Below are 67342 nucleotides of genomic sequence, written 5' to 3' on the forward strand. Positions count from 1 at the left end.
CCAAAACTGGGTTCAAAGACAAGGGGCTGCAGGGAGAGGGGAGGGAGGGAGGGACGACTGGGCGGAGGCCAACCTGGAGACCGGAGAACCGGCCCCTCTCTGCCCCCTACCCCAACTCTAGCCCCGCGCCGCACCTCCCTTCCGCGGATGGAGCGCACAAAAGTCAGCAGGGCGTGCCCCATCCCAGCCGGTCGCACAGGCAAAGGTGGGTGCCGAGGCCAGAAAGAAGCAAAAACCTGGACGGCTGGGTAAAATGGTGTGGGGTTGGGACTGCCTGGACGCCCAGTCTGAGGCATATGTGGGCTCAGGGGCTCAGGCCCCCAGGCCCCGCAGCCCCTCGAGTGGCTCGTAGAGAAATGCCCAAGCTCCCAGCCCCGGCTTAGCAGCCTCCGCCAGAGCTGGCCCTGCGCTCCTAGCCAGGCGCTGCGCCCCGACTGCTGTGCCGCTTTCATCACCTGTCTCTCATCCGGACCCACAAACTAGTTTGGTGTTCCTGCCCTCCCTTGGACTGCCGTCGCGCCGAGGGAAGGGCCAGACGGCGGCGGATTCTTCCTTGTCAGTCCTGGGTGCCCTGCCCCTCTTCCCCGAGACCCCTACGTGCCCCACCCTGTAACCCTCCCCCCGGCGGACCGAATTCGCCACTTTCAGGGCTTCTTCTAGCGACCGTTGGAGGGTTGGATTGGGGTGGGGAGGATAGGGAAGATAGGGCGAGGACCCTGGAGAGAGAGGACCCAGAATCTTGTCCTCCAGTGTCCCCTCTAGGCCTGCAGCCCAAGCAAAAACCGCCCCTGAGATTCACCAGTAATCCTGACCCTTCCAGCCTCTCCAGGATTCTGGCTGAATTGGAAGGAAATGCACAAATAGCTAACAGGCTCTATGTACATTTACATGCATTAAATCATTTAATTTTTACAAAACCCCTATGAGGTAGGTATTATGCATTAAGTCCTTTGTGTGTTCATTCGAGAAATCTTTACTGAGCATCTTCTATGTACCAGGTACTATTCCATAGTTGTATATCCATTTTACATCATGGGAAACTGAGGCACAGAGAGTCTAAGCTTTTCCAAGATCACAGAGGTAGTAAGTGCCAGAATCTGGACTCCTTTTTTAAGATTATTTTATTTATTTATTTATTTATTTATTTATTTATTTATTTATTTGATAGAGAGAGAAAGCAGAAAGAGAGCACACGAGCTGGGGTCGGGTGTGGAGGGGCAAAGGGAGAGGGAGAAGAAGACTCCCTGCAGAGCAGGCAGCCCAACCTGGAGCTCAATCCCAGGATTCTGGGATCATGACCTGAGCCAAAAGCAGACACTTAACAGGCTGAGCCACCCAAGAGCCCCCAGAATCTGGGCTCTTAATTATTAGGTTATACTGCCCTGGGAAGACGAGGGAGATTCTGGGGAAGGCCGAAAAGGAGCAGTTAGAGTTGGGAGAAAAGGAGCAAGGAGGTGTCCCTATGAGCCTTATGCTTGCTCAGTTTAGGCGGGGGAGCCTGGGAGGAAAGACAAAGATCATCTCTAAAGTCTCCTGGGCTGGGCCAGGATGGAAAGCACATAAAGGGAAGGGTTTCTGTCTACGTCTCGGGTGCTGAAATCTCCCCCAGAAAATGGCAGAATCAGTCAGCGAGAGTGTCTTGCCTGTGCTAGGTTTGGGCAGTTCAAGTTAAGTAGGACCTGGTCTCCACCCTGGAGGAGCTCCTGGCTTTGAGGGGAGCCAGCCATGCCCACAGCACACCCACTTTCAATAGATGCTTGGGCAGGGAGAGAATGCTTCCCGGGAGAGGTGCTTAAGGTAGGTGGTGAGGATGGGCAAGAGCCATTGGCGGAGGGTAGCAGGCAAGACAGGGGAACAGCAGGCTCCAGGAGTGAAGGGGGAGGCAGGAAGCCACACAAGAAATGTGGAGCCCTGGAGCCCTCTGGCTAGGTGTGGATCAACATGATGGCAGGTGTCCGAGTCTGACAGAAGGGTCGGACAGGGAGTGGGGAAAACTGGAGCAAAGATGCAGAGAGGACTGGGAAAGGGGGACAAAATCATTTGTAGATTCTTAAAGAGAGGACTGAGTTTTCTTATTCTATTTGCCATAAGAGAACCAAAGAAGGTATAAATACTGAGCAAGTTCACATGGGAGTGTGTGGGCTGGAGAGGCTGTATTTTAAAACCAACTGTGGTGAGGGTCTTTTGGCAGTTACAAAGAGGAAAAGGCTAAAGCTTCTGAAGCTCAGAGTCCAAAGGCAAAGACAGAACAAAGCACAGTGAGTTAAAACGGAGCGAGCATGATAGGTGATGCTCCAGCAACAGGCATGGGGTGCAGTGGAGATACCTCGTGCAGCCTTGGCATGGAGTTCAGGGAAGGCTGCTTAGAGGAGGTGGAGTTCTGCTCTAAGATGCAATCAGCCAAAGGGCAAGGGGGTGGGCATTATGGGCAAAGGATGGGTTGTGGGTAGACAGGGAGGCGAGAAAAAGCCAGCACATTCTGGGAGCTGCAGCAAGATGACACAGCCCACAGCAGGGAGTGGGGTCTGAGGACTGTGCTAGAGAGGTAAGCCAAGGGCAGACCAGGAAGCAACAGAAGCTAGCCTCCAAGCCCAGGCTAAACATGCACTGCCTGGTTTCGTTTTGAAAGGTTGTGCAGGCCACGCGAGGTAGTTTGGACTTTATACTGAGGGCAATTGTTTGCCTTTTTAAAAATTTATTATTTTAACCCAAGTATAATTAACATACAGTGCTATATTAGTTTCAGGTGTACCATATAGTGATTCAACAATTCTATACATTCGTCAGTGCTCATCACGATAAGTGTGCTCTTAATCCACATCATGTACTTGACCCACCCCCCACCCACCTCCCCTCTGTAACCACCAGTTTGTTCTCTATGTTTAAGAGTCTGATTTCTCGTGTCTCCTTTTTCTTTGTTCATTTGTTCCTTAAATTCCATATATGAGTGAAATTGTGATATTTGTCTTTCTCTGAGTGACTTATTGAAATAAGTCCCAGCAATTGGTTGCCTTTGTTGGGCTCGAAGTAGGGGAGAGTCACAGTGGATAAGGAGGCAGTCCAGGAGAGAGAGGAGGGGGCCCTGGACTAGGGTAGAGGTTGAAGTCAAGAAAAATCTAAGGGAGACTTATGGACTAGAATGGACAGGTTTGGACCTGAGAGATGGAGGGTTGAGGGGAGAGACAAGGAGTGTGCCCAGCTACCTGCTGGGAGAGGTGGGGATGAAGACGCCACTCGCTGAGATAGTGCAGGCCTCCTACAGCCTGGAGGATGGGGACAGAGAGCACTTGGAACCCTGGGCCCAGAGCACCAAGCATGTAAGGGCAGTGGCAGCCCCAAGGGAGAGCACCAGAGGTGGCTGGGGATGGTGAGAGAGTCTCCCAGGTCAGCTGAGGAGAAGCCCGGGGCATCCCCACTCTCTAGTGCAGCTTCAGTCCCACAAGGAATGGGTACCCGAAGGGCCCACAGGGGAGCGTGCTGGACTCCAGGCTGGGGCCCTGAGCTGCAGGTATGGGGTGACCAAATATCTGGCCCCGGGAGAGGCATGACGAAGAGTTGGCCTGAGTGAAAGCTTGAGGAAGGTGAGGAAGTAGCAGGAGACATTCAGGGAAAGAGAAAAAGGGAAGGATGGTGTTCCCCATGTTGTGCTTGGCATTCATAGGTCATCCGGGAGTCAGGGTTGGGGGAATAGTGCATATAGAAGTCAGTTCTGTCCAAGTCTGGGGCATAGCATGCATGCTGATCCCAACCTGTCCCTTGTTCACAGCAGACATTGCGAATCAATCCCAGAACTTTCCCTCCTAAACCGTAATATGCTTTAAAATTAATTTTAGGGCGCCTGGGTGGCTCAGTTGGTTAAGCGACTGCCTTCGGCTCAGGTCATGATCCTGGAGTCCCGGGATCAAGTCCCGCATCGGGCTCCCTGCTCGGCAGGGAGTCTGCTTCTCCCTCTGACCCTCCCCCCTCTCATGTGCTTGCTCTCTCTCATTCTCTCTCTCTCAAATAAATAAAATCTTTAAAAAATATAAAATATAAAATAAAATAAAAATAAAATTAATTTTAATCACATAAACAATGTGCTTTTAAAAACTAGAGCATTAAACCACTCCCAACCCTAGTACCCACCTCCCTTTCCCAGAAGAAACTCCCGTTGTGAAGCTGGTGGGTGTCTTCTAGACCTTTTATATGGGTAATCTTATATATGCCCATATATACCCATAATAGGGTATTATTTCAATGACAACATTCTTTCCCACCAAGCCCACACTCAGCCTCAGGATCCTGCTCAACAGAGCATGCTAGGCAACCATTATCCAACTAACCAGAGTCAGAACAAGAGAGGACATCTACTCGCTCTCCCTGCCTTCAGGAGGGAAATTCCTCCCAGACATCAGCAGAACACGAGCTGCCTTCTCGTGGTGAGAAGTCACAACCCTGGAAAACGTCCAGCATCCAGACATGATGCAAATGCCCTTGGCTCCTCCCTTGGCAGATGTTATTTTCCATCTCAAGACCAGGCACTGAGGCAGAAAGTGGGATAGCCCTGCAGGGGGTTGGGAGAGAGGTATTCCTCCAGCCAATCATGACGCTTATTAATAATCCTGATGTTTATTGGGAGCACAGAGAATTTCCATATCCCCTGGTCTGTTTGAACCTCCTCAGATCCTGTAAAGTAGATAGGGCAGCTGCTGTTATTTCCAATGTCCGACCAGGGAGGTTGCATAGCTTGCCCTAGGTCACACAGCAGTTCCCTAACTGAAGCCAGGACAGCCTGGCAGCCCACCAGGACCCTCTCTCCCCAGCCCCTTCTCAGGCTTCATCCATGGCCTCCCTGGAAGCACAGGAGACTGGAGCAGCCCCGGCCGAGGGGAACCAAATGGACGTGGGGACCGAGAAAATAGGAGCTCCCGCCTCGCCCCGCCAGAAGTCCTGGCTGGTGCAGCATTTCTCCCTGCTGTTGCGGAGGGACAGGCAAGCCCAGAAGGCGGGGCAGCTCTTCTCCGGGCTCCTGGCCCTCAATGTGGTGTTCCTGGGTGGAGCCTTCATCTGCAGCATGATCTTCAACAACGTGGCCATCACGCTGGGCGATGTGTGGATCCTGCTGGCCGCACTGAAGGCCCTGTCCCTCTTCTGGCTCCTCTACTTTGCCGCCTGCACCGCCCGCCACCCACACGCTGTGCTCTACCATGACCCTCATGCGGGACCCGTCTGGGTGCGGGGTGAGTGTTGAGCCTCTGGGTGGATGGAGAGCGGTGGGGAGGGAGAGCCAGGTCCAGGGGAGGTGCCAACGGCCACCTGGCCCGGCCAGGCTCCCTGGTGCTCTTCGGCAGCTGTACCATCTGCCTCAACATCTTCCTGGTGGGCTATGACATGAGCCACATCCATTGCAAGTCGCAGCTGGAACTCATCTTCCCTGTCATCGAGATGATCTTCATCGGCGTCCAGGTGACAGACGGCTCCCATCCCCATGCCTCGTGCACACACACCCTACCTTTGCCTAGAAACCCAAACACAGGCAAATACATACAGGGCCCGGGGGGGGGTACACACATACCACAGCCCCCCACTAATGTCTCCCTCCACGTGCCCACATCCACGCACACCTACGTGTACCTGCATCAGCACACCCAACGTGTCACTGAAATGCAGACACGTATAAATACATCTGCCCGTGCATACCTGCATATAACTAAATCTACACCCCCCAACCCCCACCCAGTTACACAGAGCTGCTCTTAGTAAGGGGTACTTACTACTACTACTTGCACTCCTGAGCATTGTGCTAGGTGTTTCTTTGCATCATCCTTTCCATCTCCCCAGTAAGTAGGCATTCCCCTGAGGGGTAGGCATTTTAGCTTCATTTTAGAGCCAAGGAGACTGAGGCTCTGAAGTATTCGGCCGCTGGCCCAAGATGACCCAGCAAGGAAATAGCAGAGCCAGGATTCCAATCCAGACTTCCTCACTGTCATGTCTGTTGTAAATACACACACGCAATTGGGGCACACACCCCACGGTTCTACCACCACTACCCCCAGCCCCTGGGCTCAAGGCCCCATCTCTTTCAGACCTGGGTGCTCTGGAAACACTGTAAGGACTGCGTTCAGGTCCAGACCAATTTCACTAGGTAAGACGGGGCGCCTTCTCTCCCTCCAACTCCTGGAGCTCCCTGTCCCCCACTAGTGCCTGGTCTAACAACTTCTATGGACATGATGTCCCTGGGGTAACAGGTTAGTCTGGGAAGGGGTTCCAGGTGGCTCCTAGGGCTGCCTCCCCTGTAGTCCTCATGCCAGATGGGATCTGGCTTTGGGAAAGGGTGGTCACCCCAAAGGCAGTGATGATGAGGGCGGGGCACCTGGGCAGCCGGCCAGGCTGTGTGAGCAGAGAGTGTGGCACCTCTTCCAGGTGTGGCCTAATGCTGACCCTGGCCACAGACCTGCTGCTGTGGGTTCTGGCTGTCACCAACGACTCCATGCACCGCGAGATCAAGGCTGAGCTCAACGCCCTCATGGAAAACTTCTCAGGTACGGAGGAGACACGATCCCCCAGCCCCGAATGCACACACACACACACACACACACATGCTACACTCCCTCCCAAAGTGGGAGCAAACTCTGGGAGGCCAGATGACAATGAAACACTGGTAGACATCCTGCCCTCATTCTGTGCCTGTCCTATCAGGGGCTAGCACCCTACAGCCCTGCTCCAGGCGTCCGCCTCCCTATCAGCAAGGTAGCCACTAATCCTGGCAGAGCTATTCACTGGTAAGTCCAGGTGTGCGCCCCACCCCTAGTATTTGCATTTTACTTGCAAGAAACTAAAAAGGCTTCAGGACTGAAAGGAGTGTCTTCCGAACACAATTGCAGATACCTGGACATATCAGGAGGGACAGAAGATTTCGGGGCAGAAAGAACTCAGAGAGTTCCATGTGCCCAACCCCCTACCTGTCCATTCTGCCCTTAGAGGCTGTATCCCATAAACCTACATGTGCGACACAGCCATACCTGCACGTATAAAGCACCCCCCCCCAGGTGGCATCACCATCCTGAGCTGTGTACAGCCAAGCCTTCCCAGCACATTCACGCATTTACACACCCACTGCCAAAGTCTTGACCTGCCTGTGTACTGTGGACATTCTTTACACTCAGACACATTTTTCAGAAGAGCTGTGCAAAGAGAATTTTTTTGGCAAGTGACGTCACGATTCTTTTATTATTAAAAAAAAAATTTGAACATACAGATGAGTAAAAGAACAGGATACACCTATCACCTAGAGGTCATAATTATTAACATTTTGCCATATTTATTTCAATTTTTTGCTGAATTACATTATGGAGATCACAGCATTTCATCTCAAAACATTTTAGTGCACATCCCTTTAAAATAAGTATATATCCTTACACTACCCCAATGCTCTTATAATTTCTAACAGAATTCCTCAACATCATCCCCATCCTCTCCAACGATCTATATTCAACTTTCTCCAACCAGCCTATGAAGTATCTTCTACAATGGTGTGTTCAAACACGCAATGCATTTGGTTGTTCCCTCCCTTAAGTCTCTGTTTTCCTAATGGCATTGAGGTTTGTCAGGCGGCTGCCTAGTGGTGTCATTTGACTTGTGCTCCTCTTCCCTGCTTTACCGGCAAACTGCAAGTACGGACCAAAGTCTTGATTAGATTCAAGTTAAACGCTCTGGGCACCAGCGTTCCACAGGTGATGCCGCGTGCTTTGCAAGGCACCTCGTGGCGAGGCAAGATGCCTGATTACCCCACAGTGCATGCTGCTGCACGTTCAGGTTATAAAGTTGTAGATCCTCCCTTGTGCCCAAACAGTGATCTGTAGAGGTGACATTTGGCCCCAAAGAGACACCATGTGTTGAATGCTTTAGGAAAGCTTGGCGCCTGAAGCCTGGAATCCTTTTGCAAAGAAATGACCATCGTGTGATTTCTGATTTTCTATCTCTGGGCCTCAGTTTCCATGTCTGTAAAAATGGGCGGCTGGGTCCCATCTACCTCTGGCATACTCCAGGGGTATGGGGCTGATTTGTGCAGCTGGTTTCCTCCAAGCAAGGCCCACCTGAGTGACTCATCCCTTCCCGCCCTGCCCCTGCCAGGCCATGACACCAACACCTGCCTCTGTCTCAATGCCACGGTGTGCGAGGTCTTCCGGAAGGGCTACCTGATGCTCTACCCCTTCAGCACTGAGTACTGCCTCACCGGCTGCGCTGTGCTCTTTGTCATGTGGAAGAATGTGGGCCGCCGCCTGGCACCCCACACAGGCGCCCGCCCCGAAACCCCTCCCTTCCGCCTGCACGGGGCCATCTTTGGGCCACTGCTGGGCCTGCTGGCACTGGTAGCAGGCGTGTGCATCTTCGTGCTCTTCCAGATCGAAGCCAGCGGCCCCACCATTGCACGCCAGTACTTCACCCTCTACTATGCCTTCTACATAGCCCTGCTGCCCACCATGAGCCTGGCATGCCTGGCGGGCACGGCCATCCACGGGCTGGAGGAACGAGAGCTGGACACGCTCAAGAACCCCACCCGCAGCCTGGACGTGGTGCTGCTGATGGGCGCCGCGCTGGGCCAGATGGGCATCGCCTACTCTTCCATCGTGGCCATCGTGGCCACTCGCCCCCATGAGCTGCTCGACCGCCTCATCCTGGCCTACTCGCTGCTGCTTATCCTGCAGCACATCGTTCAGAACCTCTTCATCATCGAGGGCCTGCACCGGCGTCCGCTCTGGGAGACGGCGCCCGAGGGCCTGGCGGGGAAGCCGGAGGCTGAGCCACCCCGCCGGGGCTCCCTGCTGGAGCTGGGCCAGGACCTGCGGCGGGCCTCGCTGGCCTACATCCACTCCTACAGCCACCTCAACTGGAAGAGGCGGGCACTCAAGGAGATCTCGCTCTTCCTCATCCTCTGCAACATCACGGTGAGTGGAGAGGAGCTGGGGGGCGGGGCGGGGGCGGGGCGGGGGCGGAGCTGGCCAGGCGCATTCATGGAGCATTGAGCATCCCGAGGGCAATTGGCCTGTCCCTTGTATTGTCAAGGACAACTGCCTCTTTCCAACTAGCCCCATGCTGCTTGAGATCAGTGTCCCCCCAGCATCCTGCAAGGTGCCTGGCATGAGCGAATGTGCCATGCATGTCACTAAGTGCTCTTTACAAACAAACGTGTAAGGCTTCCACCCTCAGCAAGTTTACTCTCTAGTTGGAGAGACACCGGGGACACCAAATAATTGATCATCCACTGAATTTGGCCAAAGGAAGAGATCATAAAGTGCCTGGTTTTCTACAAACTCTCTAGCGGGAGGAGTTAACGATGAGTGCTGGGTGTGTGGCAGCTGAGGTCGCATGTCCACCTCTCCATGCTGTCCCTCAGCAGCTCACTGATTCGGCACGCTAGCGCCGTGCAGCAGGCCCCATTAGGCGCCATCACTGTTTGGCAGATGGGGAAACTGAGGCTTAGGTGGTCCCACAGCCTGTCAGTGGCAGTGCCGGGACAACCAGGGCGGTCTGAGGGCATGTTTGAACACCACAACCCAGGTGCATCACGCTGGAAACACCTCAGGTGGTGAAGCCCCTGCCACAGGCAGACCACACGCCATAACCTGGCCCGAAAGTGCAGTAGGAGCTCAGAGAAGGAAGTGTGGGCCCAAGGGGCCAAGGAAGGCCTCACGAAGGTTGAGTCTGGGTCTTGAGAAAGGGGCAGAATTTGGACAGAAGACAGGGCCGGGCGGAGGGAGCAGAGAGAGTCAAGAAGGTGGCTGAGGTCAGGGCACAGGGGAGCCCAGCTTGATAGAGCAGGCTGGGCCATGGCTGGTGGCAGTGGGGCCTCATGGTGCACCTGGAGTTCAGGCTGGGAAGCTGGGGAGGTGGCTGTGATATGGGGTGAGGGGGGACAGCTGGCTTTGAAAGCCCAGGGCTGAGAGGATATTAGGGTGAGGGTCTGCACCCCCCCCAACGAGAGGAGTCCCCTGGGGCACGGAAAGCCCTCTCTCCTACTCATCACCCTCCTCTCCTCCCCAGCTGTGGATGATGCCCGCATTTGGCATACACCCGGAGTTTGAGAACGGGCTGGAACAGGACTTCTATGGCTACCGGACGTGGTTCACCATTGTTAACTTCGGCCTGCCTCTGGGGGTCTTCTACCGCATGCACTCCGTGGGGGGGCTGGTGGAGGTCTACTTGGAGGCCTGAGGCTGCCCAGAGACCAACCCCCAGCAGAACTCCAAAATGCCAAGGCTGGGGAGAAGGTAGCCCAGAGCCTCTGAGGTGGGGCGCCTAGACCAGACTGGGTTCCCCATAGCCTCCCCCTCCCCAGATCCTGAGGTGGGGGGTACCGTCTGCAACCCAAGACCAAGGGCAGGGCCTGGACACTGAGCTTCTGATGCCCATGCCTGGGACATGCCTGCCCCTGCTCACTACCACAATCAGTACAGCCCAGGGTACACCCCGAGAAGCCTGAGTCGAGGAGGGGTGCCGCCACCCAGCCCGGCCGGCCTCAGGGGTCTGCCTCCTTCTGTGGGAGGGCACTTGGTCCGAGATCAGCCCAGGACATCCCAGAAGCTTGCAGCCCCGAAGGCAGGCCTGGCCCTCCCTCCCCACGTACTCTGTCTCCTAATGAGCTCATTAATTAGCTACCAGGCAGGGTTCAACAGCTCTCTCCTGCTGCCATAAACCCTGTTTATTTGATCGATTACATTCAGGCTTCGTGACATTTGTTCCCAGGGACAGAGCTGCCACTCCAAGTATGGTGGGAAGGGACAGTCCTCCTGGTGAGGGCTGGGACAGTCCATTTCTGAGCCAGGAGGGGTCTAAAACAGTTCTTCCCTTGTCTGATTCAGGGGAGGAGGTGAGGAGAGGGGCTGGCGCTCTCACATGCCCCCACCCCTCACTAGCACGCTTCTCTCTGGAACAGAGCCCCAGGTGACTTTCTGCAGCTGGCTTACCACGGGGACTGCAGCCTCTGGCTGTCTGGTCCCCATGCCTGCTGTATCCTCGGAGCTATTGGGTAGAGAGGGCAGGGACTGACAGCCCATCCATCTCCCTGAGCCCAGTGCAAACAGTGAGCTGAGCCCCGGGTGAGGCCCCGGGTGAGGCCCCGGGTGTGGCTCAGGGGGGGCAGCCCAGTCTTCGCATGCCTCTGGGCCCCTTCCCATGAAGCTGGGCACTGGCAAGCCCCAGGGACCCCCAGTACTGTTTCGGTGGCTTCCTGGGGCCAGCAGAGCCCCCTCAGGGGCCTTGTAGAAGGCTGGGAGGCCAGCCTCTCTCCTCTCCTGCATGGGCTCTTTCTCTGGATGGCCATAGCCCAGGGGGCCACGCCCTGGCTGAGAGAGTACAATCCTCCATTTTCCCACCCAAGAGAATGACAAGTTCTGGTTCCTGGGCCAATGCCAAGGGCCCTCTGGGGACTGATTCTGGGAAGCAGAGGCCCCAGCTCCCCTGAAGACAAGAGCCATGACCCCAGCCCCTCCCCTCCAAGCACAAAGAGCCAGGACGTGGAGAGGGTGGTTTATTGTGTAAAGAGGCCGATTGTAGAGAGCAAAGATTGTACGGACACAGGTAGGGTGAGAGGAGACCCAGAGGCTGGAGCTGGAGGATGGAGGGGGGGCACCCTGCCCCCTCTGGCCCCAGTCATCCAGGCAGGGAGGATTGAACAGCTCCCTCCACACTCTTCTCCCACCCCCATACTGGATAACAGGGAGTCAGGTTATATCCATTGACCAGGAAGAATACAGCAGGAGACCCTCAACACAACCGCTCCAAACCCCTAAAATGCATGAGTTCTCCCATTCTGGCTTCTGCAGTCTACCAGCCCCCCAGTCTCCTCAAGCAGCCTGGCCACCCCCCTTCCTCCTTCGGGCCCTGGCAGCAAGCTGGGCCTGGACCAGGTGGTTTCAGGCTAGAAGGCATGGAAGGGCCCCCCCCCCCCCGCCCCTGCCCAGGTGCCTCAAGGGACAGCCCACAACTCCCTTGTTGGGCAAGGCATGAGGGCTCAGTGACCTGGGGATGATAGGCAGCAGAGAAACGGGTCTTGAGGGAGAGCCAGAGTGAGGTGGGGGCTCTGGCTAGGGCCTGCAGTGCTGGAGATGGGAGGCTTCTGTGAGTCCAGCCTTCAGTGGGGGTGATCAGTACCTGTCCCCATCATCCCAGCCACCTGGGGCCTTTAGGGCCTGCCACCCAGGACTCAGCCCCTCTGCCAGCCCCGGTTGGTTGTGGTAATTTAAAGCCTAGAACAGTAGGTCAGGGGAGCATCAGGGCACCAGGATCCCCACCCTCCCCAGTCCCATCCCCCGGTAGGCTTCCATCCTCACACCCGCTGGATCTCAAACAGCTTCACATCCGTGTCGTACCAGACAGGTGGGTCCACATTCCTGCGGAGGGAGTGGGCAGGGAGTGCTGGGAGACCTTGCAGAAAAGACTGGGGAGGAGCAAGAGGGTCATCCAACCCAAACCCCTTCCACCCTGATGTCCCACCCCAAGCAGTGGGTGCCTACCCTCTAGACAAGACCATCCTGGTTGACTATGTTGACATGAACCCCACTACCATGGTGGGACCCAGAGCTGAGGCCCCCCTGGGCAGACCCTCAGGGGAACACCAGACCCACCTCAGATAGATGACCCCCCACATGTAGGTGCGGAACCACATCGCCGTGCCCGAGTTGGCCTGGTACTTGCGGATGAGGATGGGGTGGGGCACAGGGAGCAGCCCCACCAGGGTGCCATGCTGCAGGAACCTCAGGATCTCTGACTCATCTGTCAGGCCCCTGCCAGGAAGAGGGGGTGGTTTCCCATGTGCTCACATGGGAAAACCCTCTCTGAAAGTCAAGGGGAGCGTGGGCCCCATGCTCCCAGCCACGTCCCACCCAGGCCTGGGCTTGCCCCGCCTCAGAGCCCACCGGCCACTCCCCCACCCCACCCCCACCCCCACTGCCACCCCCAGGCTCACTTGTCAATGCAGATCTTTTCCACCTGGGGAACCAGCACTTGCAGCAACCTCATGATGGTCTGCAGCGGCAGCTTTGACTTCCAAGAGAGAACCTGAGGGAGGGACCGGGGTTCCTGGGGCCGGGAAAGCAGCCCCCACGGGCAGTGGGATAGGCCTGACCCCTGGCCCAGAACCGCAGGCTCCCCAAGGCAGGAAGTGTCCCCGCTCACCACAGCAAGGGCCTGGCACGGGGCAGTGCCCACGAACAGTGACTGTCATTCATGGTAAGAGCCCCTCACTGAGCATACACTACGTGCCAAAAACTCTCCCCTTGGAGTCTCACAATGGCATGATCAAGTAGGATGTTTATCCCCAGGGAAGTGCAATCAGTAGTGATCACAGGACACACAGAAGGGAGCGGACAAGCGACTTGGGGAAAGAAGCTGGAAAGGAAGGCTCAGTAAGAAAGCTAGCACCGTGAGCAGCTGAAGCTCAACTCTGCAGCAGAACTCTGGGACAGTGTAGACGGGGGAAGCAACCGGCCCAGAGCGGCCAAGGTCACCCAGCCAGCCGGAAGGAGTGACCCAGAGCCTGGCTCCCAGGCTGGTTCTGGGATTTGGACACATTCCCATCCAAGCCTTAACTGAGCTTAACTAGGCCAGGCACCCCTGTCCGCCCCCACTCAGAGCCATCTGCCCAAACCCTCACCCATTCCGATGTTGGGTTCCACTGCCCACTGGCTGACGTGCTGGACAGTCGCCGCTGCTCCCGCCACGTCTGGTCGGGCTCCTGGTCCCAGAGAAGGGTTGGGAGTGAGGGGTGGAAGGAGTGGGCCCAGAGTGGAGGCGGAGGGCAGAGGAGCAGCCCTTCTTCCCAGTCCCTCCCATAGCCTGGAATCCAGGGGGCAATGAGGCCTCTCTACTGGCTCATGTTGGGGGGGCTCACTCCCAACAGAGGGGACAGCCCGGCCCAGCACCCTTTGCCCTGGGCCCCAGGCCCTGCCCGACCCAGCCCAGCCTGATGACAGGTTTAGGGCCAGGGGCTGACTGGGCTGGTCGGGTAAAGGCCAGTCAGCTGAGATAAGGCTGATGGATGAGGAGTCTGAAGGCCAAGGGCTTAAGCCTGGGACTAGTAAACAAGGGAGAGGTCTGTGAAAGCAGCCCCTGGATGTCCTGGACACAGGGTTCCTGCCCTCTGCTGCAGGTGACCCCAGAGGGCGCTGGCCCAGCTCAAACACAGAGGCCAGGGAGAAAGGGAAGTCCCAACGTCACCCCACTGCAGGAGTCCCCGTTGCCCACCTCCGTGGCCAGGCTGCCATCTGCCGAGCTCTGCTGGGACGTGGGCTCCAGGGATCGCAAGGTGCCATCCTCGGACACCTGGGACTTCTCTGTCAGCTTGTCAATGCCTGGGAGTGGGGGTGGATGGGTGTGAGAACACCTGTCACAGGGCCCCTCTAAGAAAGCATCCGCACCGGGCCCCATGAGGGCCCCCTCTTTCCTCCACCCACTTCAGCATGCTATGCGTGATCCCCCCCAATCCCGCCCCTACCCTGCACCAAGCTAACCTTCCTGGGCCTCCCAATACCCCCTCCCTATCCCCTCAGCTTCCCAACTCAGTCCATGCCCTCTGCCAGAGATGGGATAACATCCCAGAGACCCTGCCCATCCCCGAACCATGCTGGCATCCACACTCGCCCCTGCCACTTGCCAGGCCAGACCTGGGGTGGCCACCAGGCTGGTCTTGAGAGTGCCAGGCTCAGCGGGGGCAGCCGGGTGGGAGCCCTCCATGGAGGCGCCCTCCTGTGAGCCAGTTCGGGACAAGGGCTCAGGTGCCCGCCGACGCCTTTGCAAGGCCTTGTGGAGAGCAGGGGGGTCGGCGGGCAGGCTGGCCAGCTGGTGGAAGATGCTGCGTTTTCGGATGATGGCGTAGACCAGGTTGGAGTTGCCTGTAGGGAGGGAGCAGGCCACACGTCAGGGAGGCCCCCTTGCCTCTTCCTCCACCTGGGCAGGTTTCTGGGAGGGGGAGTTTAGAGGACAGGCGGGTGTCTAACCCCAGGGGTAGGAGATGATACAGGGCGCCCAAGAGAGGGCTGGAGAAGGGCGGCACCTGGCGGCATGTGCAGCTATGGTTACACCAGGGCATTACATCGCTAGAGAGGAGCTTCTGGGCTGAGCTCCCCTGGTGCCGCTCCCCAGTACCTTCCAGACCCCCTCGCAACCCGGCCCACTAAGGGGTCACACTGGCAAAGTGGGGCAGGCCCAGCACGTCAGAGTCCACACCAAGCCAGCTTTTCTTTACTTTGACTGTGTCCCTGAGCCAGGTCACCAGGGAGGATGGACGACATGGTCCGTGCCCCACGCTGACTTCCCTCGGCCCCGGGCCTTCAAGGCTCCATCCAACAATCTGGTCCTGCCTCTCGCCACACTGTCCTGCTCCCAGTTCAACATCTCACCCCAGGGCCTTTGCATATGTTGCCCCCCACACACACATCATACAATGCTTTTTCTGCCCCACCCCACCTCCATTCATCCCTCACAGATCAGTGGAAATATTACTTATTTTGGAAATAATAGTAACTGCTAATATCTAAGTCACCAGACACTGTGCTAAATGCTTTTTGTGGGTGATTACTTAATCCTCCCAACACCCTCAGACGTAAGGACTCCAGCACTATTATTATGACCGTCTTCCAGCTGAAGACACTACTGCTCAGAGAGGTTATGTGCCCACAGTCACAGAGCCACCAAGTGGCAAGACCCTCACTACACCAGGCAGTGTGGCATTGACAACACCTATCAGGGTCCTACCGCTCTGAGCTTCCCTTTCATCAGATTTAAGGTGACCTGTCTGGGTGACCATCTGTTTAAAGCCTCCCTCTGTGTCTTAATCCCCAGCTGTGAGCTGCACGGGCAGGGAGCATTCTGCTTTGCTCTCCCCTCTATCCCCTGCACCCAGCACTGGCCTGGGTACGCAGCAGATGCTCAATAAATGCATGTTGAACAAACGGGGTTGTGGGGGGGGCAACGCAGAGGGTTCTGCCCTCCTCAGGCAGACGGGAAGGTGTCCTTGCACACGGCCCGTCCTGATTCTCGCCCCTGAGGCCAGACCAGAGCTCGGGCTGCCGCCTCACCATCGAACTGATACTGGATGATGTTGTTGAAGGCCTCCAAGAGGAAGAAGACCAGGTGGTGGTTCTGGGCAGCGGAGAAGAGGAACCAGGTGGTGGAGAAGGCCTCCAGCAGGTGCAGCAGCTTATTGGCAGCCACCATGGATAGGCTCTTGAGGTAGGGGGACACTGCAGGGGAGGAGCCAGCTCACTCCTGGGGCTCCCCCCACCCACCCAGCCATCCCTGCACACCCTTGACTTACGCAGGACACGATGCTCCCGCTGCCAAACCTTCCCTGCCCCGTGCTTGTAAAATCCCCCACAAAGTCCGGAACACCAAACCCTCAGAGGCTGAGGCCACACGGGCCATGCTCTGCAGAGCTCCAGGAGGCCATGTGGGCCCCACCCTCGTCCCTCCACCATGTGGACAGCCGAACCGTTTACTGAGCCACTCACACACAGCATCTTGCCCACTCCTCCCCACACTTCTGAAAGGGGGGCCGGGCGCAGAGGGAACCAGCCCCATTTCATAGATGAAGAAACTGAGACTCAGACAGGTTTGTAAACTTGCCCAGAGTTCCCAGTTATAAAATAGGCAGGGAGACAAACTCCGGATCTTTAAAAGTCTTTCTGGAATATCAAACTGGGATCACAATACTCCACACATAATCAGAAACTTATTTTTTGGCAGAGCCTGAGAGGGGGAACCTGAGATGAGACGTGTGTGGATGGCCTGAAGTCGCAAAGGGATCCATGCGCTTCCTTGTCTCACGTCTCCCTCCCTGCCCAGGCTGGGGCAGAGACAGCAGCTTTCCTGCTCAAAAATGCATTCTCAGAGCCAGCAACACTTAACCAGTGCTCAGTTAAAATGTGTGAGTCGGACCCAGCAAGCAAACCAGGAAGGGAAGGCAGGGTTCTGGCCCCAGAGCTCACAGCGCAGCTAGAGCTCTGTCCCACCAACTTGGAGTCCGAACCACTCCCACCCAGGGCTGTCCTCTCCAAAAGATGGCCACGCTGAAGTCATCCTGCCTCAGCCCACGGCCACCCACCTTGCTGGGCCCAGCACGCCAGCCAGCCTGAGCCCCTCCCCTCGGAGGCAGCTGTCCCCAGTCCTCGCTGGAGGGTAGGGCACCTCCTGGTGCCCTGAGACCATGCCTTCCAAACCCACGCAGTCCAATGCAGTAGCCACGAGCCACCTGTGGCCATCCAACGCTTAAAACACAGCTAGTTCTAACTGAGATGTGCTGCATGTGTGAAACACACGAGATTTTGAAGACTAGGTGTGAAAAAGAATGTAAGATATCTCAATAATTTTTAATGGGGGTTATATGCTGATATTTTGGATAGCGTGGAGTACATAAAATGTATTATAAAATTACTGTCACCTCTTTCTCTCTTTCCCTCCCTTCCTTCCTTCCTTCCTTCCTTCCTTAATATGCCTCAAAAATTAACCAGTACATACGCAGCTGCCATCATATTGCTATTGGACTGGGCAGGTTTGAACCAGGGAGGCACGGCAGATCAGCCTGTGGCCTGGCGCCACCTGGTGGTGAGCATGGGGAAGGCGGGCTCCCAGCACCCCTACCGTTGACCACGATGGTGAGCAGGCAATCGAAGAGGGGCTGCAGCCGCTGGTGACCGCTGGTGATGATCTTGTGGAATACCTGTGCCGGGAGGCAGAGGGGTGGCCATGGGGTCCCCTCCACCTCCAGATTCAGCCGAAAGGACATCCCCCATGCCCCCATGTCCTGGATGAGGGAGCCCCCTCACCACAATGAGCAGGTCTGCGTGGGTACCGGTAAAGACCGGAATGTCCATGGGCACGCGCACCGAGTAGGGCTTGTTCAGCCGCACCCCAAAGTTCCGCTCCCCGCTCAGCAGCAACAGGATGAAGACTCCAATGTGCATCAGACCCACCCGAGCTGCAGCATGGGGTACGGGAGAAGTCACCACACGGGGTAGGCACGGGAGGAAGGAGTGCAGGGCAGGGACCCATCTCAGAAGCACTGGAAGAAGCCCTTCCTGGGAGGTCAGAGGCCTGAGCCTGAGCTCCTGGGGCCCCGCCCCTCTACAAGGAAGCCCCCAGGATCTTACGTCCACCCCAGCCTTACAATGATCCGCTCGGGCATCATTGAGGAAGTAGAGGATGGGGACCAGGATGTCCAGAACATCACTGCTCTTGAGCACAAAGAAGAGGAATTTCTGGAGGAAGGGAGTGAACAGGTGGGCAGGGTCAGAGCGGAGACACCTGTGCCCCACCTTCTCCCCATCCCAGGAGTCTCCCCAGATGCTGTCCCCATCCCTAGGCTATCCAGAGTAGCCGCTCCCCACCTCAGGGCACGCCACTGCCCACCAGGCTGGACCTGAGGCCAGCCCACCTTATTGAAGTCACAGAGCTTCCAGAAGAGGACCAGCAGCTCCTGGTGGAACTGGATCTTCTTGGTGGAGTTGGGCAGGTAGGTCTGGAGCAGGGGGTTGGAGAGCAGCCGGGCTATGCCCTTGAGGATGAACTGGAAGTCCTGAGCGGGGGACAGCAGGGATCTGTCCAGTCCAGCTCCCTCACAAATGTCTCCTCACTCCCCCAGAGCCTGGTCCCACCTCTAGAGCCTGAAAGGCCCAGATTCTGTCATCAATTGCTGTCCTGAGGCAGGCCCCTCAGGAAGCTGAGCCCAGAGCAGGTCTGGAGAGAACCCCTGCCCCTTCCCCAGCCACAGGTTCCCCCATCCCTGAGCAAGGCTGCTCCTAGTGACCCCCCACCCACACCCACACCCTGAACCGGCCCCTGCCCATCTGGACTCCGTGTGGACAGATGCCATCCCCCTCCCCCTCCCCCTGTCACACCAGAGGTCCACTCTCCTATTCTCAAAGAGCTGTCACTAAGTACCTGCTACCAGTAATCCTCCCAAGAAGGCGAGGAAGCAGTTACTGTCCCCACGTCACAGCACAAGAACCTCCCCCAAGGTCACAAGACACACAAACTCAGGTCTGCCTGGCCTTTAAGTCCATTGTCCTTCCCCCCTCCAAAACCTGACATCAGAGCCACCTCCTCCTAGAAGACTGCCCAGTTATCCCTATCCAGTTGAGGCCATCAGCCCTTTTCTGCATCTCAAAACCCTTGAAGTCCTACCATCATTATATCACTTGGGGTGGCCAAGTCCACGGGGACCGTGGTTCCTTCCTGGAGGGGTCAGGACTCCCACTTACCCCACCTCATCTCCATCCCCTCACCCCCCTGCAAGGCCAAAACCATTGTGGCGGGTGGGCATTGAGAATGCACTGGAGCAAGAACAGTGTTCCACTCACCTCCTCACGATGGATGCGGGACAGGTAGTTCACAAACAGGTTCTCGGGTCCTGGAGGCTGCCGAGAGTGGAGCCTGGGATAAGCAGGTGGCTCCACCCCTCGCCCCGACCTCGGGCCTAGGTGGTGGCAGCAGAGCCCCCTCAGACATCCCCAGGCTCACCATGAGGGGCCCCCTTGCCCAGCTCTGCTAAAGAGGGAGCCCAGAGCCTGGCAGGGCCAGCTGCCCTCCCCGCCACTCCCATCCTTACGTCCATGTCGTCCATGGCAGTGCCCGTGGTGGTGCCGTCCACCGTGGGGCTGGTGCTGGTGGCACGGTCATGGTCCAAGGTGACAATGAGCACCTGGGCAGCCTCCTCCACCAGGGGCTCCCGGTAGTCGGAGAAGAGCAGGTGGTTGTAGGGGATCCCATAGCCCACAGGGTCATAGGCACACACGGTGTTGAGGAGGGAGGTAAACAGGGGGAGGGCATGTCTGCAGTAGAAGAGGAACAAGGCTGTGGAGACCGCCCGGCCAGCCTCCGTCCACCCCTCAGGTGGCCACACGGGAGGGTCTGTCGAGCCAGCCCCTCACTCGACAAGTGTTTCAGTGCTAGCCCCAGGCTGGGAGCCAGAGAGCAGAACCAGGCTCACCCTTTCCTGAGGAAAAGAGACTTCTCCTTGTCCTGACCTGCATCCGGGACCCAGGCCAGGCTAGGCCAAGGGCAGGGGAATTTATACCAAGAGCGGGGTGGCCAGTTATGTGGGAAATCACGTCCGCACCCCTTAGATTTTTCCCCCAAGGGCTAAAGCCTACTAAAAAAAATTAAGACTACGTTTAGAGCAGTTTTAGGTTCACAGCAAAATCACGAGGAAGGAACAGAGAGATTCCCCCGTGCCCCGCCACTCCCACCCATGCACAGCCTCCCCGCCTACTGACATCCCACAGCGGAGTGGCTCATGTGTTATCATCAACAGACCTACATGGACCCGCCATCAAAGCCCATAGTTTACACTGGGGGCCATTCGTGGTGCTGCACAATGTAATGACATGTCCCTCGGATCTGAGGGGCAGGTGCCCTCCCTCGGGGCTTCAAAGCAGGAGCTGGAGTACCCCAGGGAGGTGGGCTTCCCCTCAGGGAGCAGAGCATGTGCTCGATCACCCAGTTCCCAGGCCACAGACTGACATCATTCAGAGATCTGTAAGACGTCAGGGTTCAAGCTCCTTATCTTACAGGCGAGGAAACTGAGACCCGAGAGGTTACGTGAGTGGCAAAGCATGGCCGCTTGCCTGATAATGCTGGTGAGAAAAAAACAAAAAAACTCTGGCCAGCTTTGGACTGTGGCGGGTGGAGGGGGTCTCCTGGCTTGCCTTCTCTTCTGGAGGAGGAAGAGAAAGTTGGGCAGAAGGCCAGCAAAACCTGAAGGATAAGGCATGCCATGTGGGAATGAGAGTCTGGAAGGAAGAAGGTGAGCCCCCCTCAAGGGCACTGCCCCGGGCACTCCCTGCACAGCCCTGGGCACAGCGGGAGCTCGCGTAGCTTCTTTACACCCTCAGTCCCCCCATGTGGCACCCCCAGAGCCCAGGAGCGCCCCCGTGTGGGCCAGGCCTCCCCCCCTTCAGGGTGTTCATTACGCCCTCTCCCCAGCCACTCTCTACCCTGCACAACCCCATACTAGCCACTTGTGGCCGCTGAGAGCTTAAAACGTGGCTGGTCTGAATTGAGAGGTGTTGTGACTGTAAACTACACAACGGGATTTTGAACACTTCGCCTGAAAAGGGAATGTAAAACATCTCGGTAATATCGAGTACATGTTAAAGACTGCTATTAGGTGTACATTGGGTTAAATGAAATATTACAATTGATTTCACCCCAGTTTTTTTTACTTTTTTCACGTCACCACTAGAAATGTTCAACTTATGTTGACATCAGCATATGTGGTTTGCATTGTATTTCTGCTGGACAGCACAGCTCTGGATGGAGGACCCAGGACCTAGGCACCTGGGGCCCCCCAGTGGGACACTGGACGGCGTGGGCGAAACATGTGGCTGTTAAGTTACAAGCCATCGCCACCAGGGGGAAGCACCTCCCCTCAACTAAGACTCCGGGCTGGCGGGCAGCCTCTGCTCGGGGCTGCCTGGAAAAGGAGGAGAATGGAAAGGCCGGCCAGGGGCCCCTCACCTGTTCTCCGTGGAACAGAAGAACTGCACCCACGGGTTGGTGCCACCACCGTCCGGAGCTGGGGGCAGGTACATGGCCTCAGAGAAGCACGTCAGCAGCAGCTTCAACAGCTCCATCCTTGGGTGGGGGGGTTATGGCAGGGCGTTCAGTACCTGGAGATCTCCATTCTTCTCTAGGACGGCATGCCCACACTGCCCCGCCCCGCCCCAGCTCAAGTCCATGAAAAGAAATGACCTCATTTTATCCCCGTCAGGCTGCTGTGGGGTCACCAGTGGACAGGGTCTCCTTGAAAGACCCCACGCACGGTTCCCTCTCTGAGCTGGGGAGTGGGGGGCAGGCCTGGAGTCCAGCTACACTTGGGCTCTGGGTCCAAGCAAAACTCACCGGTTCACGTCATGGATGTAGTTGGGCTGAGGGGAGTGAGCAAAGCCCACGCCAGCCTCCCAGATGTATTCACAGCTGTCCAGGGAGTGGACGTCCTCCGCCGAGTCCTGGGGACATGGTTTGGGAGCGGTCAGGCTGGGGGTTGCCAACCCAAGTCCCCCCACTGTCGTCCCTGGGGGCAGAGACCCTCATATTCTCCTAAAGACAGACCCTCAAAATGCCCCAGGTGATAATGCACAAGGGAAGAAATTAATGTTCTCAACCTCTTGAAAGCTAATTTTTCTTCTCTGGCTCTTTTACTTGATCAGTCCAGCTTGAGGCAGGGAGAGAGAGATAGGGAGGGAGGGGAATGGAATTGGGTGCACCTGGTGGTGCTCGGGGATTAGGAGGGGGCAGAGAACACTAAAGGTCGAGTCCATGGGCCCACAGGAAGTGAGCAGGCTAGACCTCCTGTGTCCAAGCCCCACACGCCCATCCACTGCCCAGGCGAGGACAATGGGTGCTTGTGCCCAGACTCCCGGATAGAGGGGGCAGGGCCAGGCACCAGTTGGCTCCTCTCCAGCTATGCGGGTCACAGGCCCTTCCCCAGCCCTGCCCAGCTCTTCCAGAGCAGCCCCTGCCCCCGCGGGGTCCTGCCCAAGGGAAATTCAACCAGCCCCAACCCAGGACCAGAGCCCTCCCTAGCCTAGGGGTGGGAGACTGGGGGGCTCTCACCACAGTGCTCCTTCGGTGGCTCTGGACAGTGAAATCTGGACAGAAGAGGAGGTCGGCGATGGCCAGGAGCAGGGACTCAGCGAGGGGCCGGGCATTCTCATCATCACCCTCTCCCTGCTCAGGATATAGCACACAGGCCGCCTCAGTGGTCGCTGGCCGAGGAGAGGTGGCCCCAGGACTTGGGGGATGGAAAGGGTTTGGATCTGGGCCCAGGCAGGCACCCATGGGCAGAGGGATGAAGGAAGAGACCGAAGGAAAAGGAAGGAAGATTCCCAACCACCCCAAACCTCCTAAGGCAGAAGGGGGCAGGAAGAGGAGTGGGGTTGGGACCCAGGAAGAAACCTCCCCACTGACTGAAAGGAGCCAGGCCAGGACCCGAAAACTCTAGAGCCTCGGCCCTGCTGGAATCACTGGGGTCCTGCCCTCAGCCAGCTGCCTGGAGATAAACCAGGGAGGGAAAGGGCGGGGAGGGAGAGTGCCCAGCAGCCCTGCCCCCACATCTGCCCAGCAGATGTGGGAGATGACCCCCTGCCTCAGCAGCAACCCCCATTCCCCTTCCCCTGTACTTCCCAAACCCCACGAGAGATTTGGAGGAATGTGATGGGCCCTGAATGGGTTCTCTCCCTGTCACCACATCACCTCCCACCCGGCCCCACAGCCAGGCCCACAGACCCCTGCTCGCCCTGCCCCGGGCACTGTGGACCAGAAGAAGCCCCTCCAGTCGGGGTCCTCAAAGATGTAGGGCAGCACGCGGGTGAGAAGCCGGCTGCAGTTCAGGACAATCTGCTTCTCCTTCTCCGAATGGCAACCGCTCTCGGCTCCCTGCACCAGCTTCTCCACAGCCTGTGGGGACAGGCAGAGGGGCACGCTGGACAGGTGGGGCGTGGGGGCCTTGCGCTTAGGGTCGGGATGGGCACCCCAGGCTTCAGAGGGGGAGAGGCAGACAGGGCCATCCAGCCCAGGGGGGACGGGAAGTGGGTCAGAGAGCAGCCTAGAGCATCACCGGAGAGCCCAGCCCACCGCTCACTGGCTGAGACCTTGCTGAGTGACCACCTGTCAGAGCCTGTTTCCTCATCTGTAAGACGGTGACATTAACAGGACCCACCACACAGGGTGAGCTGAACGAGCTGATGTGTGGACGCCTTCACAGAGGGTGGCTGCCAGGGTCCCCTCCCCGCAGAGCCAGTGGGTCAGACGTGGGTACCGCCTCGAGACTGCCCAGACCTGGACAGGGGGGATGCCGTGGGGGCTGCTCTCTGGGTCCGCAGGGCTGGGCCAGCTTCAGCCTCCCCGGAGGGTGGGGAACGGCTCAGCGGGAGTGGCAGCGAGGGCCAGAGCACCTTAAGCTCACCTTGTAGCACAGAGTGGCCAGATTGGAGGGTGACTCCTCCCGCACGGCCCGGATCTCTGCCGCTGGCACTAGTATGAAGACATCCTGCACTGAGGTGGCCGTGTCTGCCCAGAACTGGTCCCAAAAGGCCTCATCGGTGGCTTCCACAGGCTGGAGGGGGGGCGGTTTGGTGTGTCCAGAGTTGTTATATAATCTCTTGTCAACAGGCCCACAGTGTGCCCAGTCTGCAGACAAAGGAGCCCCAAAAGGGAAGCCACGGCCCCCCTAGTCCACCCCTGCTGGTGCCCAGGGGCCCTCCCATGGCGGGGGGGTGGGGGGAGAGGAGGGACATCCTTCAGCCATTGTGAGCTCCCGCTGGTACAGGCAGGCTGGAAACACTGGGCACGGATGTCAGAGGTCAGCCAACCACTGAGTTCGGCAGCCAAAGCCTAACTCGGTCCCCAAGGGACAGAGTAACTCACCATCCTCCTCTGGTCAGGCCTCCCTACCTGGGGACCTCCCCAGACCATGCTGCTAGGTCAAGTGCTGGGGGCCAGACCCAGGTTGTGCCCCTCCCCAAAGGAAGAAGACAGGGGATGTGTGCTCATTTCACCTAAGCCCAGCCTCACCGTGCCACCCTCAGCCCCAACTTCTACCCTCTTCCTGCATGCCCAACAGATGCCAGATCTAAAGAAGCCAACCCCCACGGCTCTCTGACCGCACCCGCCCCTCCCAGTGCCCACTGCTAGGGCCGCTGTTCAGGCCACTCTTGCCAGGGCCCCAGCTCCAAATCTACGACCTCAACCCTGCCTGCACACCGCCTCGAGCCCATGTTCAAGGCACAGCACCAAAGGCACTGTTCCCTCTACAAAGACCTTTGGGGGTCCCCGCTGCCTGCAGGATCGGGCCAGACCATCAGCCAAGATCTTACCTAACATACCTACATGCATGCCCATGTGCACGCCACGTATGCACACGTACACACTGCCCGTGGGCACACACACACCTGTACTTGCTACCCCTACAACACAACACTGTCACAACCTCTCTTTGCCTGTGCTCCGGCTGTCCCCTCTTCCCTGCATGCCCACCCTTCTGATCCCGAAGTCCCACCAGTCCTATGGAGGCCATACACTGTAAGTACACTGGTGCCTTTTGAATCCTACGGGCAGTCGCATAGGGAACCAATCTGAATCGGGGTTTTTTGGGGTTTTTTTTAAGATTTTATTTATTTATTTGAGAGAGAGAATGAGAGACAGAGAGCACGAGCGGGAAGAAGGTCAGAGGGAGAAGCAGACTCCCTGCTGAGCAGGGAGCCCGATGCGGGACTCGATCCCGGGACTCCAGGATCATGACCTAAGCCGAAGGCAGTCGCTTAACCAACTGAGCCACCCAGGCGCCCGAACCAATGTGAATCGTAAGCGCCACTTCTAGAAATCCTTCCTAAGGAAATGATCAGAGATGTGCACCTATAAGGAGGTTCGCCGATGTGTTATCGTTGATAATAGTGAGAAGTTGGAATGATCCTAAATAACCAACAAGCAGGAAACACTCAAAAAGTTAAGGCCCTTTCGTAGAATAGAATATTACTCAACCACCAGGGCCATGTTGCCAAAGACTATTAATGAATGAAAAATGCTCACGGTACAACCCTGTGTGGAAAAGATAAGATATAACACTAACTACAGGATGGTCACACTCTTTGCTAAATTATATAGTAATAAAAGCCTAGACAAAAATGACAGAATGCTCATAGCGATTATCTCTCTGGGTGGGTTTTTTTTTTTTTTTTTTTTTAAGATTTTATTTATTTGACAGAGAGAGACACAGCGAGAGAGGGAACACAAGCAGGGGGAGAGGGAGAGGGAGAAGCAGGCCTCCCACTGAGCAGGGAAACCGATGCGGGGCTCGATCCCAGGACCCTGGGATCATGACCTGAGCCGAAGGCAGTCGCTCAACCGACTGAGTCACCCAGGCGCCCCTCTCTGGGTGGTTTTTATTTTTTTGCTTATATTTTTCTGCAAGGACGCATATTTACTATTTTTTCCTTTTGAATAGTCGCCTGCTGAGAGGCCAGGGTGCCCAAGGCACTCTTGCGAACAGCAGCTCCTGCAAGAGACCCCAGTTGCTCCATCATCCTGGCCTCCTCCCTTCTCTGAAAGGGTCGATACAGGCCCTGCTACCACACAAATCCACATACAGTGTGCTTTACTCTGACCATCAGAAAAAAATATACATCTCATTTAAAAATAACTCTGTTCGGGTGCCTGGGTGGCTCAGTCGTTAAGCGTCTGCCTTCGGCTCAGGTCATGATCTCAGGGTCCTGGGATCGAGTCCCGCATCGGGCTCCCTGCTCAGCGGGAAGCCTGCTTCTCCCTCTCCCACTCCCTCTGCTTGTGTTCCTGCTCTCGCTATCTCTCTCTCTGTCAAATAAATAAACAAAATCTTTAAAAAAAAAAAAAAAGGAAAAATAACTCTGTTCTGGGGCACCTGGGTGGCTCAGCCGGTTAAGCGTCTGCCTTCGGCTCAGGTCATGTTCCCAGGGTCCCGGCATCGAGCCCTGAATCGGGCTCCTTGCTCAGCGGAAAGCCTGCTTCCCCCTCTCTCTCTGCCTGCCATTCCCCCAGCTTGTGCTCTCTCACTCTCTCTCTGTCAAATAAATAAATAAAATCTTAAAAATAATAATAATAGGGCACCTGGGTGGCTCAGTTGGTTAGGCGACTGCCTTCGGCTCAGGTCATGATCCTGGAGTCCCTGGATCGAGTCCCGCATCGGGCTCCCTGCTCGGCGGAGTCTGCTTCTCCCTCTGACCCTCCCCCCTCTCATGTGCTCTCTCTCATTCTCTCTCTCTCAAATAAATAAATCTTTTAAAATAATAATAATAATAATAACTCTGTTCTCCGAACCCCCTCTTCCCAGAATTCTCCCAGAGCTCTGGACCGACAGGTTTGTTCCCACCTTGGAACCCTGCTCCGCACCCTCAGTCACTCAACATTGGCCCTGACTCCAGGGGTCTCAATGCACTTGCCTCGAGGTCCCATTAGCCCACTGGCCCTTCCTTCTTCCCTGACCCTGCAGTCGGGGCAGATGGCAGATTCTCAGCCAATATTTGTTCAGGAAAAGGTTGTCATTCGTCCTAGAGATCCCTTCAACCCAGTCACTGGGCATGCCTGAGCATCAGTGGGGCTGTCCAAACTCAGAGCTGGGTTTGAAAGTGTCGCCGAGGTCCGTCTCGCCCACTCCCCAAGCAATGCCCCCCTCCAAGCTACAGGGCAGCAAGTGGCCATGGCCCCCAGGACAGGCCTGGTACCAGAGCCTGCTCGGTCCCAGAACTGGTAGAGCAAGTTGCTAGGGGAGAAGAACAAAGGCCAAAGGAGGGGCCTAGGGCTAGGGTTTTCTAGCCTCAACCAAGGCAGCCCTCTGACGGTCCCTGGGATCACGGGGCACCACCTGCCAGTGTGGGGGGCCAGGGCTGGTGTGGGGAAGGACATCCTAGAAAACCTGTGAGCACCTATGGAAAGCTCCCCGTCTCTGACACTTCCCCCCCTTCCCCGGTAGCCACTACCCCCTTAAAGGGGCAGAAACTCATCTGAGCACCAGTGGACTTGACCTCTGGCTTAGTTCATCAGGCAAGTGTCACCTGGGGACTGAATTCCAAACGAGGAGAGAGACTTAAAAGGAGACTTAGGAGGCCCCCAGCTAGCCCAGCCGAGAAGCAGGCTGAGTCCCAGCCCTCCAGCTCCCACTGTGGCCTGGATGCTTCAGCTTGGTGCCCATCACCTGGCTGTGATCCCAGGCTGGCCTGATGCTCCAAGGTGTTGGCCAGGGTCACTGGAGCCCCTTGGGCTTCTGAGGGGAGAAACATGGCTCAACTCCTGTCCCAGTTCCCTGAGCTGGGCCCCACACAACCCAAGGAAGCTTCTCAAATCCAAGCCAGTTTGTTTAAAAAGAGTATTTTTTGTCGCAGATGGGAAGGCCCATGCTGCCAGGGCATAGGGATTGAGCCACCCTGGGGGGAAAACAGATATTCTTACCGCAGCTTCGCTAGCACCTGCTCAGGCCAGACCCCCCACCAGCTTGGGAGCCCAGCTGCAACTTCTGAACTTTCTGGGGGGTGAGGGGGAGCAGAGGACCATAAGTGCTCTAGCCTGCTAAGGGTGACCTGTTCGGGAGCACGTGTCCCCGCAGCATTCACACGCACATACATGTGCACACATGTACACATGGACCCACCAGGTCTCCCCCTGCCTATGGCAGAGAGTCTCCAAAAAGGCAGATCTAAGAGAGGGTCCCACCCACCCCAGGAAAGGTCCAGGAAACACAGCCAAAACTGCTAAGCCTCAGGACCAGGGTCAGGCCTAGCCCAGGGCAGGAAGAAAACAGGATGCAGTGCAGGAAGGCAGGGAAGGCCCAGTGGCGAAGGCCCAGCAGCAGCAGCTCACGCCCAGGCCATAGGAAAAGGTTCTGGGTTGGCTTGTCTGCTGCCCAGAACAAACATCTGTATTCGTGGCAGAGCCTCTAAGGGTCTGAGACTGGAGGACACCCTGTGGACAGCTGGCCTAAATCTCCTTGGAGACACTGAGTGGCAAGGTCTGGAACGACCATCTGGGATCTGGTCTTCACTCCTCTGCTGCCCAAGCCAGGTCACTACACAGGACAGGAGGCTTCGGGGTCTCTCCCTCCAGCCAGCCCAGGTCCCTTCCCACTATAGGGCCCCTGTGGTCTCTGGAGGGAGATCCAGCCCGGTATCTGGTTCCAGTGTTGACCCAAGCCAACTCCCTGTCCTCAGCTGGGAAACGGAACAGCACCATCTCAGTCAGCTCCATAACAGGGCTGCAGCCAGGGAAAGCTGGGAACACACCATATTTTGGGGAGAGGGCCAGCACAGGTAGGAATTTAGTCCACCCAGATCCTTTGGGACCTGACTGAGCTCATGCTGCCCGCCTGGCAAAGGACCCTGCTGGCTGAGTCAACAGCCCATAGTTCATTCCTCCAACAATGTGTTTCCTTCCCCAGGTAGGTAAACATGGGAGCCTCCCTCCTGCCTCTCCCTGTGGCCCCACATTGAGGGGCTGGGTCACCTGCTGCCCACAGACCTAGGAGCCCCATCCCAAAAAAGCCAAGTACTAGAACTAACCAGGAGCCATTAGGGAAGTGGCAAGAAGCAGTCTCGTTTCTATCAAATGCCTCTTAGCTGGGACTGGACTCTCCAGAGGCCCTGGGCATTTGCCAGGCACCTGACCTTTCTTTCTCTTGTGGGAACGAGAGAGTGTTAGGACCAGAGAGGTCTGGCCTCTGGAGCTGTGATCAGCTGGCTGGGGGAGGACGGATCCCTCAATCCCACTCTAACTGCCAAGAGGAAGAGAGAGCCCTGGGGGTAAGGGCAAGAGGAAAGTCCCAGATGGCAGCAGGTCCTAACTCCCTTGAAAGTGGGGGACCTGGAGAGTCAGGGCTGGGCATCTCTGCCAGAGCAGCCTGGTTCTGGGGTAAGGACAGAAGGGGTAGACAGGGAAGGAGCCAGGTCCTGTGTGTTGGGGGCAAGGAGGTGGCCTCTGTGCTACCTGTGAACTCAGGGGGAGTGTACTGGTTGAACGACACCCCCAGGCCCCACACCAGCCAGTCAAAGACAACCTGGAGGGTTCTCAGCCCTGACTCAGAGAACAGAGGGGACCTGAAAACACAGCCATCCCCACTGCTGGGCCTCAGAGAAGGAGCCCCAGAGAGTGGTGGTCCCCAGCTGAGAATCGACTCCACGGGCCTGGGAACAGGTCCCTTTGCTAGGCTGCAGCGCTGCTCGCCACTCTGCATGTTCTCAGGAAGACCTGGGCCCTCCCTGGCTGTGGGCATCGACCTGGGCCCAGCGAGGCCTCTGCCACCCCGCACCAGCTGTTTCCCCGACCCGGTAGGCGCCGGCCCGGCTTTGTTTGCATTGAATCAGCCGGGTCTGTGCGTCCAGGAATCGCGGGCAGCGAGGGGCAGGGAGGGGAGCAGGGAGGCGGATGGGTGGGTGGGGGCGGGAGTGGCGGTGAAGCTGAAGATGCGGGGCTGGAGGGGTGGGAGCGGGGGGGAGGTGGGGGGAGGCGGCGGGACAGGTGGCGGACAGCGGCGATGCTGGCTCAGGGAGTAGGCACACGTCAGCCTAAGGTGGCAGCAGCGACTGCGGGTAGAGGGATATTCCCGGGAGAGGAGGCTGGGGGTGAGGGGCTAGGGTCGGGGGATGAAGCCCTGGGGTACAGGACAACGGGTCCCGCTCCGGCCCTGGCTTCAGCGTCACCCTGCAGGCCAGTCGGTCCCCCATCTCCTCACGAGCCAAGTTCGCGCAGCTCCCCCCCCACCCCCGCCGGCCCTGCCCAGCCCCCAGCCCGGCAGGTGGGTGGGGAGGCCGGGGCCCCAGGCGCACCTGCGTCTTGGTGGTAAGCTGGATCACCGCCTTTCGGAAATTCAGCTTAGAGTCGGCCGACCCCATAGCGCTTGAGCCCGCTCTGGCCGGGCCCCGGCCCCGGCTCGGGATCCAGCTCCAGCTCCGCGGCCCCCGCTGTTCTCGCAGAAGAGGAGCGGCGCACCCCGCCTGCCGGCCAGGCGTCGGCCCCGCCCCCGCTGGGCTCCGCCCTCACGTGGCTCCGCCCCCGCACCTGCCGCGCCCCGCGCCGCCCACTCCAGGCGCCGGGAGTCGGCCCCTGGGATCCGCTACGGCGGCTTGCCAGGCGTCCTTCTCAGCTCGACCCCGTGCCTCCGCGCCCTCTCTTCTGCGTCGGAGTGCTGTCCCCGTTACATCTCTCCCATTTCCACTCAGCCCCCAGGGCCCGCCACTCTCCCAGCCTCCCGTTCCCCGCCCCCATCCCCACCATTGGTCCCCACGCCACTCTGGGCCCACACTTTCTCAGCCAGCTCTCTCCCTCAGAGTTTCTTCCATGTCAATCCCTGTCCTCTCCATTCCTTTTTTTTTCCCCCTGAGCATCTGCTTTCTTGGTTCCCTTTTACTGACCTGTCAAACCCACATCACCAGACAGCCCCGCTGTTTTTTTCCAGCCACAAGCTCCAGGCTCCAGGAAAGCAGCTCCCTGTGGTCCGATGAGAGTGGGAGGTCCCTCTGGGTCCCACAACTCCTTTCTGGCCACCTACCTTCCCTGAGAATCCGTTTAAGTCCATCTATTTCAACAAATGTGTTGCGGAACTGGTATTTACTAACACTGTGTCAAGGACAGGGACATAGGGGTCTTAAGTCACAAGGCCTGCCCTTGATGAGCCATTAGCTTGGGAAAGAAACAAGGAAAGAATTAACCGTGTTTCAGCCGAGTGAGTCTTTATAGAAGCAAATTAATATTTTTTATTCTTATGTTAATCCCCATACATTACATCATTAGTTTTAGATGAAGTGTTCCATGATTCATTGTTTGTGCATAACACCCAGTGCTCCATGCAGAATGTGCCCTCCTCAATACCCACCACCAGGCTAACCCATCCTCCCACCCCCCTCCCCTCTAGAACCCTCAGTTTGTTTTTCAGAGTCTATCGTCTCTCATGGTTTGTCTACCCCTCCGATGCCCCCGCTTCATTCTTCCCTTCCTGCTACCTTCTTCTTCTTCTTCTTTTTTTTGCAAATTAATATTATTAATGATGATGATATGAGGACAATATCTCTAGCCCAACAAAAATCTACCTCTGAGGTAAGTACTATCCCATTTTACAGCAGAGGAAACTGAAGTTCAAGGCAGTTACGTTACTTGCCCAGAGTCACACAACTACTAAAGAACAAAACCAAAAAGGCAAATCCAACTCTGGCTCCAAAAGCGGCTGCACTTTCACAATATCATCTTGCATACTATGTCTGGAAGCTTCTGGCAATCCTAGACACTTCAAAAGAAAGTGGCATTTAGCTTAAATAAGAATTCCACAGGTGAAAAGCGAGGGGTGCACCATCTATCCAGTGAAAGGGTGGTAGGAGGGCAGGGTAGGACAGGCATGGACACAGGGAGGAGGGGGGCAGGGATGTTGCCCTGTCACTGAAGGAGCAGACTGCACAGGATAGCTCTGTCCTTGCTCCAGAGGTGGGTTTTCCCTGCCCTGGATGAAATCCTGGGCAGGCTTCATGGCTTTTCTAATCGCTCCAAGAAAACAAATGAATAATGTCTTTATTTGGCATAAAAAAATAATAATAAAATCCAGTCCACCCTACAAATCACCCAACCTAAGTCCAGGCCAGAGAGACATTAAAAATTCAGAATTTTAGGGGCGCCTGGGTGGCTCAGTCGTTGGGCGTCTGCCTTCAGCTCGGGTCATGATCCCAGGGTCCTGGGATTGAGCCCCACATCGGGTTCCCTGCTCAGCGGGAGGCCTGCTTCTCCCTCTCCCACTCCCCCTGCTTGTGTTCCCTCTCTCGCTGTCTCGCTCTCTCTGTCAAATAAATAAAATCTTTAAAAAAATAAAAATAATAAATAAATAAATAAAAATTCAGAATTTTAGTCACCAGGGAAATGCAAATTGAAACCATAACGTGATAATTATTACATACCTATTAGAATGGGTTAAAAAAAAAACACAACAGGGCGCCTGGGTGGCTCAGATGGTTAAGCGTCTGCCTTCAGTTCAGGTCATGATCTCAGGGTCCTGGGATCGAGTCCCGCATCGGCCTCCCTGCTCCTTGGGAGCCTGCTTCTCGCTCTGCCTCTCTCTCTCTCTCTCTCTCTCTCATGAATAAATAAATAAAATCTTTAAAAAAATAAATAAATAAAAATTTAAAAAATAAATTAAAAAAAACACAACAATACCAAATACTGGTGAGGATGGGGAGCATTTATATTTTCTTATAAAGTTAAATATACAATTCCCATATATCTCAATAATCCCAGTCATGGTATTTATCCAGGAAAAATGAAGGCATCTATCCATACAAAAACCCTATGTAGGGCGCCTGGGTGGCTCAGTTGGTTAAGCAACTGCCTTCGGCTCAGGTCATGATCCTGGAGTCCCTGGATCGAGTCCCGCATCGGGCTCCCTGCTTGGCAGGGAGCCTGCTTCTGCCTCTGACCCTCCCCCCTCTCATGTGCTCTCTCTCTCTCATTCTCTCTGTCTCAAATAAATAAGTAAAATCTTAAAAAAAAAAAACCCTATGTAATGCTTATGGCAATTTCATTTATAATCATCAAAGAGTGGAAACTACCCAAATGTCCATCATCTAGTGAATAAACAGATGGGGTTTCACCCATACAATGGGACTAGTATTTAGTGACAAAAAGGAACAAGCTACTGATACAAGCAGCAACAATGTGGATGAATCTCAAAAGCACTGTGCCAGACACAGAAGGCAGCGTACTGTATTATATCATTTATGTGACATTCTGGAGAAGACAAAACAGTGGGACAGAAAACAAGTAAGTGGTGGCCTTGGGCTGGGAGTAGGATGAGAGATTGACTATGAAAAGTTATGAGGAAACTTTTTTGGGGTGATGAAAACAGTCTCTGCTATGATTGTGGTGGTAGTTTCATGACTGTATCATGTTTTGTTTTTTTAAGATTTTATCTATTTATTTGACAGAGAGAGAGACACAGCAAGAGAGGGAACACAAGTAGGGGGAGTGGGAGAGGGAGAAGCAGGCTTCCTGCCGAGCAGGGAGCCCGATGCGGGGCTTGATCCCAGGACCCTGGGATCATGACCTGAGCCGAAGGCAGATGCTTAACAACTGAGCCACGCAGGCACCCCATGACTATGTCATGTTTGAAGTTCATATAACTATACACCTAAGAGGGGTGAATTTTATGGTATGCAAACTATACCTCAATAATTTTGACTTTAAAAGGACAAAAACCAAGGGCGCCTGGGTGGCTCAGTTGTTTGAGCGACTGCTTTCGGCTCAGGTCATGATCCTGGAGTCCCTGGATCGAGTCCCGCATCGGGCTCCCTGCTCGGCAGGGAGTCTGCTTCTCCCTCTGACCCTCCCCCCTCTCATGTGCTCTCTGTCTCTCTCATTCTCTCTGTCTCAAATAAATAAATAAAATCTTAAAAAAAAAAAAAACATTCTTTAAAATAAAAAAAAATAATAAATAAAAGGACAAAAACCAAGAGCAGGTGCTAACTGGTCATTTCGAGAGAGTCATTGTGAGCCCTTAGGCCTGTGCTGCACTCAGAGCCATTTCAGGGATTTGCAACCAGGAACTCCAGGTGGCACCGAGATAATACTGGTCATCCGTGGACCTTGCTCTTTCCATCAGCTTTCATGGGATGGATTTAAATGAGTCCATTTATCCTCATCCAACCTCAGAAGGTCTTCTCCCATTCACTGGGCATTCTGCTCCTCAGGAAATCTTAGGTCCATCTCCAGGAAATCTTACAAGGTCCCTGGGCACTCTTGCCCCCAGAGGATGGAAAAAATATTAATATCGTCTTAAGGAATGTGACTGCTAATACATCTAGGAAATGGAAAAATACCCGTTTATCCCCACCACCTGTTTATTGTCTCCAAGTTAAACTTAACATCCTCCCTAATCCCACCAACGATTGTTTTTTAAATGCTGTTGGTTATTGTTTAGTGCTTACTGAAGTGTATACAGGGAAGATGGCATAACGACTGGAATTTGCTCTAAAATACTGTAGCAAAGGAGCACCTGGGTGGCTCAGTTGGTTAAGTGTCTGCCTTCAGCTCAGGTAATGATCCCAGGGTCCTGGGATAGAGCCCCGCATCAAGCCCCGCATGGAGCCCCGCATCAAGCGCATCGGGCTCCCTGCTCCGCAGGAAGCCTGCCTCTCCCTCTCCCACTCCCCCTGCTTGTGTTCCCTCTCTCGCTGTGTCTCTCTCTATCAAATAAGTAAATAAATAAGTAATCTTTAAAAAATAAAATAAATAAAATACTATAACAAAGAAAACAAGACAAAGAACACACAGGCAAGATGAGGCAAATGTGACAGAATCTTGGTCATTGTTGAATCCGTGTTGAGTGTGTGGAGATTCATTGTACTGTGTGCTCTACTTTTGTGTGTGTGCTTGAAAACTTATATAGTTAAAATTTTTGAGGAAAAAGACTGGATTTATATAGGAAAAATAGTAGTAAAACAGAGCTTTTGAAAGTTTAAAGAAATTAATTATCCTTATTAATTTGGAGATTCCCTAGTAGGTTCTTAGCTATGATTTCCTATGTGGAAACCATGGTATGTCCTCCTTTTATGCCCAGTGTAAAGGAAGAGTCCCTGTCTGTGGTTCCTAGAGCCCCTTTTTCTGAGTTCAACCATCAATTATACAAGAAACTAATATTAACTCAGCACCTGCTAAGGGCCACATACCTTGCAAGGTGCTAGGGCCTGAGCTACAAAGGCAAGTTCCTACTGCCAAGAGAGGGCAAACATACAGGCAAGAGAGAGCCTTGGGGTCAAGAGTGAAGTCTGTCCAGGGCCCTGGCAGGGAAGGAATAGAGGAATGGTTACCAGAATCCGGAGGAAGAGTGCCCAGTTATAAGAGAGGGCTGAAAGGAGCAGTGACCTCACAGGGTCTGGAAGGGGAGGGACCCATGGGATGGATACCCCACCTTCACTGTTCTCCTGAGCCCCGATTTCCCGCTGGTGTTTCCCATCAGTGGACTCCCAGAAAGCAAAAGGGCAAGGGAGCCCATTGTTGCTGCATGCAAAAGTTTCAGCCTCCAGGCATGGAGCAGATAGAGATGATGGAAAGAGAGCTGACTAGGCACACAGAACATGTCCCATATCCAGGTACGAGGAACACGCGGAAGGAAGGCCCAGGAGTGCAGAGAGCCTGGTGAGTGCAGAGAGCCTGGTTTGCCCAGAGAACAGAAAGACCAGCTTGGGCTGAAATGTAGAGACAAGAGATAAAGCAGGAGAGGCGGGCCAGGACCAGACCATAGAGGGCTGCATACATCCTGTTAAAGAGTTTTTTGTTTTGTTTTGTTTTTAAAGATTTTATTTATTTATTTGAGACAGAGAGAATGAGAGACAGAGAGCATGAGAGGGAAGAGGGTCAGAGGGAGAAGCAGACCCCCCCGCTGAGCAGGGAGCCCGATGTGGGACTCGATCCCAGGACTCCAGGATCATGACCCGAGCCGAAGGCAGTCGCTTAACCAACTGAGCCACCCAGGCGCCCTCTTAAAGAGTTTTTATCTCCCCTTATGAGCAATGAGGAGCCTCTGAAGCAGGGGAATGATGTCGTTGGATGTCATTATGTCTTGGCAAAGTCACTCCAGCTGCTGCAGGAAAGATAAAGTGAACCGAACACTGGGAATCCAGCCAGGGTTGGGGGGGCGGGGTGAGAGATGACCAGGGTTGAGCCAGGCAGTCACAGGTGAGATGGAGAGGAAGAATGTAGGTGATGTCTCCAGGTGGAAGCGTGGAACTTGCTTGTCAATTTGATGTATGTTCCAGGTGTAACAACCTCCCACCAAACGTGATATACAACAATAACCATTTTATTGTAAATTCTGTGGTCAGTAATTCAGATAGGACCCAGCTGAGGTGGCCTGCATCTGCTCCATGATGTCTGCAGCCTCAGCTGAGAAGACTAGAAGAGGTAGGGGGAGGGTTCACTCAGAACAGCTGGGACCTGGAATCATCTGGAGGCTTCTTTACTCATATATCTGGTGCCTGGGCTGGGAGGACTCAAAGGCTGGACTCAGCTGGGGGTGAAGATGGTAGCCCCAACATGCAACTTCTACATGCGGCTTAGGTCTCTCACAGCTCTGAGATGGTGTCCCAAAGGGTGCATACAAAAAGAGGGTGTCCCGGGAGAAAGAGGAGGAAGCTGCATGGCCATTTAGTACTGAGCCTGGGAATAACATTTAAAGTCACTTCCACCATACTCTATTAGTCAAAGCAATCACAAGCCCATCAGGTTCAAGGAGAGGGAACCTACACCCACCTCCCCAGTGGAAGAAGTGTCAATGGAGTCGGCGCCATGTTTAAAACTGCGACATTGGGGCTCCTGGATGGCTCAGTCAGTAGAGGTGTGACTCTTGATCTTGGGGTTGTAAGTTTGGGCCCCATGTTGGGTGAGGAGATTACTTAAAAATAAAAAATCTTAAAAAAAAACAATAAATCGGTAAAACTGCCCCGCCATGGGTGATTCTGTCCCCCACGCTTCATCCCCCCCAAACCCGATCCTTCTCTCTCCTGACCTTTGCCTGTCTTCTCATCTGAGGAAATGGCACCTCCCAGGTGCTCAAGCCCAGAACCCAGTGTCACCTTCGGTGCCTCTCCTGTTGTGACTCCCACATCCAATCCATCACGAAGACCTAATGATGTTATCTCCCAGACAAATATTTTCTACCTCCCTCATCTCCTCTGCCCCCACCTTTGCCAGGGCCCCCATCGCCTTCCCCCTGCAGCAGCCTCCATCCTGCCCCCCCTAATCTGTGGAACACCCAAGTCGTTATAAAATGCAGCTCACAATGATCCCCAATGAAAACCTCAGAGCCCTTTGTTAGGAACAGCTTTCACTGGGCCCCGCCCTGACCTCCAAGGTCCTGCAGGTGCTGGGCATCCCCCCCACCCCACCCCACCCCACTGAGCCCCCAAGTTCCACCCACACCACACAGAGGTCTTCCTTCATTTCCTCAAACCCTCCGAACTCTTTCTGTGCAGGTTGTTCCTTCTACCTGGGACATCTGTCCTCCCACTCTCCACGTGGCTGCCCCTTTCTCATCCTTGGGGTCTTATCTCAAACATCCCTTTCCCTGGGAGATTTCCCATTCCCAGCTGTTATTTTAGCGGAATGTGTGTGGACTAGAACTTTAACCATCATTTAAAATCTTTTTGCCTCTTTATTTGGTTTATGTCTGTCTCTCCTGAAATATAAGCTTCAAGCGAGCAGGGACTGGGTCTGTCCGGCGCCCAGCACTGGCCTGACACACAGCAATTCTTTACTGGGTGAATGAATACAAGCAACTCCTGGGTCACAGAAGGTGGACCCACTTTGGTAGTTCACTTCAGCCAATAGGAGCCACACATTTTCACGAACTCTTTCTCAGCTTCAATGTGTAGTTCTTTTAGGAGCCTTTGAGGTGGGGCAAGTGGACAGAGAGAGAAGGAAAGCCAAGGAAACCACTTGTTTCGAGCATCCACTTGTCCCTTCATCAGGCACCTGCTACGGGCCACCCAGAGTTCCTGCCCTCCAGGAGCTCTCAATCTGCCCAGAGGCAGATGGATCCCATGCAGTGGGGCTGCAAGCTGTGATACTGGGAAGCAAGATGCAGTGGGAGCTCAGGCAGCCGGCAGTGAGCAAATGTGCTTGGAACTCCTCCATAGTCTCCGAGGCCCCTGGCTCCGGCCTTGAACTGCAGGCCTCACCTGCCCCCTGGACGCCCCAGCAGGAAGGTAAGGTCCCTGGACAGGTCTCCCCAACCCAACTCAGGAGCCCTGTCAGAAGAGAGATTGTGATAGGCAAGGAATGGATCCTCCAGGTAAAAAAGTTGTAATAAGAATAATGGGAAAGATGAGGTGCCTGGGTGGCTCAGCCGGTTAGGCGTCTGCCTTCAGCTCAGGTCATGATCTCAGTGTCCTGGGATCGAGTCCCGCATCGGGCTCCCTGCTTTGTGGGGAGCCTGCTTCTCCCTCTCTCTCTCTCTGTGTCAAATAAATAAATAAAATCTTGAAAAAAAGAATCTGAAAGGCAAACACTGAACAGGGCTCGCATGGCCCAGGCACTGTTCTAAGCACTTGGCCTGTGTCCGCTTCCTGAATGCTCTCAGTAGCCCCATGGGGAGGTCTTTTTTTTTTTTTTTTAAGATTTATTTATTTATTTATTTAAGAGAGCCAGAATGAGAGAGAGAGAGTGTGTACATGAGAGGGGGGAGGGTCAGAGGGAGAAGCAGACTCCCCACTGAGCAGGGAGCTGGATGCGGGACTCGATTCCAGGACTCCAGGATCATGACCTGAGCCGAAGGCAGTCGCTTAACCAACTGAGCCACCCAGGTGCCCCCCACAGGGAGGTCTTAAAGGAGTAAAGGGGGAGGCCACAGGAGGACCCTAAAGGTCACTCCACCGATGGCAGGCCTGGAGGTTTTAAACTGAAGGGATTTGAGGTAGGCATGCGGAAGCACTTCCTGACCACGAGGATGGTGAGAATCTAAAATAATTCCCCTCTCAGAGCAGACAGTTGTCTGGGACACACTCAGATGGTATATAGGGAACGAGGGGGGGAGGAGGAGGGGAGGGGGGATGGGCACCCGATGACCTCACTCGCGCCTTATCCCGCCCGGCACTGACTTCAGACTGGGGGAGGGGGGACAGATGGGGCGAGATCATTCAGTGCAATGTGCGCCCAGCGCTGGAACGACGGGTCTGGGGACAGGGAGGGCAGCGCGGCCTGCAAGGGTGGGGGCACCCAAGGAAGGGGTCCTGATATCGCCTGATCCCCTGACCTCCACCCAAGATGCGCAGCGTGCGGGGGCGGTGCGTACCCCGAGGGCCCGGAGGCGCGGGATGCGCACCCTGCCCCTCCCCCAGGGTGACTCGGGTGACTGGGAGCGGCCGGGACCCTCCAACGTCAGCGCTGCCTGCGCAAGCGCCGTCATTTCCGGTGGGCCGGGCTGGGCGGGTGGGTGGCCGTGGCGACTCTGCCGTGGTGTCCGGGTGTCCAGCCCCGCCCTGCGCCCAAGCAGCGCTGGCGGGAGGGCGTTGCGTCGCCGGGTCCCGGCTCCCAACTCCCCCCGGATTCCCTATCTGGTCCCACATCCAGGAGCTGGGCTTGCATTTCCAGGGTGCTGGGGAAGCGCTCCTGGTTGCTGGAGTGTGAAGCCAACCCCAGGGGACTCATAATGCCCAAGGCTTGGGGGACATCGGGTCCACCGAGGGCTCTGGCCATCCCAACAAGGAACACCACCCAGTAGGTCTGCCTGACACACCTAGGAGGTACCAGGCTGGGGGCTAACCAAGGTCAGATAGTTTACACTTCTGACCCCTGCGGAGGCCCTCTACCTCCTTAGAGGGAAGGGCCTGAGATGGGTCCCAGAGCTTGCTGGCTGCTAGCTCAGAGAGGCTGAGGAGTTTCCTTCCTCAAAAGCAGATTTGGGGCGCCTGGCTGGCTCAGTCGGAGGAGCATGCCACTCTTGATCTCCAGGCCCTGAGTTCGAGTCCCACCTTGGGTGTAAAGATTACTTAAATAAATAAACTTTATAAAATAAATAAACTTAAAAAAAAAAAAAGCAGATCTGATTTTCCTTCTCTTGGAATAGTCTAAAAACTGTTAAGGCTGGCCTGAAGGCACAGGGAGTGATCCCAGTGGGCAAGGAGCCTGGGGTTCCTATGCACCAACTCAGGCAAAGGGCCTGGCACAGGGTTGGTACGCAGCATGCACCTCCGATTCCTCAGCCAGCCACAGCTCTGCAGGTCACCTGGACCTCCACTCTCTGTCCCCTGCAGAGGGAGATAAGGAAGCCCCACCGACCTGGCAGAGTTGGTTTCCCAGCATTGGCCCATACCAGCCTCATGAGAATCCAGCCTCAATCACCCTGCCTATTGGTGGGATGGCAATGAGAATCCAGCCTTTGTAACATGTTTGTCCCTGCCAGGTGATGCTTCTGGGGCTGGGGCAGGAGGAGGGTGGCTACAGGAGAGGAGAGCCATGCTGAGGATCTGGCCAGTATGGTAAAGGCCAAAGGCTGGGAGGTGACACAGGATCTGGATGTTTGCAAACATGGGGGTCATCTAAGTCATCACTGAAAGCATCCTTAGCTCCAGGGGTTGGAGATGAATCTTCAGATGGGGGCTGCCTTTAGTTGCTCTAACTAGCATCCTCACTGTCCAGGCTCGGGAAACTGAGGCAGCCCTCCCCAGGCCCTGGCCCTCAGCCCTTGGCCCCTGCTCTCCTCTTGGGACTTCCTAAACTCCCTGAGGGCAGCTCTCCCACAGAGCTGCAGAATGAAGAAATGAACAGATGGGAGGAGGACTTGGTGAGTTGGAAGCGCTGACCAGATCCCTTTGGAACTTACTCCTCCTCCCCCCGCCCCCATCCTGCAACCTGCTGGTCCCTTAGACTCATTTCTATCCCCAGCTCAATGAATGGCATCACCATCCCTGGTTACTGGAACCAGAAGTCTAAAACATCACTCTGATTCTTCAGTCGGCTCATCTGCAAACTGGTCTTGCCTCCAAGCTGGTCTTGCTTCCACTCTTGCTCCCTCCCCTCCAATCCGTGCTCAAAATTGCCAGTGATATTTTACAGCTGAAAATGAGAAGCCTTCTACTCGTTCTCTTTGTCCAGCTGGGGGGGGGGAATATCCCAATTCCTTCCCATGGCCCTAACTCTGATTTCATCTCTCCTGTATCCACTCCACTCAGTTATACCAGCCTTCCGTCAGTTCCTAATATATGTCAAGCTCTTTTTGCCTGAAGGGTTTTGCCCTTGCTGTTGCCTCTGCCTGGAACATTCTCCCCCTAGAGCTTGGCACGCCTGGCACGATCTCATCCTTTAGGTATTAGCTTAGAGGTCACCTTCTGAGGAAGGTCTTTCCTGAACACTGAATCTAAACCTTGCCCCAAACTTGCTTCCAGAACCCTGTTAATTTCCTTCATAGCACACATTGCAGGTTGTAATAACTTATTTGTCCCCACTAGAATGAAGGATGCACAAGAGCAGAGACTGCCTATGTCTCAGCCACAGATTTCTTTTTCTTCTTAAGTAAACTATGTTATTGAAGTATAACCTATATTCAAAGAAATGTGTACATCCTAAGTGTACAGGCTGGGGTGCCTGTTTGGCTCAGTTAGTAGAGCATGTGACTCTTGATCTCAGGGTCATTAATTCAAGCCCCACATTGGGCATGGAGCCTACTTAAAAAAAAAAAAAAAAACTAAGTGTATAAGTCAATGATTGTCACAAATGAACACACCTGTGTAACCAGCACCCAGATCAGGAAATAAAACATTCCCATCCCCTCAGAGTTCCCCACATGACTCTTGAAAGCTAAATACTATCCTGGTCAGATTCATTTTTGCCAGTTTTGAACTTTATATAAATTGAATGATCCCTAATGATGCTCACATCCCCAGAACTTTTAAATGTTACCTTGCATAGCAAAGGGAACTTTGCAGATGTGATTGAGTTAAGGACCTTGAGATGGGGAGATTATGCTGGATTATTGGGCGGGCTCAGTGTCATCATAGGCTCTTTAAAAGCAGAAGAGGGAAGCAGAAAGGTCAGAGTGATGCAGTATGAGAAAGATTCAACCTGCTGTTGATGGCTTTGAAGATGGAAGAAGGGGGACACAAGTCAAGCAATGTGGGTGGTCTTTAGAAGGAGCAAAAAGCAAGGAAACCGATTCTTCCCTAGAGCTTCTAGAATGGAATACAGCCTTGGAGACACCTGTATTTCAGCCAGTGAGAGCCATGTTGGACTTCTAACCTACAAAACTGTCCGACAGTAAGTTTGTGTTGTTTCACATCACTAAATTTGGGGTAAATTGTTACAGAAACACTAGGAAACTAATAAAAGTATTTACTTTTTATGTCTGGCATCTTTCACTCAACATTTTATTTATACTGTACAACATTCCATTGCATGCATATACCACATTTTATTCATCGACTATTGATGGACGTTTGGGTTGTTTCCAGTTTGGGCTATTTTCAGTTGTGCTGCTATGAACATTCTTGTACATGTCTTTCATTAACATATCCACATATTTCTGTTGCACATATATAGGAACAGAATGGCTGGATTATAGCATCCATATATGATGGATGCTTCGATGCATTCCCCAGGCTCCCTTTCAGAACTGAAGGATTTGTTCCCCCAGCTGCTGGGAAGTCCTCAGCTGCCAGCCCTCTCTAAGAAGAGAGGAGCTGAAAAGAGCTCCTTTGCCTAAGATCACACTGCTTGTCATTCACCACCTGCATCCATTCAATGACTTGTGTACATGGGGCCCTCTCCCCATTGCCACTTGGAATAGCTTTGGAAGGTCTCTCCGGATTCAGAGCTGTCCAGAGTCAGGGGAGGCTTTTGTTAAGGTCACATCTCAACCCAATTCCTCCCTATGCAAACCCTGTTTCCTTCTCTTTCCCTGCAAGGGTTGATGCTTCTAAAGAAGTTGAACACTTTGTCACATGTTTGTTGGGTCATTTGGTCATTTGTAAAGTGCCTGGTCAAGTCTTTTACCCACTTTTCTACTGGGCTGTCTTTCCTGTGGATTTGCAGGTATTCTTTCTATATTCTGGATACAAGCCCTTTGTTGGATATATTTGCCACATATATTCAGAGTTGGATATACTCAGGATGCCTCAACAGTCCTAATAACAATCAGTTACACGAATGCTCATGAATGCTTGAGTCTGATAACTCCTTTAAGGAAAGAATGCTTAGAAGGTGAAATTGTGTATGGTTTTAACTGTTGTAACTGGATATAGCATATGGAAAGAGAGGGAAGGGGAGGGAAACAGGACCTTAAAGGGAAAGATCCAGAATGCAGGTAACACACCCTCAAACTTCGCCACTCCTGGCCTGAGGCGTCCAGCCACAGATATTTAAACACACAACTTCTCAACGGTAATCGTAAATAAATATTCATTCAAAGAGTGTCCATGGAAGGTCCTAACTGGCCAGCCTCTTCTAGGCACTAAGGAGCCAGCTGTGAACAAGAGAGGCACGATCTGTGCTTTCAGGAGATCTAAAGGGAGAGAGAGAGATAACAGCAGGTAAACAAAATAAAATCATTTCAGACAGTGAGCGGTAAACCGAAGGGGTCGGGCGTTAGGGGGAGGAGGAGGTTGAACCAGCAACGGCCCCACCAGGGCACCGGGGAGATCCCGCCCTCGTCCCCGCCTCCATATTTGCATACGTCTCCTGACTGGCCAGCGGCGGCCGGCCCCACCTCTCGGAGCAGGCGGCTAGGGAAGCGCGGGGCGGACCCCGCCAAGATGCAGCGGCGGCTCCGGGTGTCGCCGGGCGGGCAGGGGGCAGCGCGGGCCGGAGCCGGGCAGGGGGCGCCCCCCGCGGCCCCCGCGCACTCCTAGCGCCCCAGACGGCCGGCGGACTCCGACCGTCCTTGCCACCGTCCCGCCCGCCGTCTCCGCCCCTCCACCCTTTGTGCCGCCGCCGTCCGGTGCCCCCGGCTCCGCAGGACCCCGGCCGGGCCGGACGCCGCGGCGCGCTAGGCCCGCGTGGGCGCCGGGTCGGCGGCCGATGGCGAGGGGGCGCGGCGCGGGCGGGGGCGCTGCAGCCCGAGTCCGCGACGCGGGAGGCCCGGCCGGCCTCCGCCGCATTGTCCCGGGCCCCGCGCCCCGGCCCTGAGCCGCGCCGCCGCAGCGCCCGCCTGCCGCCCGCCGCCCGCGGGGCCATGCGGAGAGCCGCCGGGATGGAGGACTTCTCCACAGAGGAAGAGGAGCCCTGGTACGACCAGCAGGACCTGGAACAGGGTGAGCACGGGGGCGTGGGTGCGGCGGGAGAGCGGGGTGCGCCCGGCGACCCCTGTCCGCTTCTCCATTGTTGAGCAGTATCACCCCGGGGAGGGCTGGGCTGGACCCGGAGCGCCGGACTCCGAGGGGTGATGTGTCTGGAGAATCGGGACGTGGAGAGAGGGAGCGCTGCCCGGGAAGACCCGGGCGGGACCCGCGAAGCCGTGCAAAAGTGGGGGGAGCGGCCTTTCTTTTTCCCTGAACCACAGGGGCATACTTCACCCAGCTCACCCACCCCATCTTAGAGGCAGGAACTGTCCAGGCGCCCCTGGTATTGTTGGGGGCCTGAGTACTGGCTGGAAGTCTTTGAAGGCCGGGAGGTGGCTCCTTGGTTATGTTTTGCTGAGAGAGAGAGAGAGAGAGAGAGAGTGAGAGTGAGAGTGAGTGAGTGTGTGTGTGTGTGTGTGTGTGTGTGTGTGTGTGTGTGTGTAGCGGAAAGTTATCCCATTCCAAATCCAGTGGCACCCTTCCCTGCCAGGATTCCTGAGCTCTGAAACTCCCAGAAAGTTTCCCCAACTCCCTTACCCTCCACCCAGGGAAGGTATAGGGGTTTGGGGACCCTGCTGGCCAAGAAGCAGCAAAAACTTGGAGTCTCCAATCTGCCTTCCTGAGGGGAAGGGGGTCCCCTGGCCCTTTCCCTCCCAGCCCTCTCTCAAATGACTCATGGTTCAGAGGGAACCAGGTTTGGGAATTCTGAGCAATGCACCAGACTAGAGCCTGAGTAAAGTGGGAGCCACCTCCCCCACTCCCATCTGAGGGTAGAGAGGGTGGCTGGAAGGGGGTTAGAATCTGGTGATGAGGTGGCCAAGGTGACATCACTCCAGGCAGGGGGCGGAGCTGTGGGACAGGAAGCAGGAGGAGGCCTAAGAGGGTCAGGGCCAAGGTCTCCTGGAACAGCGTCAAATCCACCCTCTCTTCCCCCAAAGTGCCTCATTCTTGGACCGTTAGAGCTGGAGTGGCAAGGAAACATGTCTAGGAGAAGTGACTACCATCACCCAGCAAGCCAGGCGAGTGTGGACACAAGTCTGGTCCAGTGCGTACTAACACCCCTGCTCTGAGTCGCCATCCACTGGGGCCCCCAGATGCCTAGCTTTGCCCTCGTGTGAGACATCTACCCAGATCCTGGAGCCTTTGTTTCCTGGCCCTGACCCACATCCCCACGTGGCAAGATTTGCTGGTAGATGAGACTGTCCTTGTACTCGGGAGCGTGGGTTAATCAGAGCCTCTGGGACCAGTGTGGGACTGGGGTGCTGGGCTGAACTCTGCCATAGTCTTTGCCCTGGAGTCTACCTCAGCCTCCCTGCGTGGAGTATGGTGTCCAGTACTGGCTGTGACAACACCCTCCCCTATCCTGGGCACCACCCCCCAAATTTTGCATCCCACAAACACCTCCTCGGGCTGACACTTAAGTGTCGGACACCGTCCTGGGAGCTGGGATAGTCTCAGCCCTGGCCTCCTGGGTGCACCTGGGCAGGCGGAGGTGGGCCTATAACTAAGTGTGGGTGTTAGGGTGCAGTAAGAGGGCTTCATGGAAGAGGCAGGCCTAGATGGAAAGACTGGAAGCTGGGCGCCTGGGAAGATGGCTTCCCAGGAAGCTGATGCTGATATTGCTGCTGTCTCATTTCATTCCCGCACCCCTAACAAAGTCTCTGGCATGCTGCCCAGCCCAGATGTGGGAGGAAGGAGCCAGAGAGTAGGGGTGGGAGACGTGCTGCTTCCGGAGAGCGAGAGGTGTCGAGATTCGAGCTGGGCTGGGCAGCCATGCTCTGGGACCAAGGTAGGGGCTGGCCTTGCTGGTCTGCAGTAGCCGGCCTTGTCTTGTGGCCCCAGGAGTAGCCAGGGCCCAGGAATAAGGAGGGAAACCAGAAATGAGGCAGTGTCTGAAGAAATCAGGGTTTGTGACCTAAAAACAAATGTCCCCTCACCCCGGGCGAGGGCTGAAGGTTCTTATCTGAGATCTATATGATTATTTTTTTTTAAGATTTTATTTATTTATTCATGAGAGACAGAGAGAGAGAGGCAGAGGGAGAAGCAGGCTCCCAAGGAGCAGGGAGCCCGATGCGGGACTCGATCCCAGGACCCTGGGATCATGACCTGAGCCAAAGGCAGACGCTTAACCAACTGAGCTACCCAGGCGCCCTATATGATTTTTTTTTTTTTTTAAAGATTTTATTTATTTGAGGGGCACCTGGGTGGCTCAGTCGTTAAGCGTCTGCCTTCAGCTCAGGTCATGATCCCAGGTTCAGCTCAGGTTCAGCCCAGGTTCGGCTCAAATACCTCACACTTTGTAGACGGATGCCTCCAGATGCCTTCACACTTTGTAGATGTTTGTAGATGTCTCCATAGTGAGAGCAGAGGGCCTTCTGCTATGAGACTCATAAAGGTTTCTGCAAAAGCCCCTCTGAGCGGGAGGGAGAATAGGGGCTGCCTGGGCATTCAAGGTGGAGGGAACACAGTACCAACCAAGGTACAGAGCAATGTGAGAAGACCACCCACGGCTAGAAGGTAGGAGCCATCTGGAGTGCCAGCAGTGGGCTCCCGGGAAACCTCAGGCACAGCCACTGCAGCGCACCTCTTAGAGCCCAGCACCGACAGCTGGATGATGGCGTGAAGCATGGGCCAAAGGCCAGCCGCACTGGTGATCAGGTGCCTGTTACACCCCCTTTCCCTGTCCCCAGTGCCTCTGAGTGGCTCAGAAGGTGGTTCGCTCAGCCAGCCTGGCCTCCCCTCTGTATTTGTCTCCCCCTGTCCTGAGGGCAGCCCCAACTGTACTTTCTGGAAGCTTGGCCTTCCAGATGCTGTTGGACTTGGATGCTGTTTTTTCCCAGTGCGGGGAGGCGGTTGGGACAAGCAAGGCCCTAGATCCTCACCATGTTCCCTCCACCCACCGACATCAGCACCTGTAAAAATAGAAAAAGCCATCAATCGTTAAACACAGGTTCTCTCTCTGCCCGCCTCCACTCCTGACCTTGCACCAGGCATGGCAGGCCCTGTGGTACCTCTTTCCGAGCTGAGACAGGGCTGCTGAGTCACAGACTTGAAGACCTGGGTGCCTGACCTTGAGTCTCAGCCTTGGGCCAGAGCTCTGACATGGCAAGGGGGGGGGGTGACCGGAGCCCAGTTGTGTGGACCCAGAGTTCCTGACATTTGTGCCCTGGAGGTTGTAAGCAGGAACCCTGCAGCCCTGCCAGGTGGTAGATTGCCTCCTCCCACCCACTTTATCTTTGTCCCTTCATCCCTGTGCCTGTCCCCTGTCCCTTTCCTACCTCTCTGCTCCAGAGTCTGTGGGTCCCACCCCAACCCCAACCAGTGGGGACAGTGGGGTTTCAGGGTTTCTTTTCAAGGACATCCTCGTGGCTCCCAGCCATTCCCTCTCAGGCCTTTAGGGCATTGCTCATGGGGAGCACATCAGCAGGCACTCAGAGGGCAAAACTGCTGAAGCCCACTACAGGAGACCCCAGAAAATCCCAGGGTCCAGGTGGGGGGGTTGCCCATTTAGACTTGGTACCTCCCCCCAGCTTGGTCCAGTGTGACCATTAATCCGGCCATGACAGACTATTTATGACTCGCATCTACTTCCTGCTTAGCCAGCTCCCCCATTCTCCCACCCCGAGGCCTCCCCCACCCCTGGTCCAAGGGGAGCTGTATACCGCCCCCCCGCCCCCCAGAGCCCAGAGCCATCACCAGCCCTCTGCTAGCTGGTGTACCTTCCCCAGTACTTGGCTCCAGCCAGTCCCCTGCTCTGCAGCTTCTAGACTTCTCCCGTGATCCCTCCTGGCAACTTTGACCAGCTTAGCTTACATTGTGATCCGGTTTCCCCGAGACAGTCTCTGAGGTTCTCCCCGACCCCAAACAGCTTCTATTGTGTTCCTCCCCACCCCTGAGTCACTGGGCGGCCTGGTTACATTCGCTGCCTTCACAGGGCAAGCTTCTGTGTCCTTGGTTTATAGTGACTTGCAGCTGCCCCAGCCCAGCGGTAGAAATACACACACAGCTCAGGGGCTCACCTGGCAAGAAAAGCACAAAATGCAGCTGTTTGTGGCCTTTCCTCACTCAGCTTCGGAGCCTGAGGTCTTGGGCTCTAGGTTAAGCTACAGGAACTCCAAGCAGTCCACCCATGGAGCGTGTACCCCAATGCCAGCACCTGCCAGTTCCCAGAGGAGAAAGCCCCGATGAGTGTGGCCCTCTGTTCTTTTCCATTGCTACCTGAGTTGTTTGATACTGTTTGGGGATGAGCCATATGTTCACCATCTCATTTCAGAAAGTAGGAAGATGGTGTGGCTGCCTCATCACGAAGCGGGGGTGGTCTTGCTGGGCTCCCGAATTCGCACCAAGCACGCAACCTAACGTAGGGCTGCGCTGTGATACTCACATCAAACCTCACACTTTGTAGACGGATGCCTCCAGACGCCTTCACACTTTGTAGATGTTTGCCCAACTTATAGTTCATAAATTCGTACTGCAAGTGGCCCCATTCCCCTCCCAGTCTGTATTAGGTAACTGGTTTTTCTCGCCATCATCATCCGAAGTTCATTGCTCAAAGCTGAAGGTTCTTATCTGAGATCTATATGATTATTTTTTTTAAAGATTTTATTTATTTACTCATGAGAGACAGAGAGAGAGAGAGAGAGAGGCAGAGGGAGAAGCAGGCTCCCAAGGAGCAGGGAGCCCAATGCGGGACTCGATCCCAGAACCCTGGGATCATGACCTGAGCCGAAGGCAGACGCTTAACCATCTGAGCCACCCAGGCACCCTATATGATTTTTTTTTTAAGATTTTATTTATTTGGGCGCCTGGGTGGCTCAGTTGGTTAAGCGACTGCCTTCAGCTCAGGTCATGATCCTGGAGTCCCGGGATCAAGTCCCACATCGGGCTCCCTGCTTGGCAGGGGGTCTGCTTCTCCTTCTGACCCTCTTCCCTCTCGTGCTCTCTGTCTCTCATTCTCTCTCTCTCAAATAAATAAATAAAATCTTAAAAAAAAAAAGATTTTATTTATTTGAGGGGTGCCTGGGTGGCTCAGTTGTTAAGCATCTGCCTTCGGCTCGGGTCATGATCCCAGGGTCCTGGGATCGAGTCCCGCATCGGGCTCCCTGCTCCTTGGGAGCCTGCTTCTCCCTCTCCCACTCCCCCTGCTTGTGTTCCCTCTCTCGCTGTGTCTCTCTCTGTCAAATAAATAAAATCTTTAAAAAAAAATAAGATTTTATTTATTTGAGAGAAAGAGAGAGAGAGAGTGAGGGGAAGAGCAGAGGAGGAGGGAGAGGACAAGCAGACTCCACACTGATCGCCAAGCCCAGTGCGGGGCTCGATCTGACCTGAGCTGAACCTGAAACCAAGAGTCGGATGCTCAACCCACTGAGCCACCCAGGCGCCCCTGATTTTTTTTTTTTTCATTGGCTGAGGTAGCTGTTTAGGAAAACAGCTTTTGTTTTCCCAGCCTAGGTTATTGCAGCCTTTCTCTGGGATAGCAGCTTTGCACTCCTCCAGGAAACTCCTCTGGGTGATATCCGGGCACAGGGCCCCGCTCCTGCCTGAGGCCCAGCCCGAAGACTCCACTCTGGCTGTTTCAAAACCTTACCTGTATGTGTGGGAGCAGACTCCAGGCTTGTTCCCAACAGGTAGCTGGGCCTTTTGTCCAGGTCCTCTGGGTTCCGTAAGGTGCTGTCAGTCCGACCCCCAGCCTGGCTGAGAAAAAGCCCGAGGCTCTGCTCTCCTAGGCCCACAGGGAGTCGCTGCTCTCCTAGGCTCTCCTGAGAAGCCTCCTCCCCAGACCTGGCCGGTGCCCAGCAAGGGGCTCAGCTGAAACAACTGTATTGATGAAACTGTCTATGGGGGGACTATAGAGACCCTCCATCCTCTGGGGAGTCTAGAACGATCACTGTCTGAACAGGAAAGCATTAAAGACTTGAATCCCTGGACCACATCACATCGGCCCCAGCAGAGTTGCCTTTATGCATCTCGATCTGGATTTATACCATCAGCCTAGATAGAGGGCTGTTTTAAGAAACAACCTCACAATGGGAAAAAGACCCAAGCTTTCCTGGACAGCATTTTGGCAGAATGAATCAAATAGGCCTACTCTTTGTCCCGGTAATTCTGTTTCTGGGAAAGGATCTTCAGGATATAGGCAGTGATTTGCACCAAGATCTTTGTACTATGAATTTTTGTAGTTTCATTGTTTAAAAGATTTTATTTATTTGTTTGAGAGAGAGAGAGTATGAGTGGGGGAGCAGGGCAAAGGGAAAAGCAGACTCCCCGCTGAGCAGGGAGCCTGATGTGGGGCTCGACTCCAGGACCCTGAGATCATGACCCGAGCAGAAGGCAGATGCTCTACCGACTGAGCCACCCAGGCAACCCCAGTTACATTTTTTTTTAAGATTATTTATTTATTTATTTGAGAGAGAGAATGAGATAGAGAGAGCATGAGAGGGGGGAGGGTCAGAGGGAGAAGCAGACTCCGTGCCGAGCAGGGAGCCCGATGCGGGACTGGAGCCCGAAGCGGGACTCGATCCCGGGACTCCAGGATCATGACCTGAGCCGAAGGCAGTTGCTTAACCAACTGAGCCACCCAGGCGCCCCCCAGTTACATTTTTAACAGAAAAAAAAAAGGGGGGGAAATTCCTAAAAATCCAACAGTAAGGGCTACTTAGGGACCTGTGTACAATAGAACATTCACACCCACTAAAAATGGCCCTGTAGATCCATGTGCACACAAAAAGCTGTTTATGCCAAATTGTGAAATGAAAAAAAGCAGGTACAGAAAAACATTCTGGTCACACAAAATCGTTACTATAGCAGCTCTAAGCCTAGAAAGCTGTTTAGAAGGATGGTTACCTGCGTGTTGACAGCATCTTTCTCTAAGTGGGGCATTTTCTTCTACTTGCTTGCTCCCCTCTCCTCTCCCGCGCCGCACGGACCCTAACTCTAATTACTTACAAATGGCACTATTCTTTTGATAACTATTTGAGGCCATGTCCATTTGTTTGTGGAATTCCCAGTTATAGATCTAAGAATATATGAGGTACATTTTCAAGTAATATTTTGGTCACCTTTGTTAACCTTTCTGTGCCGTTTGATTTTTTTACATCAAGTACACCTTCACACAAGCCTTAAAGCAATTTTAAAAAGAAAAGAGCCTTAAAAAAAAAAAAAAAAAAGAGGGGCACCTGAGTGGCTCAGTCGATTAAGCATTTGCCTACAGCTCAGGTCATGTTCCCAGGATCCTGGGATGGAGCCCCGCATCGGGCTCCCTGCTCAGCGGGGAGTCTGCTTCTCCTTCTCCCTCGGTGTGTTTGCGGTGTGTTTGCTCGTGCTCTCTCTCTCCCAAACAAATAAATAAATCTTTTTTTAAAAAGAAAGAGAGAGGGCGCCTGGGTGGCTCAGTTGGTTAAGCGACTGCCTTCGGCTCAGGTCATGATCCTGGAGTCCCTGGATCGAGTCCCGCATCGGGCTCCCTGCTCGGCAGGGAGTCTGCTTCTCCCTCTGACCCTCCCCCATCTCATGTGCTCTCTCTCATTCTCTCTCTCTCAAATAAATAAATAAAAGCTTTAAAAAAAAAGAGAGAGAGAGGAGAAAGAGAGGGAGGGAGGGAGAGCCTTGTGAACTCCACCTGAGTCTGTCTACCGACCTCCTTAAAGGCCTTGCCCCCACCACCAGTCTCTGTCTCCTGATTAAGCTGCCTGAATCTTTTTTCTAAAAACAGCGTTACTGAGATGTAATTCATACACCAGGTAACTCACTCAAAGTGCACAGCAGCGCGACAGTCTCCAGCATATTCACAGTGCAGTCATCCCCATTGTCAGCTTTAGAACATTTTCATCATCCTGAACTCTTCTTAGAAGTAAAAGAAATAATATATTTGCCCTTGATAATAATAAATATGCCATTCCCTTTGTTTCTAAGAAGAGTGAGGCATATATACGGAGGAATATCTACCCCAAATGTCTAGTTACCCTCGCACAACCCCAGACCCACTAGAGAGAATTTTTAGGGATTCCAGCACCTGCCACTTCCTTTTAACCCCTCCCCCTCCCCACCACACAACCCCCTAAAAACAGGCTGGATCCCCTCCCAGCCTGACAGTGTTCATTTACTTTCGGCTGGGATGGGGGAGAGTAGGTTCCAGTCCTGTAGGGTACAAGAATCAGGGCTGCTTGGGGGAAGAGGATGATGGTTTTGCTGCCCAGGGAAAGGAGGTTTCTGAGAGGGGCCCATGTCATTAGAACCAAACGGTACCTGACCAAGGCCAGGAGACCTGAATTCTGCTTCCAACGTGGCCATAACCTTGGGCAGGTCATTCTTCGCTCTCGCTCTCCAGCCTGTCACCCATAGAATAAGGAGGTTAGGCCAAACAGCTCTGAAGCCTCATCCAGCTCTAATACCCAGCAAGCCTTTCTGCTCCCTTCCAATCTCAGCGGGCTCCTAGTCACCCTTCCAAACCCAGCTTGCAAGCTGCCCATTGCAGGAGCCTCCAGCCGACCCCAGGAAGAGTGAGCTCGCCCTTACCTGTCATCCCAGAGCACTTTCCCCATGTCTGTTGGTTGTCTTAGCACATTCCTCCCACTCATTCTTTCAAGGATTATTTATTCATTTATTTATTTGAGAGAGAGAGAGGGAGAGAGCACAAGCTTGTGGGATGGGCAAGGAGAAACAGACTTCCCCACTGAGCAGATAGCCCAATGTGGGGCTCGATCCCAGGACCCCTGAGATCATGACCTGAGCCAAAGGCAGATGCTTAACCAACTGAGCCACCCAGGTGCCCCTCACTCATTCTTTCAGAAAATATTTATTATACACCTCCTCTACGCCAGGTACTCTTCTAGGTCCTGGGATATCGGTGAACAAAATTGGCAAAATCCCTGCCCTATGAGCTTACAATTAGTTGGGGTGGGGGGGGAGATGAACAAGATAAATGAGCAAATAGTTTGGTAAGTTAGATGGTGGTATGCGCTGAGGAGAAAAACTAAGCCGAGAGGGAGTGCGAGGTGGGGGAGGGATGACTTTGAATGAGTGGTGGTTGGGGAAGGACTCCTGGAGAAGGTGACATTTAAGCACAGATTTGAAGGAGGAGGGGGACAAGTCCTGGGAGTGTCTGGGGAGAGGACATTCCAGACAGAAGGGACAGTCAGTGCAAAGTTGTAGCTCCTGGCTTACATCCCCTTCGAGGCCTGGAGGCTCCCTCAGGGCAGCTCTGTGTCCTGGTTGTCTTGGGGTCCCCAAAGCATAGCCCAAAGTGAATGCTCAGAACACTTATGGGAGTCCTCTGAGCTCGTTCAGCTGCTCATTGTTACTCCCACCCTCTGCCCCCCTCCACTAGACTTGCACTTGGCCGCAGAGCTGGGGAAGACCCTGCTGGAGAGGAACAAGGAGCTGGAGGAGTCTCTGCAGCAGATGTACTCCACCAATGAGGAGCAAGTACAGGAGATCGAGGTGAGGGGCCACATAGGCCCTGCATGTGCTCCCCCACCCATTAAGGACCCTTGGCCTATGGTGCCTTTGTGTAACTTAGAGAAAGGTGCCCTCTTAGCAGACACAGCTTTGGCCCCATAGTCTTGTGCAGTTCAGAACCTATACAACTATCCCAGGCGGCCCTATCGTGCCACCATCTTTACCCCCCACTCTGCTGCCGACAAATTTCCCAAAGCAAATGTGTTCCTAGAAGTGGGAAGAGGTCCAGGTGAACACATTTCCCCCAACCCTCTTCTGAAAGGGTACTCAATCCTCTCCCCTCCAGTACCTAACCAAGCAGCTGGACACGCTGCGGCACATGAATGAGCAGCATGCCAAAGTGTACGAGCAGCTGGACCTGACAGCCCGAGACCTGGAGCTGACCAACCAGAAGCTGGTGCTGGAGAGTAAGGCTGCCCAGCAGAAGATCCATGGGTGAGGGCCGGGTGGCGGGCTGGGGGGCGAGCGAGGGAGAGGTCAGGTTGGGTTGCATGTGGGCATACTGTCCGGTGGGTGTGACCCATGCTCCTTCTCCCAGAAGCCCAGGCCTGGAGACCCGGGATGGTATTGAGATTGCCCTTGTCAGTTTCGGGTGGTTTCATGTTCAGGCCACAATCCCTCCCAGCTACACACCAGGCTCTGTTTAGGCACTGGGGATACAGCGATGGGGATACAGAGACCGTCCCGCCCTCTGGGAGCTCACAGCCCGGGAGGGAAGACAGGCATGTAAATACTTTATTGCGGTGCAGGATGGTAAGTACTCAAAGGGTGTGGGAAGAACCGAGGTGATACAGAGGAGAATGGTCAGCTCAGCCGGGGAGGCGCAGAAGAAGGGCGGGTCCTGGGTACACAGGGAGTTCTCGTCTGACCTCAGCACCAGGCAGCAGGGCCCATCTTTCCCCATCCCTGAGTCCCTCCAGGCCTGCAGTGAGGAGGGCTGGCCCCGTCCCGGTAAAATCCCTCCCGTGTGCGCCCCCCACCACCCAGGCTGACAGAGACCATCGAGCGCCTACAGGCCCAGGTGGAGGAGCTGCAGGCCCAGGTGGAGCAGCTGCGGGGCCTGGAGCAGCTGCGGGTGCGCCGAGAGAAGCGGGAGCGCAGACGCACCGTCCACACCTTCCCCTGCCTCAGGGAGCTGTGCACCAGCCCCCGGTAGGTGAGGGCACCCTGTGGGGGGCAAGCCCGGATCCTGCATGGTGTCCCTGCATCCCGGAGAAAGGAGAGGGTGGGCCCCAGGCAGCGGGTGGGAATGAGAGTTGGTGCACCGTCAGGCTGTCGGAGGGACTAGCCCTGTTGCCACCAACCATCAGCAGCTGGCATTGACCGAGCCCTGGCCACGTGCCCACCGCTCTAAGTGATTTCATTCCCGTGGCAATACCATGAGCTATGGTCTATCATCCTCACCGCTCAGGTGAGGAGACGAAAGCTCAGAGCTTACGTGAGCTTATCCAGGGTCACCTCTTCAGGAAGCTAGAATTCCAACTCAGGAGGAGTTAACCACTACACCTTTCAGTCCCCCCCCTTTTTTTTCTTTAGAGAGGGAAGTGGGGGGGGCAAAGGGAGAGGGAGAGAGAATCTCAAGCAGGCTCCATGCTGGACATTCCCATTAAATCTGAAAGGGATGGCCTCTTAATATAAAAATACATAATTGTGGGGACACCGGGGTGGCTCAGTTGGTTGGGCATCTGATTCTTGGTTTCAACTCAGTCACGATCTCATGGGCATGAGATGGTGCCCACTAGGGGCTCCATGCTCAGCAGGGAGTCCGCTGGAAGAGTCTCTCCCTCTGCCCTTCCCCCCCCACACATGCACACACTCTCTCTCAAATAGGTAAATAAGTCTTTTTTTTTTTAAGATTTTATTTGACAGAGAGAGAGCACAAGCAGTGGGAGCAGCAGAGGGAGAGGCAGGCTCCTGGAGGAGCAGGAACACCGATGCGGGACTCGATCCCAGGACCCTGGGATCATGACCTGAGCAGAAGGCAGACACTTAACCGACTGAGCCACCCAGGCGTCCAAAATAAATCTTTAAAAAAAAAAAAAATTTTTTTTAAAGACATATTGTGCACTTAGTGGGTATTTCAATAAGGGTCCTGGCATGAGACAGTGCCTTGCACAGAGTGATTCATGAAGAGGTATGGACGAAGGTGTAGGGAACCGCGGGGACACTGCAGTACCCTAGGGTTGCAACAGCAAGGGGCTGTTACCATCCCTAGGCCTGAAGGGGGCAGGGGAAGGGAGGTTCCTGGAAGGCCAGGAGGTGCTGCCCGATCAGCACTAACCAGGGAAGGAGTCTGGGGAAGACCCTCCTGACCTGCCTCTGTTCCTGCCCTCTGACCTCCTGCCCCTGCCTCCCTCTGGTTGAGCTCAGGAGAGAGCAGAAACCTGGCCGAAGCAGTTCACTGTGGTCAGCCGCCCCGGGCAGAGAGCAGGGAGAGAAAGGGCAGAGAGGGGATCTAGAGGCGCAAACCGAGTATCTTCCCCAGTGGACGGGAGAGGTGGTAAGCGTGGGGAGCTGGATCCGGGCCCTTGGCCTTGACCGGATTCTGCCGGCCCTCCCCTGCCCCTTCTCAGGTGTGAGGAGGCCTTCCGCCTGCACAGTTCCTCCTTGGAGCTGGGCCCGCGGCCCCTGGAGCAGGAGAACGAGCGGCTGCAGACCTTGGTGGGTGTGCTGCGTTCCCAGGTGAGCCAGGAGCGGCAGCGCAAGGAGCGGGCGGAGCGCGAGTACGCGGTGGTGCTGCAGGCGTACTCGGAGCTGGAGCGGCAGCTGTGCGAGATGGAGGGCTGCCGCCTGCGCGTGCAGGAGCTGGAGGCCGAGCTGCTGGAGCTGCAGCAGATGAAGCAGGCCAAGACCTACCTGCTGGGCCGGGAGGACCACCTGGCCGAGGCCCTGCTCGCGCCCCTCACCCAGGCCCCCGAGGCCGATGACCCCCAGCCCGGCAGCGGGGACGACTCGGCTGCCCAGGACGGCGTCTCCTCGCCGGCCGCCTCCCCGGGCCACGCTGTGCGCAAGAGCTGCAGCGACACGGCGCTCAACGCCATCGTGGCCAAAGACCCCGCCAGCCGGCACGCGGGCAACCTCACGCTGCATGCCAACAGCGTGCGCAAGCGCGGCATGTCCATCTTGCGGGAGGTGGACGAGCAGTACCACGCGCTGCTCGAGAAGTACGAGGAGCTGCTGAGCAAGTGCCGACAGCACGGCGCCGGGGTGCGGCATGCCGGCGTGCAGACCTCGCGGCCCGTCTCCCGGGACAGCTCGTGGAGAGACCTTCGTGGGGGCGAGGAGGGCCAGGGGGAGGCCAAGGCAGGGGAGAAGAGCCTGAGCCAGCACGTGGAGGCTGTGGATAAGCGGCTGGAGCAGAGCCAGCCCGAGTACAAGGCGCTTTTCAAGGAGATCTTTTCCAGGATCCAGAAGACCAAGGCCGACATCAGTGCCACCAAAGTCAAGACGCACAGCAGCAAGTGACCCTTTCCCCGCCTGCAGCCTCCCCCAGGGTCCGGCCACAGGGCCCCTCCTGCCTGGGCCACGCAGCCTCTGGTGAGGGAGGGAGCCCATCAGCAGCAATACGGCCCAGGGGAGGCTGCTCTCTGGCCCAGGGAGTGTGGGGGGGACGCAGCTTGTTCTCAGCTCACTCCGGAGGTGGCCAACCTGTAATACATCTGGCCTCCCAGGATCCTCCTCCACCCTGCGTCAGCCCAAAGACGCAGCTAAGAGTTGCAAAGCCAAACGTGTGCGCGCCACCGCCCCCCCCCCCCACCCCCCACCCCGGATTCCCAGCTCCCCAGCCCTTGGCTTCCTGACCCTGGGCCTTGTTCACAGATTTGTGGCCAAGCTTCTGAAAGTCATTCTGGACCACTTGGCTTTTTTCTTTTTTCTTTTTTTTCTAAGTTTTGTTTTTTGTTTTGAGAGATTTGCAATGCAAGGTCTCCCTGACCCCTTGCCACAACTGAAAACACTTGAAGGGGGATCCCAGAGCCAGCTGTTGCAGGTTCTAGGGGTCTCCTGGACCACCCACTGCTTCTCCCCAGCTGCGACGCGCTGTCATTCCCTTAGCACCAGCTGTCCCACGCCCAGGGTCCTGACCAGGTCAGAGACGGCCCCTGCATGGAGAGCAGAATGCCTCAGCCAGACCTGGAGTGCCCCCCACTTCTCCCTGGAGACCATCAGCCCACTGCAGATCTGTAGCCAATCAGAGGAGGGGAACAGGGAGCCCCTCAGCAGCCATACATGAACAGTGCGCCCTGCTTCCCTCAGAGCCAGTCTCCTCAGGCTCCAGCCCTGGAAATGCCTTCTGGCCATTAAGCCTTCCAGGAGTCTGGGCGGTGGGGAGCCCCCATCTCTGCACGCCACCTCTGACTTGCCAAGCTTGGCCTCTGCCTGCCCCCATCTCAGGGACCATGATGTGTCTCATTCACTCCCATGCTCCCCACAGGCCGACCCCTCCTCAGATCATGCCTGCTACCCCCAGAATATCCCAAGAGTGTGCCACCAGCCAATGGTCCCAGCATCTGCCCGTGCCCCCTTTCAGTGGGGACTGCCCAAGATTCCCACTCTATACTGAACAGTATTGAAATGGGACCTGGTGGAGAGCATGTCTCCTCTCCCATAGAATGCCTGTTCTTAAGCTCTCACCTTTGTGGGGGGCTTTTGAGGACCCACCTGGGTCACAGGTTAAACCTTTTATTAAGGCTTCAGAAAGTCCAGCTTCAGCTAAGAGATGTCCAGGTCCCCAGCTTGCCCTGAGCAGTTCTTCAGGGTTTCCAGTTCATTCTACCACCCATCCTGAGATCCTAGAAATTGGAGGAGCCACACAGCCTGGTGGAAGGGGGGAGCCCTGGCCTCTGTGCTGGGAACCCAGGAGGGACCTTCATGCCTTATCTGTTTCTAAGGGGTAAAGGGGTTTTCTTAACAAGCATGCCCAACCTTCCTGGAGGCGCTACCCTGCTCTCTGGGCAGCACTGTGATGAGCGCTGTCGGCTGGTCCTTCCGTTCACACATCTTGGAACCCTTTGTCCTTTGGAGCTGGGCAGCTCCCAGCCCTCCCTGTGTCTCTGTCATCTAGAGTGGAGGGGATAGGGTGGGGGAAGGGCTCCTCCTGTTTGCTCCCCAGTTCTGTAGCGGGCCGACCAGCGTCACCTTTGAAGTATACACGAGAGAAATATATTTACAAATGCTTTATTCTCTTCTTTAATAAAAAATGCACCAGTATTCTAAAAGCAGAAATGGCCCTAGAGCCATGGTCCTGTCTTTGTGCATCTCACACACCCACCTCTCGGGCTGGGGGCGGAGGGGGGTATCCTGAGCTTCACTCTCCTGGGATCCTGCAGCCAAACAGCTGAATGCCTGGGGGTGTTATCAGGGGACTGGGCAGATAAGGGGTGGTGGTGAAGGAAGCAGTTTCCACGAAGAAGGGGCAGATTTGCCCACTCACTCTGCACTGTCTGCTCAGCCCTTCAGGGAGGAAGGAAGGTGGGTCTGGAATAAAGCTAGTGAAGACTGGATTTCCTACCCCAGTGCTGCAGAGAACAAAAATAAACGCCACCCGATCTCTGAAAGTAAAAAGAAGTTCCTTATCATCCCCCTTGCGGCAGTGAACTTTTGTTGCCTGCTGACTTCGTGCCAGGCAGTGTCAACCTTGGGAGGCAGCTATAAAATCTCTGTTCTACTGATGGAGATTCTGAGGCTTCGGGGTTAAGTTAGTAATTCAGAGTCCCATAGAAATATTCACTGACCAGTTCCACTCTGCAATACTGCACATGCCTATCTCTTTGTAATGTTTAGTTTTTTGGGGGGTTTTTTCTTTGTTTCTTTTTTTTTTAAAGATTTTATTTATTTTTTAGAGAGCGAGCGAGAGAGAAACAGCATGAGAGAGGAGAGGGTCAGAGGGAGAAGCAGACTCCCCGCTGAGCCGGGAGCCCCATGCAGGACTCGATCCCGGGACTCCAGGATCATGACCTGAGCCGAAGGCAGTCGCTTAACCAACTGAGCCACCCAGGCGCCCCGTGTAATGTTTAGTTTTAAGAGCCAGTCCGACCCAGGGCACTCCAGAAAAGAAGAAAGGAAAATCCTGTGGTCCCCAACTCACAGGCCAGAGAGAAGGGCTCGTGCCTGCAAGCTCTCTGAAGCTGCCAGGAATGGCTTGGTGATGCTTTGTCTTTTCTTCCCTTCTTTCTTACCTCTGAATGTCCCCTTCTTGCAGCCCCATTTCAACCCCTGGAGGGCCAAGGAGGGGAAGGAAAAGGCTGGCCTCAGCTGTTGGTGCCCACCTTTTGAAGGGGACAGGCGCCACCTCTTAGGCCTGTTTCTTCCAGAAGGGCCTCTATTCTGGAGGGTTCACAACAGCAGCAGGTGAGAGGAGCTTGCTAGCTGCTCTTCTCTCCACTCACTCTCTCCTCTACGCCCCCCCCCCTTCCAGAATCCAGGCCACCAGATGGCCTGAGCAGGCTGTGTTTATTTGAGGCCATGGAAACCTACAGCTCCTTTTTTCTATCACTCTGGGTCAGGAGCAGGGCTGGAGCCCAGCCTCAGAGCCACGATGCCATGAAATGGTGCTGACTTTATTATTCATAATCCCTGAGCTGTCGACCTAAGTGAGTCCCTGGCTTTGCTCCCTGGAGCAGCTTATGCCCGTCACCATAGAGACGCTTCAGTTCCCTCTGAGGTCTTGGGACTAAAACAGGAAGGGACCCAAGAGATTCCCCTTCCAGCCTAGAGCCCAAAAGGCAAATGTCTATCGCCATTCCCTTCCTAGTTGGCGTTTACAAAGCCAGTGCCTGGGAAGTAGTTTATTCCTTCCTAAAGAATATGCCTGTAGCGATGAGACTAAAATGGTAAAGCCTCGATTAGATGACAGTCTCCTGTTTCAAACAGCCAGCATCCTTAGGGACATATTTTTCTAGGTAATTGTGCTTTTACTAAAAATAGAACTCTTATTACAAAACAATCACTAGGATGACTAATAATCACTAATCACTCATTGAGCTCTGTTTCCGTTAACCACAATGCCTCTCTCCAAAGGAACTTAGCCAACACGTAGCTCTCTCCAAACACTGCTTGCTCCGCTTTGAACCTTTCTTGGAGTTAGAACTTCTGTTTTGAGGTTCATGTCTTAAGAACCCTGGAAAAGGGCTCTGCTTAGCCTGTCTGTGGCTGCCTGAATCTCTACCCGCTTCCCCAGCATTCCTTTATCTCCTGGCTAGGAGAAACTGTCATCGTGCCCCACAAAGCTGTTGCTTCTGTGAAGGGGTGTGTGTCCACTTTTAAAAACATGTCTTTCTCCACCTGCCTGCTTCTCCTCCCATCTGGTAATTTGTCTTGCGGAGACTTCACACACCTGCTCAGCCGGGATTTGCTTACACTGCCTTGTGAATAAACCTGAAGTTACTAAAACTCGTTTCTAGCAGAATTCACCTTTCAAGAACACTGCCAAATAACTCATCTTATGAATATTTATTGAGTATCTATGATGCGCCAAGTTCTGGGTGCTGGGGACTCAGCAGTGAGCCAGTGCCCCCACCCCCACCCCCAGAGCTTATTATATTCTGACTGGAGACGCAAAAAACTAGAAAAAAAAAAAAAAAGAAGATAAAGTAGAGCAGAGTCAGAGTAAAGGGGATGGAGACGAACTAGGCCAGGCAGGGCAGGCCGCATTGATGGACCTTGTGAAACTTGGAGGGGAGAGCGGTCCAGGAGGTGGGCACAGCCCCTGAAAAGGACAGAAGTGGTGTTTCTGGGGGACACGGATTCCGGGGGTTCTTTTCACCAGGAGGCTCCCTTGAGAGCTCGCTGTCTGGCCAACAGTGGACCTCAGCGCTCCAACCTGGCCTCCCCGACGCGGCCGAAGGGGGAGCGTCTCACAGGTGCCTGGGAGAGCGACCCGGGAGCTCTCAGCTCGCCGCCTCCCCGCGACCCCGGCGGGCACTAAAAGCCTCGCGGAACTAAAGTCCCGAGGGAAACAGGAGCCGGCGGGCCGCGGAAGGAAGCACCCACCGGAAGCGCCCCGAGATCCCAACATGGCGGCCGCTCGGTGCCTGCCCTGGAGCCTGAGACGAGCCGGGGCCTGGCTGCTCCCGCCGCCCGCGCGCTGTCCCCGGCGGGCTCTGCACAAGCAGGCAGATGGCACCGAGTTCCAGAGCATCTACAGCCTGGACAAGCTCTACCCGGAATCACGGGGCTCGGACACCGCCTGGAGGGTCCCGGTGAGCGGGGAGGGCTGGACGGAAGGGGCGTTTCCCCGCCTCTGCTGGGGGACGTTGGGAAACCGGGGCCGCATTGGCCCGGCCGGAGCCAATTGGCCGCGGGAGGGAGCTGGTGGTTTGAGCGAGCGGAGCTGGGGCCGCGGAGCGGGTCCTGGCTCCCGGAGGCCTGGAGGTGTGCGGGCTTCGCGAGAGCAGGCTGAGTGTTTCTTACAGGACCACCAGCTTTTCCGCGTTCGTTCCCCGGCCTCCTGGCCCACACGTGGGCATTTTCTCTCCAGAGTGGACAGTGAAACCCAAAGGCTGTTAAACTGTTTGGAACCTTTTGGGAAGTTACACTGTCCATAGCTTCTAGGAATTCCAGCGCGCCTGAGGAAACAGGGCCTCTCTTCAGGATGCATTGATTGCCAGCCTGCTCGGTACAGGCTCTTTAATGGGTCTCGGGCAGGAGAAATAGGACCTAGCCAATTCTATTGCGTTTCCACCCGCAGGGCTGAAAGAGAACATTCATTTATTCACTCACCCACTCAACAAACTTCAGCTGAAAGCATGCTGTGTGCACTATGTTAGGCATGGAGATAGGGAAGTTAAAAAAAAAAAAAACATAATCTGAATGCTTGTGGAACTTCTCATGGAGGGAGACAAGCAACAAATAAAATCAGAAGTATAGAGTATGTGAGATGGTCATAAGGACTTTGGGGGAAATAAAGGCTGGAAGGAAGGAGTGCTAAAGTAGGGGGAAGGGTTGCAGTTTTAAGTAGGATGGTCTAGGAAGCCTCTGGGAAGATGACATTTGAGTAAGGACCTGGAAGAAGCAAAGCAGTGAGCCATGGGAATAGTGGGGAGATGAACATCCCTGCAGAGATGAACATTCCTGCGACCGCCTTAAAGCAATAGCGTGCTCGCCTTGTTTGAGGAACAGCAAGCAGGCCAGTGTGGCTGAGCAGGGGAGTCAGAGCAGATGAAGCTAAAAAGGAGAGGAATGGGGTGAGGGGAGGCCTGTTTACAGGGTTAATAGGCCCTTAGCTTTACTCCAAATACCATGGGACGTATTGGGGATTTGAGGCAGAGGAGTGGAAAGATTCAACTTAGTTTTATAAGGATCATTCTTGGGGTGCCTGGCTGGCTCAGTTGGTGGAGCGTGCCGTCTTGGGGTTGTGAGTTCAAGCCCTATGTTGGGTATAGAGATTACTTAAAATCTTTAGGGGCGCCTAGGTGGCTCATTTGATTAAGCGTCTGCCTTTGGCTCAGGTCATGATCTCAGGGTCCTGGGATCGAGGTTATGATCTCAGGGTTCTGGGATCGAGCCCTGTGTTGGGCTCCCTGCTCATCGGGGAGCCTGCTTCTCCCTCTCCCTCTGCTTCTCCCCCTGCTTGTGCTCTCTGTCTCTGTGTCAAATAAATAAGATCTTTAAAAAAATAAATGAATAAAATCTTTTTTTAAAAAAAGGATCACTTTTATAGAGCCTTACAGAGAGTAGACTGTAGAATGGCAAGAACAGGAAGGCCACTTATAAGATTGCAATAACACAGGCAACAGACGATAAGCAGGGAGGAAGCACTAGGACTCATAAGAATTGGTCAGGTTCTAGATGTATTCTGAAGCGAAAGCCTGTAGGATTTGCTAATGTATGTTCTCTAAGAAGTGAAAATAAGAGAGGAATTTGAGTCTGGGATGGAAGAATTGAGTTGCCACTAATGGACACGAGAAAGTCGTTTGTTCTTTCATTCAACAAAAAGTTTATTGTGTACCCTCTGTGTCAGACACTGTTTCAAGCATTGCAGATCCAACAGACGTAGATAAAACAGATAGGGTCCCTGCTTCATGGAAGTGATGTTCTAGTGGAAGGAGCAAACAGTAAATAAATGGGGGAAAACATCAGGTAGTGAAGTAATGAGTAGGCCAGGGTGCTGTCAGAGAGAGTGCTGGGGAGCTACTTCAGATTGATAGTAAGGGAAGTCCTCTGTGAGGAGACTTGAGGTTTGAGGCAGTGATCAGGCATTCGAGATGAGATGCCAAATAGCAGTTGCCTGTATGGGTCTGGCATTGAAGGAAGTTTTGAGCTTAAGCCAGAAAGTTGGGAGTCATGAACACACGATATTTTCATCAACAGAGATGAAATGTTCTAGGGAAGGAGTGGGATAGAGAAGAAAAAGGCTTCCAGGGGCATGTCCGTGTTTTAAAGTTGCAAAGAGCAAGCGAAGGAGTGTGAGAAAAGCACAGGGAAGTAAGAAGGAAGCTAGGAAGCTGGTGAGGACAGCTCAGGAGGAAGAGGGAGAACAACTCCAAGAAGGGCAGGACCCGGAGTTTTCAGTGCTTCAGGGAGTGCATGGCGATGAGGATTTCATTCCCAAATCATTCTAAGATGAAAAGGGATGAAGGCAGCCAGAGGGGGGACAGGTGAGGATACCATGAGTTTGGCTGGCCAGAAGAGCCTCAGAGGGTGTCGTGTCTGCCCCGGGCCTGTGGACATGGGGCTCAGGCTCAAGGACATCACTACCAAGAAACAGAGCACAGGAGAGACACGGAGGTGAGAAGTCCTAGAGTGAGGAGTTCCATCTGACACAAACCCTCAAGGTAGATGGCCTCCCATGGGAGCCTCCGTGGCCCAGGAAGGAACAAGATGGCCCACCAGGTTTGTTGTTCTAGGTTAGCAGAGGATGTTCCTTTTGGAGTCTCCCTGAGGCACGTGTACTATGGAGCCTGGCCTCCCTCCAAGGAGCCGGGCCCCCGATGGCGCCCGACGTTAGCTAAGGCTGCAGACATCAGTTCAAATTTCCTGGAAGAGTGTTTCAGAGACGGTACTTCTAGAGTCTGGGAAAGCTTTTTCTGTCATCCTGATACGATTTTACAGGGGGACCTGAAAATAGTTGTATTACATCTGCACTGTGGCTTTACATCCTTTCTTTGATTGCCCTGGACCAGTTAGGAGTCACAGCAGGTGATGTTCATTTGACACTGTGTATGTTACATTACAGGATGATGCACAGCAAGCCCATAATGACATTCCTCTAGGTAAGTAATTTTGTTTTATAAAAAATCAGTCATTTCCCCCACCCCTAAACATTCCTTCCAGACCTCTCCAGCATCACAAAAATAAAGAGACTGTCTTTGGATGTGCAAAAGCAGAGTCCCCTCGGCACTGTTTAGAATGGCCACAAAATGGTGGCACAGCCACTGTGGACTGCTGTGCAGTGTGCGAGATGAGCGAGAGCTCTTGATGATCTTGTGACACGGACCAGTCTCTACGGTAGATGAGTGGATGGCTATTTAGAAAAAGTTGATCTGCAAAAGAATATTTATAGTAAGCTACCATTTTACATCAGAAACATATATTTCTATGCATATACGTAGATCTGAAAGGATGTATAAGAAATTGGATACGAGGACTGGCTTGGGGAGCCGAGAAGAAAGGACAGACTTGGTGGCTGGGGAGCAGGAGTGGGGACTTCTCCCTGTAAACTGTTTGCATAACTTTATTTTTTTTTAAGATTTTATTTATTTATTTGTCAGAGAGGGAGAGAGCACAAGCGGGGGGAGCTGCAGGCAGAGGGAGAAGCAGGCTCCCCGCCAAGCAAGGAGCCCAATGTGGGAGTCCATCCCAGGATGCTGGGATCATGACCCAAGCCGAAGGCAGACGCTTAAGCAACTGAGTCACCCAGGCGTCCCTGTTTGCATAACTTTAGACTTGTGTGCCCGTCCAATGCAAGGCAAGGCCTCACAAGCAGAGCCTGGGAAACAACAAGCCCTTTTTAGGGTCAGAGAGTTAGTGGTGTCCACAGACAGTGACAGGAGGAGTGGCCATGGGTGCCGGCTCCCCATGGCCCTCGTTCAGGGTGGCACGGAAACAAAGAGGCTAGTGAACTGTGACACAAGGGAGAGGCCACCCTGTGGCCCAGAGCCGGTGCCCCGCTGCAGCAGGCAGTTTGGTCGCTGAAAGCTGGGCCTTGCGGCGTGCGTGTGGCTGGAGGTGGCAGAAAGCGCATCTCGTCAGAACCACGGGCGAAGAGACAGTCTCGTGACGGCCTCCAGGGAGACAGGGAGGCGAGTGGGAACTGGCCGTGTTGCGGCTACTCACCTGCCTCGGGTGCTGTTGTGTTGGGGGGGCCTCCCATGCCTTCCTGGAAGACAGAACCCGCCTGGGCAGCCTCCGTGGAGACAAGCAAGGTTGCCGACGCCATGCTGGAACTGTCCCCCAGCGGTACTGCGCATTCCTCACCTATGCAGAAAAATGAATTGATTTATTCTTTTCTTTTTTAAGATTTATTTATTTATTTGACAGAGAGAGACAGCGAGAGAGGGAACACAAGCAGGGAAAGTGGGAGAGGGAGAAGCAGGCTCCCCGCAGAGCAGGGAGCCCGTTGCGGGGCTTGATCCCAGGACCCTGTGATCATGACCTGAGCTGAAGGCAGACGCTTAACGACTGAGCCGCCCAGGTGCCCCTGATTTGATTTCTCAAAAGGAAAGAGGTCTCCAGGGACGCCTGTGGCTCAGTTGTTTAAGCGTCCAGCTCTTGATCTCAGCTCAGGTCTTGAGCTCAGGATCATGAGTTCAAGCCCCACATTGGGCTCCACGCTAGGCTGGAGCTTACATCTAAAGAAAAGGGGGGGGGAGGTCTCTCAGACGCAGTCCTGAGATGGGCCACCACTGCCTTGGGGCCAGCTCTTTGCCACCCATGCCTCTCGCGGCTGGCTCACCATCCAGTCTTCTGAATTTTCCCACTACCATGCCTTCTCTACTTTCCTCAGACACTGTGAGTCTGCTTTTCATGAATTATAAAAATAGAAGGAAGAAACCTTATTTTACATTTTACAGACAAACCAACATGAGGCCCAGAGCAGCAGAGGGACTTTGCCCAGATCACAGTCGGTCAGCAGCCGGCCAGTGTTAGAAGCAAGGCTCCGGGCTCCATGCTAGTCCGCTTTCATCCAGTGGGTGTGTTTAAACACTGGCTGACCGGGCACTGGGCACTGGGCATGCACAATGAACAGCTGTCCTCTTGGGGCTCACAGTCTGTGGGGATTCCAACATCCACCACATTTTGAAATACAACATTAAATTAAGCTTGTCCCTTAGTTTGAGCTTTTGAAAGAGTCTTTGCTTTAAAAGAAGTAAACAAACAGCAAAAAGCTAGCGCAGCCGGATCTGGTGAAAGAGACTGGACCAGAAGCGGACAACCCAGGTCATAATTTTACACCCTCTGCTGTGACCTTGGGAAGGGGACTTGCTCTTGATTTTAGTTTTGACATCTGTAAATAATCTCTGATTTGACTGCCCTGATTGTTACATTAGTATATATAAAAGTCATTGAAAGAGAGGTGTAGGGGCGCCTGGGTGGCTCAGTCATTAAGCGTCTGCCTTCGGCTCAGGTCATGATCCCGGGGTCCTGGGATCGAG

General features: G+C 54.6%; 4 protein-coding genes across 14 annotated transcripts in view; 3 read left to right on the plus strand and 1 right to left on the minus strand.

Annotated features, from left to right (window-relative positions):
• The first annotated feature begins 3221 nt into the window (after positions 1 to 3221).
• Positions 3222 to 10194, plus strand: OTOP3 (otopetrin 3). The gene is made up of 7 exons (XM_045890179.2): positions 3222 to 3317; positions 4766 to 5219; positions 5309 to 5445; positions 6066 to 6124; positions 6403 to 6521; positions 8113 to 8927; positions 10024 to 10194. The coding sequence occupies exons 1-7, from the start codon at positions 3222 to 3224 to the stop codon at positions 10192 to 10194; spliced, it is 1851 nt and encodes a 616-aa protein (XP_045746135.1).
• Positions 10195 to 11496: 1302 nt separating this feature from the next.
• On the minus strand, positions 11497 to 30505 carry HID1 (HID1 domain containing). Of its 5 annotated transcripts, none has more exons than XM_045888506.3 (19): positions 30321 to 30505; positions 23942 to 24091; positions 23263 to 23433; positions 22594 to 22704; positions 21877 to 21983; positions 21493 to 21609; positions 19583 to 19805; positions 19335 to 19391; positions 18410 to 18550; positions 18143 to 18233; positions 17802 to 17953; positions 17617 to 17695; positions 16056 to 16220; positions 14643 to 14870; positions 14224 to 14330; positions 13634 to 13714; positions 12947 to 13038; positions 12606 to 12764; positions 11497 to 12418 (listed from the first exon to the last, which is right to left on the minus strand). In XM_045888506.3, exons 1-19 carry the CDS (start codon positions 30384 to 30386, stop codon positions 12334 to 12336), a joined length of 2382 nt encoding a protein of 793 aa, XP_045744462.1. In that variant the 5' UTR covers positions 30387 to 30505; the 3' UTR covers positions 11497 to 12333. The 5 variants fall into 5 exon arrangements, with proteins under 5 accessions (XP_045744462.1, XP_045744463.1, XP_045744461.1 ...); XM_045888507.3 differs by having other exon boundaries at positions 11497 to 12371; positions 22591 to 22704; positions 30321 to 30504; XM_045888505.3 differs by having other exon boundaries at positions 22591 to 22704; positions 30321 to 30504.
• A 13244-nt stretch (positions 30506 to 43749) lies between these two features.
• On the plus strand, positions 43750 to 58973 carry CDR2L (cerebellar degeneration related protein 2 like). Of its 5 annotated transcripts, XM_064583323.1 has the most exons (6): positions 43750 to 44267; positions 53620 to 53732; positions 54037 to 54185; positions 54398 to 54503; positions 54738 to 54902; positions 56433 to 58973. In XM_064583323.1, the coding sequence occupies exons 1-6, from the start codon at positions 44189 to 44191 to the stop codon at positions 57213 to 57215; spliced, it is 1395 nt and encodes a 464-aa protein (XP_064439393.1). In that variant the 5' UTR covers positions 43750 to 44188; the 3' UTR covers positions 57216 to 58973. The 5 variants fall into 5 exon arrangements, with proteins under 5 accessions (XP_064439393.1, XP_064439394.1, XP_045744460.1 ...); XM_064583324.1 differs by lacking the exon at positions 54398 to 54503 and having other exon boundaries at positions 54671 to 54902; XM_045888503.3 differs by lacking the exon at positions 54398 to 54503 and having other exon boundaries at positions 43756 to 44267; positions 56324 to 58973.
• A 2584-nt stretch (positions 58974 to 61557) lies between these two features.
• Positions 61558 to 67342, plus strand: part of MRPL58 (mitochondrial ribosomal protein L58) — a 7756-nt gene continuing 1971 nt past the window's right edge. Inside the window, exons 1-2 of one of the 3 annotated variants that reach the window (XM_045888502.3) lie at positions 61558 to 61948; positions 64924 to 64960. In XM_045888502.3, coding sequence (XP_045744458.1) covers positions 61763 to 61948; positions 64924 to 64960 — 223 coding nt within the window. In that variant the 5' untranslated portion in view covers positions 61558 to 61762. The remainder of the gene's footprint in view (positions 61949 to 64923; positions 64961 to 67342) is intronic. The other 2 variants (XM_054510714.2, XM_045888501.3) reach the window with 2 other exon arrangements.

This window comes from Mirounga angustirostris, unplaced genomic scaffold (genome assembly GCF_029215605.1).
Source record: "Mirounga angustirostris isolate CCGP_5_RB_7025 unplaced genomic scaffold, mMirAng1.0.hap1 SCAF_17, whole genome shotgun sequence".
In the NCBI taxonomy this organism is placed as follows: domain Eukaryota; kingdom Metazoa; phylum Chordata; class Mammalia; order Carnivora; family Phocidae; genus Mirounga; species Mirounga angustirostris.

What these genes read in the sequence shown, in the direction of transcription:
- OTOP3 (XM_045890179.2), top strand. Translation starts at nt 3,222, where the DNA reads ATGAAGACGCCACTCGCTGAGATAGTGCAGGCCTCCTACAGCCTGGAG. An exon ending in GGGACCCGTCTGGGTGCGGG is followed by an intron (nt 5,220 to 5,308) that starts GTGAGTGTTGAG and finishes TGGCCCGGCCAG; the next exon opens with GCTCCCTGGTGCTCTTCGGC. An exon ending in TCATCCTCTGCAACATCACG is followed by an intron (nt 8,928 to 10,023) that starts GTGAGTGGAGAG and finishes TCTCCTCCCCAG; the next exon opens with CTGTGGATGATGCCCGCATT.
- HID1 (XM_045888505.3), bottom strand. Translation starts at nt 30,386, where the DNA reads ATGGGGTCGGCCGACTCTAAGCTGAATTTCCGAAAGGCGGTGATCCAG. An exon ending in GCCACCGAAGGAGCACTGTG is followed by an intron (nt 21,984 to 22,590) that starts GTGAGAGCCCCC and finishes CCATGTCCCCAG; the next exon opens with GACTCGGCGGAGGACGTCCA. An exon ending in GGAACCCAACATCGGAATGG is followed by an intron (nt 13,039 to 13,633) that starts GTGAGGGTTTGG and finishes TCCCTCCCTCAG; the next exon opens with GTTCTCTCTTGGAAGTCAAA.
- CDR2L (XM_045888503.3), top strand. Translation starts at nt 44,189, where the DNA reads ATGCGGAGAGCCGCCGGGATGGAGGACTTCTCCACAGAGGAAGAGGAG. An exon ending in AGCAAGTACAGGAGATCGAG is followed by an intron (nt 53,733 to 54,036) that starts GTGAGGGGCCAC and finishes TCTCCCCTCCAG; the next exon opens with TACCTAACCAAGCAGCTGGA. An exon ending in GAGCTGTGCACCAGCCCCCG is followed by an intron (nt 54,903 to 56,323) that starts GTAGGTGAGGGC and finishes GCCCCTTCTCAG; the next exon opens with GTGTGAGGAGGCCTTCCGCC.